We start from the raw sequence: 72,089 nt of genomic DNA on the forward strand, positions 1-72,089 counted from the left end.
CGTATGTGGGCATATCTGCATGTGGGGCTGGAGACGGATAGAGGAGCGGTGTCTCAGTTCCTAAGACCATCGAAAATATGTGTTTTCCGATGGTCTTAGGTGACCCCTGTGAAAGGTTGAGAACCGCTGCTCTAGATGGAGACACTGAAGTGGAGAACAAGAGAAGTTGGGAAGAATACGCAGAGGAGAAGGGGAATAAGGAAATGAGCAGAAGGAAAAGCTAAGAACGTAGGCTAGGCTGCAGACTAGCTTTAGCCCATTCCACAGAAAAGTTCTGGAAGACAAGTTACACCACAGAGTTAGTTCAACCATGAGTCCTGGGGTTGATGTTATTTGGTCATTGACTGGGTCAGTGGGGTCAGGGAATGTTGACTCCTGGGTGGGGCAGCTCCCCCTAGGCCAAAGGCATTCATTCTCCAGAGATGGCAGCTGATTTGTTCTTAACTTACACAGCAACTACGGTTTGGTCACAGTGACAGTTAAAGGAATCTGGTTGGGGAATGCTAGGGTCCACTGCATGAGATTTGTCTTTCTTTATAATGATAAGAGGATATAAACCATTTGCATTAGAGCTTGCAGATATTTTCTCTTCATTTGCCATTCTCTTTCACTTTGTTTATGATTTTAATGAAGAAATTATTAATTTTTGTGTGAAGGGGATCAGAATATACCACCCAAAATATACGACTTTGGCATAAAGATTGTTTTAAGCTAAAGACCTTTGACCTTTGAGATTCGACAGATGGGGGTTGGGAAGCCTTCTCAAGCTTCTCTTACCTGACTAAAAGCAGCAACTTCTGGAAAATTAGGTTGCTGTAAAATTTCGCTTCAGGGAAGATCTACTTTGACAAGGGGGAACCCAAGTAAAACCTACCCCAAATCCCTTCTCCAGGGAAGTTTTAAGACCACTCATACCTGTACAGACAAACATTATCACAAACTTTCCTGTCTCCAGTCTGTTCTCCTAAAAACCTGTTTGTCTTTCCTAAAGAAACCTATTTGTTTTTCCCAAAAGGCTTTTTTCTCTGTATTCTCCCACTACTTAGGTATATAGACATTATCTCTAATCACTTGTCATGCGTATATGGTCAAGTGATCTCTAATCACTTGACAAGCCAGCTATTTCCTTTGTTGGCTCTTATATGCATGGAAAATAAACCTTTTTATCCTGTTAACCTGTCTTTTGTTAGTTTGATTCGTAAGCCTCAGCTACTGAACCTAAGCGAATAGGGGAAATTTTATTTTTCCTCCCCTATGTGTGTTATAAGTACAAATCATTCTTTTTAACATTTCTGTTTTCTTTGCCCTTTTCACTCCAGGATGAGAAAACTCATTCAGGTAAAAGTAATATAAGTTGTAAACTTGGATCTATGCAAAGAAATGAAGAGGTTCAGAAATAAAGTATATGAAGGTAAAATAAATTTTTCTCTCATTTTTAAATTGCTCTGTAAGTTGGATGATACTTCACTAAAGAAGGCATATGGGTTTCAAATAAGCATATAAAAAGATGTTCAACACCACTAGGGAAATGAAATTAAATCCACAATGAGATGCCACTACATGCCTAATAGAAAGAATAAAATTCAAAAAGAAAATATAACAGTATCACATGGTGAAAAGGATTTAAAGCAACAGCAATTCCCCATTGATTGCTGTTGGGAATGAAAAGTGATACAGCTACATTGGAAACAATTTGACAGTTTTTTAAAATTAAACATATACAACCCAACAATCCCACTTCTAGATATTTACCCAAATGAACTGAAAATTTATAATTTTATAAAACCTGTATGCAAATATGTATAGAAGCTTTATTCATAATTTCCAGAAATGGAAACAATCAATAGGTTGGATAAACAGTTTTACATCCAAACAATAGAATTACTTAGCCATAGAAAAGAAGAAACTGTTAATTTATACAACAATGTGGATATGTCTTAAGTGCATGCTGCAAATGAAAGAAGTCAGGCCCAAAAGGCTACATATTGTATGATTCAGTTTATATGACATTCTGGAAAAGGCAAAACTATAGTATAGGCACAGAAAACATAAATGTTTGCCAAGGGTTTGGGGAGGAGTTGATTAAATGTACTGCAAAAGGGGATTTTAGAGAGATGATACTGTTCTTGTTCTGTATGGTACTTGGGTGATGAATACATGACTCCATGCATTTGTCAAAATTCCATAGAATTGTATACCATAAATAGTGAAATTTAGGGTCGGTCGAGTGGCGCATTGGTTAAGAGCTGGCCTGGGACACCAGAGGACCCGGTTCGGATCCCACATATGAGGGCCAGTGACACTGCCCTCTACAGCTAAGATACTGAACGACAGCTCAACCTGGAGTTGCCCTGAGTCGCCTGCGACAGTGTAGTTGGCTGCCCCTGCTGCTGTGTGTAGCCAGCAGCCAGCGTTAGTGGCCAGCAGCCGCTGTGAGCCGCTGTCTAGAAGCCAGCGACTGATCTGCCTCACCCGGGAAGAGCACAATGATGGTGCCAACTTGGGCCAGTGAAGCAACGTCCTCCACAACTAGACTGAAGAACAAAACGACGGCAACTTGTCTGTTCCCCTTCCCCCAATTCCCCAGCGCTGTTCCCATCCCCCAATTCCCCAATAAAAATCTTAAAAAAAAAAAAATCAACCAGTGCGCTTGGTGAATCCCAGAAGGAATGCAGACAATGTGACAATTGAATTTAACTGCAATACAAACATAATTTCACTGATGGAAGTGGGGAAAAAGAGCTAATCTTGGTAATTTTGAAAAGCATTGTAAGGTTAAAGACAAAAGAATTGTCCATAAACACTGTACTCAATTTTCTCTCACAGGAGTGTGAGTTAGCAACTCTGAAACTACATTGTACAAATAAGTAATTGAATTAGATAGTGGGAGCTAGGTTCTTCACTGTTAGAGGAAGAGGTTAGCAATAATGAAGCAGGGAAGATTGGAATGAACCCTGTGAACTGGATTACAGTTGGAAATACCTATATGAACTCATATTTACATATATATACAGATAAAATCAGATAAAATTATAGATACATGAGTATACATGAGTCAATATACTTACATTTATTTCTTAGCTCTGTGCACTGAGAAGGCATAGAAGCAACTGACACCCCAGGAGCAATGAGAAAGCTAGAGTGCAGATCTTGGAATAGAAATACCATTTTTCAGTCAAAAAAACAATGGCTTCATTGTAAAATGACTGATTTTAGAGCTAGAGCAGGGAAAATACAAGATAAGCCTGGAGCATCTTGTTGTACCAACAAGTAAGGAAGTGCTGGGGAAGAAAAGGGGGAGGGGCATGCTATCAAAAGGACACAGGCGCCAACCTGAAAAAATTCCCAGTAATGGAGAGGGAACTTAATTACAACCTGAAGAATAAAATAAATATCCATAAATCTACACTGATATAAATAAATGATTAAAATAGAAATGAATTTGGGAGAAAAGACAAATATTCCTTACAGAAGAATTGAAGGAAATAGAAAGTCACCTTTAGAACACAACAATAATAACTGCTGTAGGCAAAATATGCTAATGAATGCTAATCAGTGGGCAAAACTTTAAGGAAATATAGGCTATGTTCATGGCCGCCAAGTATCTCTCTCTCAATATTTATTAATCACTGTGGTAGTTTTCACATATGTCCATAAATGTTTTTTATATGTTTTATTCCAGAGGTGGAACTCAGCTCTCTTGATTGTAGGCTGGACTTGGTGAGTCTCTTCTAATGAAAATAGTATGGAAATGGGAAAATGGTAACTTCACATTGGAGAAAAGTCACAGACATCACATTAACCAAGTGATCAAGGTTAACAGCAACAGTAATAGATCATGCTAATATCATGTACCCCATGAAATGATATGGTGAGAACACTTCACCTCCATGGTATTCTTTCCAAAAATTTATGACCCAGTCTAATCACATGAAAACATCAGACAAGCCTAAATTGAGGAACATTCTACAAAATTCCTGACTAGTACTCTTAAAAAGTGTCAAGGTCATGACAAAAAGGAAAGACAGAAAACTGTCATGGATTGGAAGAGACTAAGGAAGCAAGCAGTGTAAACACAACATGATCTCCTAGATTGGATCCTGGAACAGAAAATGAACATTAATGGAGAAGTGGTGAAATCCACATCAAGTCCTACTTTAGTTGATATTACTATAACAACATTAATTTTTTACTTTTGACAAATGCACCATGGTTAAATAAGATGCTAGCATTAGAAGAATCAGTGTGAGGCGTATATGAGAACTCTGTACTACCTTTGCAACTCTTCTGTAAGTCTACAATTATTGTAAAATAAGGAGTTTACTTTAAAAATGAGGAGGAAGAGAGAACATATTCTAGTTAAAGGAAACTGCCTGAGCAAAGCACAGAAATAAGATAACCTCTGGTGTGTGGTTGGAGAGCTGGTGGGAGGGAGGTGGGAGCAAAAAGAGATGAAGTTCTTTAAGCCAGCATATTCCAAAGCATAAATTTTCATGCAGGGAAAGGCAGGGTCCAGATCGTGTAGGCCCTTACACTCATATATAAGGTGACTATATAAAATAGCTTCTGAACTGGGACACTTTTGATGATGAAAGTGGGTGCTCTCTGCAGACAGGAGGCTGGGACTCTCCTAGTAAAACTGGACATATGATCACCTTATTTATCTGCCATAATAAGAGGCTCGGACTTGATTTTGAGTGCAATGTTTTCCATAATGTATATTCTGAAGGTACTTAACAGCCAGTAAGTATAAAAATGTTCCACGGTCAAATACATTCAGAAAATACTGGGTTGGTTTTTTTTTTTCCAGTTTGTTTGTTTTTTCACTGAACCACTTCTCAGAGCCTATAATTTACAAACACACACTGTGAATCTTCAAGGATGTTTCGTATCATGGTTTTCCAGACCTTTCTCCATAGACACCCTTCCCTAATTCCTTCCCTGCTTTTTCTAAGGAGTGCATTTTTTTTTTTTTAAGGAGTGCATTTGGGGGCGTGCTGCAACTGTGGGGATGGCATGAAGCCTGGAGTGACGTTTTCAGATTCGCACTTCAAATACTCAGTGGTGACTTAGAAGACAATAAAGTCGGCTAGAACCGGAGGTAGAAATGCCAATGAGGAGGCTGTTGAAGTGGGTCCAGACGCAGTGAGGGATAGAGAGTAGAGGGCACATATCAACACTACTGAGGAGGTAAAATTAGAAATGAACATTCAAATCATACTATAAATGTCCATGCAAGATTTCTGTGGGATGCCTATTTATTACCTCTGTGTTTAAAAATTAGAGGAACATCTGTTCTGTGCTTGACATATCACTAGGCACCTGTGTGGTCTTAGAAAGAAACCAAACAGGTTGCAGAGGGAGCTCGGAGGTGCTTCAAAATAATCACAACAAAACAACTCTTGTTTATTATACATCACTTTAACCCTCCGTCAGGTGCAACTGATCTCATAGATTCATGGCACACAAATTTTCAAATATCTAACAGTTAAGTATCATGACTCATCACTTCCGTATCTTTCCCCTCTACCGTAACCTATCTTCAGTCGTGTTTGTGACTTAGTACAGTAAAGACGTATTTCACAGCGGCATCTATAATCTCACAGATTCGTTATGCCTATTTGAGATATGTTTTATATTTTCTCAACAGATTTTTTTGTGTAGTACTATCCTTTCAGACATTCCAGAAAGAGATTGTAAGTATAGTTTTATTATTGAAACTTAGTAATTAGGTATTTTATTTTCTGATTAATCTGACAGATTTATTGCACCTGTTTAGGGTAACATTTTTCCTTTGTAGGTTTTACCTTCTAAAATGGCTCAACCTCAAAGATTTTATAATCCAGGTGACCTGCAAGATGCTGAGATATTGCTACAGATGTTGATGGAGTCTGATAATGATGAAAATAACTTGAATTTGAAGATGAAAGTGACACAGACGGTGAAGATCAAGTTGAAGAACAAGACCAAAATTCTGACACTGAGCAACAGGAAGTGATTAAGAAAGCAGTCACAAAGAAATAGATAAATACTTTATTGGGAAAGATAAAATAAGTCGCATTAATGCTCAAGTACTATACCTAGAGAATGGAAATGAAAGACGTTTATTTTTGAAACAGTTGAGTAGAGAATTGGTAGCCCAACATATGAACCAAAGAGCTGCAAAAAATAGGGGAATTCCTTCACTTCTCCAACAAAAATTGCAGAAGTTTACTACACCTGCTGTCAAGTTCAAGCAGAAGAACCTGAGGCCACCACTTTGTCAAACTAAAGGAAACAGTGTGCACCTACCATATGGAAACAAAAGACAAAGGTATTCCAAATACTTCTGTAAACTTTGCAAACAAGTTTTGTGCTTAGAACATGCGACAATGATTTGTGAACATAGTTTCAACTCGAAATTCGATGGCAATGAAGCTGAAGAGCAATCAGATTAGTTTTTGTTATTTTATTAAATTACAAATTTTGTTTTTGTTTTATGTTTTGAATTTCTGTTGATTTTTATGCTGAATTTATGTAATGAACATATTTGTTTTTACTTTGTGGCAAATTAAAATTTTCATTCTGAATAAATAATAAGCATGTTTACACATTATTTTACTTCATTTTCAATTTAAATAAATAAGTGTCATACACGCATCTAGTAGATGCATTGCATCCGAACTCTTAACTTGTGCACTGTGCCCGATGGAAGGTTAAGCTGACTTTTAATCTAGCATAGATTTAATAAAACATCTGTGGTTTTCCCATTTTATTTTAAATCAAAAACAAACTTTCAGAAGTCAACGTGTGCCTCTCATTTATCAATCAATTTCTTCTGCTTGGCCAGCACGCCCACCTCTTTGTATTGCTTCCTCTTTATGGAGGCAGAGTGTAAGTTGCTGCTTATTATCACACTTGCAATATAGTTTTCATCAATGAAGATGAGAAATAGAAAATATTTCTTGCTCCTATTTCTTTGTTACAAGTAGAAAAGTGAAAGCTAAACTGAAAGATTCTTATGTTTTTTATCCCTGGCTGACCTTACTTATGTATTATATGTATGTGTATGTGTAATACCAAACCACCTAAAATTTGCTCAGGTGGTACCAATTCAAAATACTGTTTTTGTTTGTTTGTTTTTCCCCACCTAAGTGCATCTGGACTTTCGATGTTCTGATGATCTTTTCAGAAAACAGTGTTGCCTTAATATAAGCAAGGACCAAGCGAATCTATTATCTCTTCTAATTAATTTGGTGAGGTATTTCTTTCACCTGAAGAAACTGATGCTTTTTATCTAACAATTACATTATGTTTGAATATTATTATATTAACACCCTTGAAGGATGCTTGGAATGATTTGTACATGCTGTGAAAACTTGTCTACTAAATGAATATACGGAGGTGACTCTTCACTTATTTTTCATTGTTCTTGCTAGGATTGTGTTTTTGTGCTCCCATTTTTTTTTTTTTTTTTTACTGGAGCTGTGAATGTGTTCTACTGCAAAGGGTTAGGAAACAAGACAGGCATGAGGCCAGCTGAAGACATGAATCTAGGGAGGCCGGCATCACCCAATAAAGAAGACAGCTGCCCTCCATCCTCTCCTCGTTTTTTGCACGCAAGTGAAGGCGTTCACTATCTGTACGTCAGGCCTCAAAAGACACCTCCCTTGCAATTTTGCTGATAACCCCCATTCCTTAGCTTAGAACTAGGGGGCGGGAGAGGACCGCTGTCACTCATCCCCCGGCCAATTGGAGGGAAGCGAGCCCCGCCTCCTTCCTGGGCTGTACTGCGGGCATGCGCAGTGGGCGTCCTAAAGCCAGCACCCATCAGCTGGTAATTGTATTTGGGGGTTCTGGGGCCTTTGAGTGCCCGTGGCCGAAGCAGGAGGAGGAAGCCGAGGAGGTTGGGGTAAGCGGACCCTGGGGGAGGGAGGGTGACCTACCGGGAGCCCCGGAGGCACAGTGTCCCGGCGGCTGCCGCGCCTCCTTGTTTGTACGGGTTGTCAGGTGGCCGCCGCCCTGCGCTTGGCTGCAGGCGCTCCGGAGGCGGAGGGCGGGTGCTCCCCGCGTCCCCTGGCCCGGCGCGAGTGAGCGGCGGGGTCAGGCGTCGCGGCTTGGTGGCCCGGCCAGTCCGGCCAGCCCGGCGCCTGCAGCCTGGCCGCCTCCCCCGGCCGCCACTCTCGGGCGCGGGGTGCCGCGGTCACTCAGGCGCACCTGCAGGCTGCGCGCCCCCGGGCGGGACCCGCTTTTGGAGCCCACTCCGGCCGGCTCAGGAATCCAGCTGCTGCCTCGAGCAGAAGACGGATTGACCTCTTCCTCTTTCTAACGCACGGATTTAGAAAACACGTTTTAAAGTTCTCTTCCCGGATATAGAGGAACTAAAAACCTACGGCTATAGTAAAGGAACCATATACGTTTATTCAGGGGCTCATTGTTGATTTTCTGTTTGGCTTGATAACGCTAACTTGATCTTCTCAGCACATGTCATTAATTGCTTTATATAAAGACCTTTAAAAATACAAAAAATATTTCGAGATACCAACCCCCTCTTGTTTTTTAGGTTGTTACTTTCTTTAAAATAAGAGAAAAAAAATAACATCGCTTTTCTAGTCAAATGCTATATTTTTTTTTCCCTCGAGTGTCTTGTATTTGCTTGGCTCTTACATACATAAGTTCATTTTTGTTTTATTCCGGTAAAATATATACATATATAAATGTATATATGTACATGTGTGTATATATGTGCATATATATGTGTGTATATATATATATATATATGAACTTGCACAGAATCTGAAAGAAAAGGAATGATTATGAAATACTGTTCTGTTTAGTAATGTTGGGGGTGCACGTTTCTTTGGGGGGGTGGCCTGAGCCTCACCAGGGCATACACTGATAGCAGGGTTAAACTGTGCTTTGTGATGTGGACAAACCTCTGCTTTACAGGCCACTTTGAGAAGTTTGTCTCAAACTCCTTGTGACTAGTTAAGAATTATGCTCTAGTTTCAAAGTTTCGGTAGAAGTTAATGTGATACCGTGTTAACTCATTAACGTCTGCATCATTTTTCTTCAGATGTTTTACTTCTGCTCCCCATAACAAAGTCAAACCTAGTTTTTGTTAGGTTACAAACTTGAGCCAAGTGCTGGTGGTTAAAAAATGTATAAAACACCTGAAGTAAGTCTGAGTAAAGTTTGCCGTGATTCCATTTAATTTGAAAATTTAGTGTATGGAAGGATGAAAAATAACCCTTGGCATTGTGAACTAAAATCAAATAATATAATGTTTTAACAGATGGAAGGGCTGAGATAAAGAACATGGTTAATCTAGTTGATCCAGAGAATACTCAGTTCCATAGAGTCATCACCCTTACAATTCATGGAAAATCTGCCATGCACCTGACACTGAATTCCACAGCATGACAAGGTTCTCTCTCTCATTTATATCCAGAAGTGGGGATAGATAATAAACAGTATACTAATTAGATAATTTTAAATGGTGATTAGCACTATGGTGCAGTAAGTTAGATCAACAGATTGTGGCCAGGGTGGTGACATCTCACTTCAGATCCGAGTGGTCACCGAAGGCTTCTCTAGCATGTGATAAGACCTTGCTGGGAAAAAATGAGCCAGTCACATGGAGGTCATGGGAAGAGGCTTGTAGGGATAGCAAATGGCACCAAAGACTGGCCTCAAGGAAGCAATACGCCTGGGACATTCAGGATCTGAAAGAGGCACTGGAATTCAGTGTCTTAGAAATGGTGATATTTACCCTCAATCTGGTTGTATGTTTTTAGGAAATAGGTACATTTATTCATTCATTCTACAAATATTGATTAAGCACCTATTGTATGACCAGGTACTGAGAATACAGCAGTCTACAATACAAAATAGACTGCCTGCCCCTCTTTAATTAGTTTATATAAAGGCTTTTAAAAACACATAAAATATTTCAAGATGCCTCCCCTGCTTGTTTTTTAGGTTAGTACTTTCTTTAAATTCAGACATAAGAAAAAAACAAACATACATTGCTTTTTCTGTCAAATGCTATATTTTGACAGAAATATATTTTTACATTTTGGGACATGAGGTGGAGGGAAGCCCAGTTCTTGAAGCTGGTGCTCATGGTTAAGAAAGTGAAACTGACTTTTTCTGGTACTTTGTGGATAGGTGTATTTGTGCATATGGATGGACGGCCCCTCTAAGAGAGTACATAAGTAAGAAAAAGAAACATTTCCTCAGTCACTGTGTTTGTGTTGGCTGTGTGCCAGTTTTTCTAGAGATCTAGTTGATAGAGGGAAAGGAAAAAAAAAGATGTCATTGAGCCAGGAGAAAATGGTCTCTACCCATACAGTAGAATATTATTTGGCAGTAAGAGGAAGGAAGTATTAATTCATGCTGCAATACGACTGGACCTTGAAGATATGCTAAGAGAAAGAAGCCAGTATACAAAAGAACATGTATTGCATAATTCCACTCATATGAAATGTGCAGAATAGGCAAACCTGTGAAGACATACAGTAGATTAGTGGTTGCCTACAGCTGGAAAGGTTGGAGAGCAAGGAGAAGTGATTGTTGATGGGTCTGGTCTTTATTGTTAGGGTAAGGAAATGTTCTAAATGTGATATGATAGTTGCACAACTTTCTTTCTGAATATTTTAAAACTCCATTGGATTGTAGACTTTAAAGTGGTGAATCGCATATTATGTGAATTATATCTCATTAAATCTCTGAAAAAAAAAAAGGTGCAGAATTTAGAAATCCAATTGGTGCTTTGTAGGATGCTTGGGATAGTGTTGGTCTCACTAAGTCCCCAGGTGAAGTCTTGTTCTCTCTGAGCTCCAGCATTTCAGGTAGCTGCAGGCCTAAGCCAAGGCTACCTGGAAGGAAGTTGATTCCTGCCACTCTACTGCAGTGGTTCTGCTGTCTGAGTTGAGATTTGATTTTATTCTTTTATGAAATTGGTTTTGGGTCTATCTTTAGGACTTGGTGAGGTCCAGAGGTCCCAGAATAGATAAATTGGACTTGTGGATTGATGAAGGAGAATGGAGAGCATCTAAAAGCACCCAGGAATTCCAGGGTGGCCAGGCACATTCCACAATGCACCAGAATTTCAGGCATGGAACCAGTGTCATTCTACCCATCTTAACAGTTCAACTGTTGTGCTTTCTGCCAGCACTGACCCTTAAAACAAAAACACCTACTTCCTTGTGGCCTCTTCTCCCCTACCAGAAATCTCCAGTGGTTTCTTATCGCAACTTATTCAAACCAAACCTAGCATCCAGGGCCTGCTCTCTCTGCTGTGACATTAGTTTCGTGTGGTAGCCAAGCATGAGTAGCTTTGGAACCAGAACCCTGGGATTGAATCCCACCTCCACCTGGTGGGTGGGTTGGGTTACCTTTCCAGTTACTTAATCTTTCTTAATAAGCCATTAAATTTGCTCATCATTAAAACAGTTTGTTGTTTTACTTTAAAGGGGAGATTTAAAAAAATTAACTAGACAATCAATGTGAAATGCTTTTCACTTCACAGATATGCAGTGAATGTTAGGCCATTTCTCTCTTCTTTCTGTGTTGTCTCTTACTTGTCCCAGCCCTGAATCAGCTGACCCAGGGTTGACCAGGAACTTCCCTTTCCTTCGGTAAATGACACCCTGTGGTTGCCCTGTCCATGTGTCCTGGATATATCCACCCCAGGCTTTATGTCTTTGCGTTTGATACCAGTCATACCCAGGTAACCAATTCTTATATTTTTGTTTCATAAATTTTTTTAGATAGGGGCAATAGTGATATTCCCTTTTCATAGCCCCTATCATTTTTACCTAGCACGTGACCTTTTATTGTATTGCTTTTGTTGTTTTTACATTAACTGTGTTCTTTCTCCTCAATGATAAACTCAATTTGGGAAGATACTTTATCTTTGTTGATTTATTTATTTGCTTACAGCTCCCAAGTGCTTCCTTTCATGGTGGGCAGGTAGCAGACTCTTAGCTGAGAGTTGGCTTACAAGTTCACCTCCTGCCACTTTGCAGTACTCAGTGCACACTCAGAGAAAAGGTGGGATAGGAATAGTTGAAATTCTTTGTTGTGCACGGTCCTATGCATAGGTCACCCCTTTTCATCCTTTTTTTGCAAACTTTGAATCGTGTGGGGTGGATTGAGGAAGAAAAGAGTTTCACCTTACTTCCTCCATATAGCAGTATCCCAGCTTAGCTTCCTTTCTCCAGATGCTTGCTTGTGGAAGTGGAGAGGAGCTCTCCCTGCTGGGTCAGGAAGGTGTACGTGTGATGAGCATTTTGCTGGACATTCCTTTTTTTCCCCTCACTTGTTGGCTTTGCTCTTTCAAATTTGACCTTCTTTCCCATTAAAATTAGAGCTGCATTAATCATATGTTCCTGAGCTGTTCCTATGTATGTTAAATTAGATACAGTAATGAAATTTCTGAGGATAGCCTGAAGTCTGTGTTCCTTTTCATAAATATTTAAATACCTTTTCTGTGCCAGGAATTGTTTTAAATGTTGGAGAAAGATAAACGGCATGTGGGGCCTGCTTTATAGCTGCTCGCAGTTTAAATATAAGCAATTAAAATTTCACACAGAAAAGGGACTTCATAACTCTTCCTCAGAGAGCTCAGTGACGTTCAAAGAGAATGTGCAATTTGAACCATATTTTGCTTAACATGTTTAACTTGGTTCTGTCCTTTAAAGTTTAGGTTTTTTTGATAGATAAAAGCATTTTACTCTTTGCTGTGCCCCTTCGATAGATGTCTACCCTGTTGGTTAATCAGATTTGTACTTATAATCTCTCAAATTGACTGTGCAAAATGTAAGCCAGTAACTTTAAAAATACAATTGCGTGACCTTTCTTTTCTTTTATGTTATGCAGGTGACGGCTTAGCAAACTGCACAGCCCACCAACATCTGATGAAATTAGTGTATAAGCAAGTCCACCATGTCTTACACTCCAGGAATAGTTGGTGACTCCACCCAGCTGGCCCAGCGAATCTCTTCCAATATCCAGAAGATCACACAATGTTGTGAGTTGAGTTTTATGTTGACGTCACTGTTTGGTTTCAGCTCTGAACTGAACTTGGTGGAGATTTATAAAAGGACAACTATGGGGAGAGAGGGGAGCATTTCTCTAAGAACAGATTTTAAAAGGCTCGAACTCTTTAGAAGGAGTATAAGAATTGATTACATTAGAAGAGATGACACTTAACTACATTTTTCTTTAGAGCATCAGGCACATAAGAGCACACAATTTCATTAATGAAATAAAGATTTTCAAAGGTTGATACTTAGGTTTGCTTTAAAGGTATCTGGTTCTGTTGTAGATGAGATCAGTGGGACTTGTTGACTTAATCTCATAGTTTTGAAACTGGAGAGCACGCTCAAAATTTTAAAGGATGTATGTTTATTAAAAATAAAATCAGGGAGCCGGCTGAGTGGCTTAATTGGTTAAGAGCTCGCTCAAGAGTGCGAGCTCTGAGCAACAACGGTTCGATGCCCGGCCCGAGCTGAGCTGCTGCTGAACTGCCAACAGGTGACAGGATGGCTCAGCTAAAAAAAAAAAAAAAAATCTGACTGGATATGGTTTAGATTAATTTTGTAAAGGGTAAATTATATGGCACGTTATTAAGGAGCAGGGAAGAACTAAGGAAGATGGTGTTTCTATTTCTTGAGGCAGTTATACAAGCTAACTATCTAGATTCTCCACAAATCACCCTTTGCTACAGCTGTCAAAGACAGAATGCTAGTAGACTGATCCAATGTGGCATTTTCTTAGAAATTAGTACTCCTTAGAATATACATAAAAATAAAAAAATATCACTGTAGCAGATTTGAGCCTACTGATTTTGTTTTATTTTGTTTTTTTTGTTGTTGTTCCTGAATCACACCTAGTCACATACCTGGATGGTTCTGGCACCTTGTGGTCAGCATTTTGGCCTTCTGAGCTTTACATGAACTCTTTTGGAGTGTTAGTATAGTTTTTTTTGTTTTTGTTTTGTTTTTTTTTTTAGTCTGCTTCTTCATGCCTCCTCGCTTTACCAAGATGCTAACACTGAGGAAGTAAGAAATGTTTTCAGATAACCAAACTGGGTTTCTTTAATCAACTTCCCCGACAGTTATTATCCTACGTCAGGGCTTGGCAAACTTTTGAGACGGAAGAGCCACCAGGGGTCAGCAAACTGTGGCTCTGAAGTAAAATTGAAAATGAAAATAAAACTATCATAGTTTCATTTATAAAATTTTTACAGGATATTATTCACATAATGGTGATTATGTAAAAATATTGGGTTGTCGGAAAAGTCATGATACATTTTTGCAACGAAAAACATACAAAAAAATTGTCATGACTTTTCCGACAACCCAATATATTTATGGCTCTGGAATAATTTTTAAATTGTTGCGAGGGACAGGATTGGCTCTTCCAGGGGTCAGCAAACTTTTGGGATGGAACGTACCTAAAGAGCCGCATGTGGCTCGTGAGCCACAGTTTGCTGACCCCTGCCCTACGTGAATGATTTAAACAAGATGTCAGTGTGTTTTGGGACAAAGGGAGTAAAATTAAATTACAGGTGGTTCTAAAAACGTGCCACTGTGCACAGTTGTGTAAAATAACCCTTATTCTTATTTAGGTTAATTCTTTTTGTTTTTCTTTGGCCGTTCTTAGCGGAGCAACGAAGTGAATAGAGTATAGGTATTATGTTTTCCCCAGCAGGGACTTGAGGAATAGTACATCAAGGTTTGTTCCAGCTTGTCCCAGGACATGAGCACTGGCTCCCCTCTGTGCTTCTGGCTTCATATCTCTTCTGATGAGAGCCCCAAAAGCCTTTTCTTTCTGTAGCTCCCTCACTGCTGGTTAGAAATAGTGCTGGTCTGCCTCAGCCTACCTGTGCGAAAAGTAAGAGCACTTATCATTTTAATTCACATGTGTGGGAAATCAGGACCTTTAAGTAAGAAAGGGGGCCAAGAGGCCTTCTGCCAAAGAATAGGGCAGGTATCCTCAAGCTACATGGTGTCAGGAGTTTGGGGAAGAGGGAGAAGTAACTAGTGTACTGAGATTAGAGAGGCAGCAAGCACTTAGTGGTGTGAAATATACATGGATTGGAGATTGTATGTGAGCTTAAACTGAAAGGAAGTAAATCAGGTTGTGCTCCCTGAGAAAGAGATCAGGTGATCCAGCCAGATGAGAAGTGATAAATTGAGTCAGAGTTGCATATTTGTGGCATAGTTGATAGTTCAGTATGGGACTACATTACAATTCAGGGCAGCCTTGGAGTACGTGGGAGAGTGGTGATAAGACCTACAACTATGCCTTGTGAAGACCTGTTAAGATGAGGAGTGTTCAACCATGAGAAGGTATAATCGCCGCCTTCAGATAGTTGAAGCACTGTCTTCTGTAAAACACAAGAAACATATTCTGCATGATCAGAAGGACCTCCACCACACTGAACAGAAGCTGTGGTAGTCAGACATCAGCTTGACAAGGAATAAAAACTTTCAAATAAGCCAGGTTCAGGGAGGGAGGTGCCTACCTCAGGCGGAGTGAATCCCTGTTATTAAGTGACCAGATAGTGGTGGTCAGATTCTTTAGGTCTGTTATTAAGAGTTTCAAGCACTGGAATAAGGCTTCAGACTTAGTGACTTTTAATTTTGACAGTCTGTTTCTTTTCATACCACAAATAATTTATTGAGCACCTACTACTTGCTAGTCACCATTCCAGACCCTGGGAATCCAGCAGTAAACAAGATCCATGTGGCTCTGTTCTCCTGTAGTTTGCAGTGTAATGAGAAACAGATGGCAAAAAGAATAAATAAATTAACAAACAACATAATTTCCTATGAAGAAAATAAAATAAGAGTGATGTGACAGCAAGAGACTAGGGGGAAGCTGCCTTCGCTTAGATGGTGCCCTGAATGAGGATGAGAAGAGGCTGGTAGTGAGAAGATACTGGGAAAGAGCGTTCAGATGGAGGCCACAGCTAATATGAAAAAAGCGGTCCAGAGGAGCTTGGTGTGTTCAGAAAATAGCAAAAACAATAACAAAACAGTATGGCTGAAACACAGCACTTAAGGCAAGAGTAGCCAGGAATGCAATCAGAATGCAGGCTGAGCAGGTCACCCAGAGCCTTGGAGGCCATGCAGGGAGTGTAGATTTCATTCTGTGAGGCAGGAGGAGACCTAATCAGATCTGCACTTTGAAAAGATTACTTTGGCTGCTGCTTAGAAAGTAGAATTTCAGGAAATAGAAGGGGGTTACATTGGCCATCACAGGGGTCTGATGAGAGCGATGGTGGCTTGCACCAGGGTAGTAGCAGTGAGGACAGAGAAATGAAGGGTGTTCTTTGGAAGCAGAGCCAGCAGGACTGCCTGATGAATGTGGATGGATTGAGAGAGAAAAGAGAGGAGTCCAGTGTGACTCCATGGTTTTTTCACTGAGGAACCAAGTGGGTGGTAGTGAGCATGTACTCAGATGGGAAGGACTACGGTCCAGGAGAAGTGGGGAGAGTTTCGTTTTGGCCAAGTAAATTTTGGGATGTTTTTTAAACATCTAAGTGAAGATGTCAAACATCTGTTTTAGATACATGAATTAGGAGATCAGCGTGTCATCAGAGTATAAATGGTATTTAAAACCATGGGTCTAAGATAATAACAAAGGAGTAAGTAGAGTTAAGAGAAGAGGGCTGGAGCATTAAAAGATGTAGAGATCAGAAAGGCAGGGAGAAAGCAGAATAAAGAATCAGAGAAGTGACCAGTGAAGTAACAAGGAGATCGGGATATGGTAGATTTCCAGAAATAAAAAAAAAGAAGTGTTTCAAGATTGAGTGAGGCATCGTCTATGTCTAATGTTGCTGAGAGACTAAGATAAAAGCAGAGTATTGGATCAGGCAAACTGGTGGCTTTGAAAAGTGCAGCCTCATATCATGTTCCAAGTGTAGATGGAGAAAAAGAGGAAGAAAGATCAACCCCTTTCATTTAAAGAGACTTCCCCAAATCCTATTTACATTATTGACCAGAATTTATATAGCCATATGGCTACACCTCGCTGTGGGGAAGGCTGGATTGCAATGTACTCACTAAAATTGGGGGTTGCTGCTTCATTTGAGAGAGAAGGGAAAAATCAATATTTAGTAGGCAGCTGGTAGATTTTACCATGGAAGCAGAAAGAGGGGCAAAGAAAGGGCTGCATTTTTCCACTACAGAAGGGAGATTCTAGTGAGTGTAATTGTAAAAGAAATGCCTTTGAATCAAGGCTAGAGGGGAAGGGAGGTGGACCTCTAGTGTCTGCTTCGCCTTTCATCCACTGTGCAGAGTCGTGTGGTGTAGACAGCATGGTGTGTGAAGACGGGAAGCTCCCGTCTGAATGGACTGCTTTTAAACAAAATAGCAGGCAGAGGCGTTGGATAGAGAATGGGAAGGAAGGCTGCTGGAAATTTATGGAAAGAAGAGAAAGTGATCACTTGTAGTGTTGACAAGGTTGAGTATTCATTTGAGATTCGAGGACGTGAATTGAGTGAAACCAGTCATCACTATGTATTTTTTCTAATTCTGAGATTTAGTGTCTACATGAAGGGAAGTTTAGATTTAGATAGAGTTAGTTACTGTTAAAAATTTAACCTGCTGTCCAGTGTGTGTCACTGATATGGGCTATGAAGAAATCACATGGAAGTGAAAGGCAGAAGTGTGAACTCTCAGTTCACTTTTCCCCCCGTCTGGTAATGCTAATAATACTGGATGTGATTGAGTTAAATGGTCCTTTGCGCCATATTTAGGTGCTCTCTTCACACCATATTTGCATCTTTGAATTTGTGTCTGTACAAATGACCTAGTTTTACCAAAAAAAAAAAAAAAAAAAAGAAACCAACCTAAAGGGAGGATGCTATAAGTAAGGTAATACCCTGTAGTTAGAAGATGTGCGTCTGTTCAACTAAAGCTCAAGTCTTCTGAGCACTGCAGTGGGCAAAGTTTATTTTCATATTAGTTTTGATATAGATCAATGAAAGCTTGCAAAATATTGAGTTGTGTGGTTTAGTTTATACCAGAAAAGAAAATAGCAGTCGAAGATTTTTGATTCTTGGAAAAACCCAAGGGTAACATTTAGTAAAATTGGAGAATTGGAGTTTGGGTTTTGTTTTGTTTTTTAAACTAGTATTATATTCTGGCAGTTCTGTTTTGCAAAAAATAACATAGGTGAAAGAAAATGTATTTAAATTTTTTTCCTTGAACTACTTTTTGATAAAAATGATCCATAGTTTTATTAATTTGTTTTACTAGTGAAGTATTTAAACCATATTATAGTAATTTATATCATATAAAACATTTAAGGAGGAATACTTAAATATAAAGTATATTAGAAAAATATATTAAAATGACTTTTTAAGAATAAGGAATAAATTGGTATAAAATAAGTTGGTATAACAAACTGGGACTTGATTAGGGATTTCTCTGTGGGGCATTTAAAATGATTAAGAAAATGTTTTTGTCCGGCGAGAAAGCATCCTGTTGATGCTGTGACAGAGTCGGCAGGGTGTTTATACCCCCGGCACGCCATCCTTTGCCCAGGAAATAGACAGTTTTCTCTAGTACTAGCCCTAACATGGCATCCCGTCTTTTTCAACCCAGTGCTCCAGGCAACCATTCCCAGGGGACTGGAGTTGGCATGTAAATTAAAGTGTTTGTTACCCCAGGTCTAGAAAATTGTCATGCACCAAAGAAACGCTTAGATTTAGTCCTCAAGCTTTGGCTTGAGAGGTTCAAAAGTAACATTTTTATTAGCAGTATCTGGAAATGAGATACACACCCATTCCCCCTTTATCATCTGTATTTCTTTGAGACATATCCTGCCAGTGATGTATATAGTACAAGGATAAGCAAGCCTTTGTGGATCGAAATGGCTGAGCCTGTTATATAAGGTAAACCAGAGTAGGATATTTTCACAGGGGCCATTCATCTTTGCACAGACGCAAACGACATAGAAAAATGTATTCAGCACACAGAAGGCACAGAAAGAACTCATGTTTTTGATAGAAGCAGAATAAATATATTGAAACCCATCACATAATTAAAGATGGTTTTTTAACTTTAAAAAAAAAGATGTATTTTTATTTATCTAGTGGTATACCAATTATTAGTGTATAGCTCAGTGAATTACCTGTTACAACACCACCCATGTCAAGAAATTGAACAGAAAGTACAAGACCCCTGAAGCCCTTCTCATGCGTATACCCCCTCCATGCTCTCGAAAGATAATCAGTGTCCTGACTTCTAAAATCACTGGTTAATTTTCCTAGTTTTTTTTTTAACTTTATCCAATAAAATACAGGAACATGTTTTATATTGAACTTCTTTCACCAGTTTTGTTTGTGCAATTCTTCCATGTTGTGTGTCGCTGTAGGTCATTCGTTTTCATTACTGTATAATATTCCATGTTCAAACATAGCTTAATCTGTTCATTCTTTCTACTGTTGGTGGACATTTGGATCTGTTTTTGGTTTTTTGCTATTATGAACAATGCTGCATATTCTTGTATTTTTCTTGTCTCATGAATGTACCTAGGAATTGGGTTGCTGTTTAGGAAATGTATATGTTCAGCTATAGTAGGTAAGCTCTGCAGTTACCTAAAGTAGTTGTACCAGGTTGTGCCCCCACCAGCCAGTGTCTCAGAGTCCTGATTGGCTCCAATTGCTTGCCAACAGGTGGCATTTACAGTCTTATGCATATTACCCATTTTAGCCATAGTTGTATTTCAGAGTGATTTATATTGCAATTCCCTGATTAGAATCAGACTTTTCAGAATATCGCTGAGTTAAGAAAATCATTGATGATAGGAAAAGTTTCTAATTAAGCAGTCTGTATGTGTGTGCACGCACACTTCCTGAAATCAGATCCAAATAGCAGTGTGACCTTGCCTACGCTGTCTAGCTTTCCAGGACATGATCTCCTTATATATTTATTTCTGTGGGCTAGATCATGGTCTTCCACCTGTAAAAGGCTATCATTCTAACCAAAGTGTTAAAGAATCCTGAAAGCTCTTCAACATGTGCAGGACCATTCTCTTTGTTATTAAGAGACAAATTGCCATATCTGAATCCGTAGTGTATACTTTTAAAGTCCCATAATAGAAACAGCCATTCACAAGACCAGCTAGATTTCCACTAAGCCTTAGGTATTATTTCTAAGTATTGAGAGGTGGGAGAGTTGCAGTCAGAAGGGATTCTGGTGTGAATCGTGTCAGAATTAACTAAGTGAATTGAAGGAAATTGATAAATAGAAATGATAACAGCTGACCATGAAACATAGCCCTTGAGATAAAAGTTTCCCATGCATACATATTATAGTAAGTCTTCCCACCAGTGCTAATGAGAAGTCTGGCATTTAAGTTTTTTGTTTTTTTTTAAAGAATTATCTGAAAGAGGAAGAGAGAGTGGCTAGCAGCCTTTGGAAAAGGAGCAAAGTCGATCCATTGGTAACATAAAGCATACTCATCTGAATTTATCAGCTCGGAAGCTTTCTGCTAAAATTTGCATGGTTTATCACGTGTGTGTGTGTGTGTGTGTGTGTGTGTGTGTGTGTGTGTGTGTGCGCGCGCGCGCGTGCGTTCGTTCCAGATTTGGAAAGGCAGAACTTTCTAGGGAGGCATAAAATGTGAACTTTTTAGCCCATGCTACAAAGGTTAAGAGAAGGTGACTGAAAAATGTTTATGTTGAATCTTCATTTTGTTAATCCTTTAGCTCCTATAGATTAAAGCTGTTAGTCCAACCCAGACTTCTTTAGAGTTGAAAAAAAATATCATTGGTTTCTCTGTGTTGCAACTAGCTTCTTACTCTGTGTGCATCCTTTCCTTGTTTATTATAAAAGATCAGTGCTGGACTCTCGTCCCCATAAGGTTTATAGGACTGTGAGATGAAATCTGAAGTCTGTATAAAAATATGAGCTCTTTTGTTACTTATGAGAATGAATACAAGTCTTTTAGTTAGAGTCTGGTGAAGGGAAAACGTGTTTTTTACCTTAACACATGATTGCACAAAGGGGAAGCTAACAGTGACTTCTCCTTTTTGGTGCTAGGGCAAGCTTTTCTTGCAAAAAGAGCCTCAGTCCTGAGAAGTTAATGAATTTACTGGAACTGCGTGTATTTACCCAGGAGTTGGGGAATATATATATATATATATATATATATATATATATATATATATATATATTTTAGGGTGATCTGTTGATTAGCATTGGTGGATGGGAAGGCAATTTATAGTGGAAAAGGAGTTGAAACTCTCTCTCTCTCTCTCTCTCTCTTTCTTTCTCTCTTTCTCTCTTTCTCTCCCTCTCCCTCTCTCCTTCTTCCTCCCTCCTGAAATGCTATTACATAGATCCATCCGATACATCGATCAGATCAATTGATCGATCAGATCGATCTACTTCTAGTATCACACATCTGAAAACACTTTTTTTTCCCCTTAAGGAGAAAAACTTCAATAGCTTTGATTTCATTGTTGTGATTTTGTGTATGCCTGAGGTGTTGACATTGAACAGAGATAGGTATGGAAATTAATGTCTTATCCAAGGGAATTTTAACAGAGAGAGACTTTTTCTTCTCTTCACTGACTTCTACCCCACCAAACATATGAGTGCTGTTTATAACCAAATGTGAGTGAACCATTTTGTTTTATAAATTAAAACTTTAAGATATGGCTCCAGAGTGCTTAAAGGAGCTTTATTACTCACTTCTCCTATATATGAGTCATCTACGTGCTTCTGCCCTGAACATGAAATTTCTTACTCTTGCTTCCAACTCCAAACCCCAGTACCCTGTGTCTTTACTCCCCACATTCAGTCTAAGTGCAGATCCTATTGGTTCGACTTGCCAGACTTGTCCATCTCTCTCCAGCTCTTCTGTTACCACCGAGGTCCAAGCTGCTGCTATTTCTTCTTTACATGACTGCAGTCTCCAAATTGTCCTCCCTGCTTCCATTCCTACCTATCTAGTCTGTTCTCCATACTGGTGAATAGTAGCCACACAGTAGTTAAGGTGAGCTTTTAAAACTATAAATAAGATAGTGTCATCCCACAGCTTGAAACCCTACTCTGACTTCCGGTGGTGCTTCTAATCCAATGTAAATCCCTACCAAGTCCCACAACATGTGCCAAGAACTGACTCTTGACCCCACTCCGCATCTCCTACCATGTTCACGTTCCCCCGGCAGCCGCAACATCCCCCCCATTGGCCTTTCTGCTGCTTGGACCGTCTTCTCCTCATTCTTACCTCAGGGCCTTTGCACGTGCTCCTCCTGTGCTTCAAACATCTTCCCAGGTCTTCCCAGGATCGGCCCCTTCTTTGCATGCAGTTCTCACTTCCTTAGAGGTGCCTTCCCAGACCTAAGGTTTTGTTTCCTCCAGTTAGTTTTTCTCATGGACCTGTTTTATTTTCATAACACCATTCATTAGTAAATTAAACTGCTGTAATCATTGATTGAGTTTTTTGCATTCACTACTAAAATGTTAGCACCCTGAGAGAAAGGGCTTAATATACCTGTTCACAGCTCTATCTGTGCTGTAAGAACAGTGCCTGGCTTGAGTCAGCCCTCAATAAAATTGGAGTGAATGACTTCATGTAGCTTACTCCGTGTATTCAAACTACATTTATCTATTTTCAAAAAGGGGGGTCAGTGTGCCATTGGATAAATGCTTATTTTTCTTCCCTTTGACTTTATGGCAGCAGTCTCCCTCTCATTTAGTAATAAGATGCTGGCTTGTGATATTTTTTTTAATTTCATCTTTTAGTGTATATATATTTTTAAGTGCCAACATTTTTTTTCTTATCTGATCCATAATCTCTTCTAGGCAAGCAATCATGCCTTTATGCATAATGACATTCCTCAAGGGCTTTGCATACAGAGGCGAATTAAGGATTTGTTGGTTGACAAAGGCTAGAACAGAAAATTTCAGAAAAGGGAATGTTGTGATTCCACTATCTGACGCTGGAAGGAAGACTGCTTAATAAGATGGGAAGCTCTCCTATATCTGACTGCAATATAAAATCACCTTAATGAAGAAGAAAGAAGGGCATATAAAGAAATCTTAAAGGAAAGGCACATTACCTTTTTGTGAATTCAGTTCTTAAAAAGAAACAGTTATTGAATGAACAATTAGAGGCATGAGAAGGGCAGAGATCACATGCAGCGTTTTGAAAGTACTGGGAATGCTTCCCGAGGGGCGGGGGGCGGGGCCAGGATGGCTGCTTCATTCGTAGAGTTGAAGGGTTGTCAGGTGGAAGAGGCTTCCACAGTTCTTAACTTCATCTCTTTGATCCTTCTTGGTTGTCTTTCACCAATTACTTAGCAATATTTTTCGTCAAAGAGTAATTGCCTTTTATACTAGGCCAGACTGGGCTTATTTTCCTTAAAGCAGTTATTAGTTAGTTTGCCTATCAATTGATTTGGAAGAACCCAAAGGTCATACAAAATAATGTTCTGTAAGTCTTGGTACACTTATTTTTGTCCAGTCTTCCTTCTTGTTATAGTGTCATTATCATGATCATTATTTGAAGAAGCCATCATTGCAGTAGCATTTTACTGATATTGAGTAACATCTGCAAGTACTTCTCTGGGGTAGTTTGGTCTGAGAAAATGCCCACAGACATCAAGATCCCCCCCTGGCCTGTGGACTATTATTTTCCCACTGGAGAGAGTGGACACCTTTAGCAGAACATCCAGCAGAGGCCTGCTTATCTGAACGCGCAGAGGACCGCGTGCTGCTGGGGCGGGGAGGAGAGCTGGGCCGAGTGGCCCTGATACGACCGGTGGTTTTAGTCGTATAGCCTTATAGACACCCTGCTTTGTTTAAAAACCTCTTAACTGAGAGGCACGGAGGTATCTTTTAACTATCTTTTATTAGGTTTACTCTGTGCCGTATTTGGTATTTGGTATCTGTTTTTTGTACATTGTTATTTGCTCTTCCATCCAACTCTGTCAGACGAGAAAACTTAGGCTGGGAGTGAGTGGTTAAGTCACTTGCTCAAGTTCATACAACTGGTAAGTGGGGAGGCTGGTATTTGAATCCAGGACAACCTGATTCACATAACACTGCGTTTGGATCATGTTTTCCATTGTAGGAGGGTGTTACTGGTGCCTTTCTGTGTGTCCATTCAGTCTACAAGTCATTTATTAAGTACTACCCATGATGTCCTAGGCACTGTGTCAATGAAACAAATAAAATACCTGCCTTTTAACCGTTAGTGAGAGAAGACAGACATAAATTAAGTTATATAGTATGTAAGGAGATTTTAGGTGTCATGAAAAGCAACAATGACAAAAACATACCAGTGGGGATTTGATATTCTGGAGAGGGGATTGCATTTATAAATGGGGTGCACGAGGAGCCAAGATAGGCCTTACCGATGTGACGACATTCGAACAAATATTCAGAGGGACTAAAGGAATGCATCCTTTATCTGGGCATAGAATGTTCTAGATGGGAAACAGCTAGTACTAGGGCCCTGAGGTGGAAATGTGCTTGGGGATTAGAGGAGTGGGAGGCAGCCAGCCATGTGCTTGGAGCACAGAGAGTAGGAGCTGGTGTGGGTGGGGCCTTGCACCATTGTAAAGGTGCAGGCTTTTGCTCTGGATAGAACAAGGGTTTTCAGCATTTAAATAAATTGAGTATGGAAACACAGAATTTTATCTTATAATCAGCTCCATATATATATATGTATAATCTCTCTCTCAGAAGGGTTCATTTGTGGAGGCAGCATACATTGTAAGTTCCCCAACTTTTAAACATATAGTCTTAGGATAAAATGCCCATTAACGAGATTTGGTTAAATGACATGGTACATTCATGCAATGGAGGCACAGTGTTGGGCTCAGCCACAGTTTTGGATTTGTGATGTGGTTAAGATGAATAGAGTGAAGGACTTGGAGATACGTGTAACACAATGACATGACGACTCACTGGAGTTGAAGTTGGGTCAGGAGGCAAGTGGCCCAGTGTAGGACCAAAGGTCCTAGTGGCTCAGAGGTTTGTTGAAGTCAGGGTGCCAGTGAGCGTTGAGCTAGACATACAGGAAGTGGTGATTGGTAAGTGATGTGCATGAAACTGACATTATGGAAGAGTTACAATTATTGGTAACGAGAAAGCATTTGATAGGAACTTGGAGTGTGTGTCTAGGGTGCAGGACAAGATAATTTGGGAGAAGCACGCAAAGAACTGAGGCCAGGATGGTGGAAGTATCATAAGCATGTAGGTGAAATCACGAGGAATTGAGACAGGAGTTGAAGTGACTGTGAGCCTGGAGCTAAAACCATCAGAAAGTGTGTGTGTGAGGTGGTGGCCTAAGCGACCCAAAATGACCACAGCTGTAATGGGCGGTGACGATGGGGCTCATTCTTTCTGTATCTCCCTTCCCTGTGCTCCATGTCATTTAGTCATTTAGTCCTGAATTGGCCTTTCTTTCCCGAGTCCTTCTAGTTTCCACTTGGAGGGTGCCTATTATCCGTCCATGTCATCTGTGAGATCTTTTGTGATCTCTTTTTGCAGTTGCCTCATTGAGCTTAAAAACAAAATTACGGTGCTATTTTGGGTTATAATTTTCACCTTTTCTGCTTCGTGGAAACATTTTTTTTCCTGCTGCATTTTCTTTGTAGGGAATTTGCTGTTCTTTTCTATAATTTATTTTTTTATATTATTTTATGTGGTTGCTATATCTTCTTTTTTTTTTTGTTAGTCAGTAGAATGAGTTTGATATTCCTGGCAGGGGAGTGCTGAAGAGAGGGAAGTGCCCATTTTCTCTGCTCAAGGACTCCTTTCTCTGTCCTGCCCTGAGGCACTACTTCTCTCCCCTGGGCCTCTCAGAACCCAGCCTCGGGTAGGAGGGCTTCCCCTCCAGTCCTGATGTGCCCCCATCACTCCACTGGCCCCAAGATGCACAGCCACCTCTTTCTAAGGCATCTGCCTCCCCTTAGAGAAAGATGACCCTTTCAGAGATCAGCAGCCTGTGGTGCCCTGGTGAGTGTGGCCCACGCCTTGCCTTCCCACCTTCCCCGGTAGAGTCCCGTTTCTTCTCAGCCCTGCTTCTGGTCCCATTCAGAGTGCGATTATCCTCTGGAAGTGGCTATTTGCTGGTGACTTCTGGAGCCCTGCCCCCACTAACTCCCCTCTGCAAACCCCCCTTGTTCCCTACCCCACACATAGGGCTTCCCACTCAGGAGCTGCCCTTTGCTGTTGCTTTTGGCCACATGTACACATTTTTCAGATTTTTTTGTTGTCTTAATTGTTCTGAAAATGTAACTTTGATGGGTTTCCTTCACCTCCACTCCCTTGTTCTGTATGACTTGAGGAGGAAAGAAGAGGGACGATTTAGAAACAAATTTGTAACATGTTCCTATAGGAAACTGAAATCCATTTTCAGTGTTTTAGCAACATCTGAGTCTTGGCAGATAGAACTGATCAGAAATCAGGACTAAGGTGACAGTTTGGGAGTCACTGCCTTATAAACTGGAGGTGAACTTCATGGCATGGTCAACACTGGGCTGCTCTGGGAGCCAGAGGAGACTTCCTGGGCCATCTGGCAGGTGACAGGAAAGCACCTTCTCGACCAGGTGGGCCGAGAAGGGGCCAGAAGGTTGGAGAACTGATGGAGCGAGGCGTCACCTCACTGTCCTTATCTCTGTTTTTGAGGTCCTTTATTTTATAAAGGATTGTTTTAAAATTTAAAACTACAAAACAGATTCCATACATTCTGCCATAAATAAAGAGAAACAGTAAGGCAGGACCCTGCATAAGCAAACTAAGAACAACTGTTTTCAGAAAACATAATAAAATGCTTTACAATCATAAGTCGTTCAGTTTTTAAAATAAAACTGTCGAAAACTCACTGGTCTTCAAGCGGCACGTTCGAGAAAGTCTTGAAGAGAGAACAATATGTGGTTCTGCCATTTTGTCATGTTCTCACATTTTTGAAAACCTAATTTTGCTAAGAGCATCGGTCTGTTGCATATTGTAAAATTCACACAGGTCAGTTGGTTTTCTTCGCAAGAACCATATGGTGGAGGCACCAATGACTGTACAACCTTATTTCCAAGAACACGATAATGAAGCATCGTCTCCTTTGAACATGCCTTAAGAGGCAAAGGGGATCCCTGGATACACGTGTTCTTCCAGGGGCAGGTGTTGAGCCTGCTTCACCAAGGCCTGACCTGTGTTTGCTGCCTGCACAGCTCACCTTCTCAAGGGGCCACGTCCTCTAGAGGCTCAGCCAGTAAACCGAGCAGGTCTGCGTGAGCAAATGTTAGGACTGAATATCTTTGCTAAGAGAGAGTTTGCTGTGTTCTGGCCATCTTAGAAATCCAAAGTGTTTATGTATAGTTGTCAAATGACTTGTTTTTGTCCTTTATTTTCAAGAACTATGCCTTCAGATCTAACCCTTTCTTAGTCTACAATAGCTTTAAGATGCCCTAAATTCCACTTTGTTAACCTGAATGCCTTTATACCTTTGAAGTATCTAGGAATAAAACCAATGAGAAATTTAAAATTAAGCATGTTCTAAATTTGAGATTGCTTTGCGGAAGCAGGGGACGCCTGCAGGTGTTCGCGTGCAGCGGAGGAGAGCACGGCAAACCTGTGGGCTTGGGCCCCGGAGGCTCGTCTCCACTCCAGACGCATCCTTTAGAAGATCCTTCATCTTCCTCCCCACCCCTGCTCCTCTCCATAATTTGCGTCAGTTCTTTTACCCACAAAGAAAATAAGCTCTCTTGTTCAGGTCACAAGACAGAGCATGAGATAGAGCCTGTTTGGAAAAAATCCCATGATTGTTTTAGTAGCTTTCTTCCAGATTCTCTAGGGAGTTTCTCTACTTGGGATGTGCTTTTTGGAATTATATGCACTTGTTTTTTCTTGATATATGAAATAGACCGAGTTCACTTGATTTTTTTTCTTAGAACCTTTTTGTGTTGATACTTATTTTCAACTAGCTATAGGTATTTCCTTGTGCTGTATTATCCTGTGCACCTTGTACGGTGTACCTTGTACTTTGCCTAACCTAATCATTCTCTAATTATAGTCAACGTACCAGTTTTTGTGTATATCATCTCTTGTAATTCTCCAAACCACTGTTTAAAACAGGTAGAGAGGGTTTACTAGATGAAGCAAGAGGTGAGTCTAAAACAGAGTTTGTTTCTTTTAGTATTTATTTGTCTTTTTCTTTTCTAGTTCAGCTTCAATTATATCACTTGTATGGAACTACTAATTATTAGATACTTGTCACTGTCAGGTAGCCGACTTCCCTCCTAAATATGGGATATAACAATCTCATGTCAATTGATATTTATCATCATCTCTACAGTTGTCATAACTATGTCAGAAATGAAGCTTTAGTACCTTCCTAAAGCATGGTTCACAGTAGTTAGTTATGTTAATAAGAATATTCTTATTGTTCATTTCTGACTTTCAGGAGAAAAAATAAGACAGTTCATACTGTTAGTTCTCATTTATTGAGCTCTTACTAACCAGGCCAAGGTGCTGACATACATTGTTCTCAGTTGAAATTCATGATAACTGAGAAGGAAGTGATTTTTGTCTCCGTTTGACTGTTGAGGCAGTTATAGCTTGGAGAGATGAGGGAAGTCGGCCAAGGTCAGCAGCAGGAAGAAGTGAGGTCAGGCTTCCTAATCAGGCTGTCTGGCTCCAAGGCTGCCTGCTGGTCAGCATTAGACTCTACGTATTTCTCAGTGTGGTGTGAGCCAGGCTGAGTCAAAATCTCAAAATCGCTTGTCCGAGGATTTTACCAACCATTAATTTTTCTAGGATTGGCTCTTACAACTGAGTTCTTTTGGGTTTTGCAACAGAGATCTTTTGTGCTAAAAGAGAGGATAGCTGTGTTCCGCTCTCAGTTATATGGAGACAGCGCTCTGAAAGCGCTGTGTGTGCCTGTTAGGGCTGGTCCCCACAGCCCGCCACGCGCACTGGTCACACAGCGTCCTCCCTGTTCCCTGGTGGACTCCTACAGGTTGTCACACTGCATGGCCTCTGACATCAACAGCTGCCTACAGTTTTATGACTATATATACATGTTTTCTTTGCTCTGAGGCATTTTTAAAGCAATCCACTAGATGGCAGCAGACCCCCGTGGAACAGAAAGGGGACTGTGGGTTTTTAAAAATAACAATACACCTTTTTTGGATGTTTTGTATAGTATTCTCTTTATGCTATAAAAAATGTAATATAGTCTTTAAAGTCGCCTCTTTACAAGTAATGGTGCAAGTAGTTCCAAATTGTGAATAATGTAAAAATAGTTTGTTCATTGTATTCTTATTGAGGTGCATCTTAATTTAATCCTTATCGCCATGTATTAGGTAAATTTTTCTTCAATAAACTGTTTATGATTATGTAAAGAATTTTCATGTTCCATGAGTTTTTTTCCTTTAAAGTTGGACATATGCCAATTAAAATTAAACATGACTATCTCATAAATTCACAATACCCCAGACTAGATAATGAAATGAAACCCTTTAGACCTGATTTGGGAGAAACTGAGAATGCTTGTCAGTCTTTTCTATGTGACCATCCTGTTTGTCATCTGCCTAGAAACCTCTTTGCTGTCTATTGTTGCCGCTCTACAGCTGGAAACAAGGGTGCAGTTCCTATGAATACTTTTCTACCTGAGTAACCATCCTGTGTTCCTTAAGCCTTCATTCAACACCTTGGCTATTGGGAGTGACCCGGATGTTCAAACCTGGGTCCCCGTGGACCCTGCTCACATGCTGTACGATTCTAACATTTGTGATTATAGATGGGAGTGTTAGCTAGTTCCCTCCAGCTAATCGCCTCACATTTATTTATTTATTTATTTATTTATTTATATTTTACCTTTTTGTTATTGATTTTTTTAAATAAAAATTTATTGGGATGACATTGGTTAGTAAAATGACATGGGTTTCAAAAGTGTACAATTCTGTAACATGTTACCTGTATATCACATTGTGTGTTCACCAACCAGAGTCAGTTCTCCTTTCATCCTCAAATTTATTTACACGTTTCCTTCTCGTGTTGGCATGGGCATAACCGTACTTCCCCTTAATAATGACCTCAGTCAGTGACATTATACTCTCCTGGCCCCAGATGGGCAGGTGCAATCTCAGCTTCTCCTCAGGTGGAGACATGGTTTCATTCCTTGCATGGATGTTGTCCCTAAATCACCTCAGGGATGGAAGAAAATTGGCAAATGGGTCAGCAGGTGTGAATGTGAGGTATTTGTCTTCACTTTCACCCCTTAGTTCCCCAGTCTAAGTTTGCTTTCTGGCTGTGGGTGAAACAGCTCCCTGGAGTGGTGGTTCTTTGAGACCATGAAGATCTTGTAGGACAGCTCTTCAACTTTCCAAGATACTGTCTCATAGGTGACACCATCACTGAGTCTTCAGGAGACCACTGAACATTCTAGAAGTCCAGCAGGTTCTAGAATGGAGTACAGTGCAGAGCAGTGACTCCCGTTGTCCTTGGAAGATACGTTAATTTTTTTGTCTTTGTAAAGTGAGTATCTTGCTCAGAAGCACTGGTGTGTAGAATACCATGATTGTGGCTAATCCATGCATTAGGAATCTGGTTGAGTCTTGGGGTGAGGGGAGTAGAGGAAGCATAATAAAATCTACAGTGTTACTATTTCAGTGAATATAAGATTCTGCTTCCACCAAGGTGGAAGGAGTGTAATCGCCTCGCCACTGGCTGGCTGATACCCCAGGAACGGTGCCATGTCATATATTTACTTGTGATTGCTGTTGCTGCAAATTGGCATATGACATTGCCACTAATCATGTTAGTCTAAGAAAGGGTAAGTCCATGTTGGTGAGCCTACATGTGGCTTTTTTTCCTCAATTGTTAGCTTATTATCACACTGAACAAGTGCTATAGGAATTGGGTGAGGGGCAGGCTGGCTGACATACGTAGAACAAAATGTAGAAAGATATACTGACAAGGTTCCATAACACCTATGCATAGTGGGCAGCTCAGGTTGCTTGGTTACCTCGTATACCACTGTTTGCTTTCTATCCAGGGCTCAGTAGCAAGACCAAGACTTCCTCAAAAGGATAACATTGGTTTGCTTCATGATTCTAAGGGACTGAGATGTTTTTTTTCTGTTGAGACTTGTGACTAGTTTTATCCAGCACCCGATATTACACTGTCACTTGAGTTACCACTGGGTCAACCAGATCACTAAAAGCCAAGTTGTAGAGTTAACTTGTACGGCCACTTGAACTAGCTGGCTAGCCTTTTCTTTGGGGGAGTTGAAGCCTGAGCCGGCAACCTCTTGGGGCATTCAGTAAAGTGTGTCGGAGCCGCATAGCTCTCACCCAGCACTTTCCCTATTTGTATTGAGACTGCACAGAAAAGCAGTTTATCATTTACTTTGCAAGAGCTTGTCAACAATCCATATAGATTAATGGGCCAAGATTTTTCACCGAGGGCCCTGTATTTTTATGGGATTTATCTTCCACCTGCTGGCATACTTACATCCTTCCAGGGCACCTAAGAGTACATATTGCTGCTTGCTTTTCAGACCCTAAAAGCAGATGTAAACAATGTGTTGGACTAGTGTAGTGTCCTACAGGAGATTATCAATATCCTTGGAAACCAGCTTGTACTACAGAAATAGAGTGTGTATAACTGAAATAAGTCTGTTAAGGCTCACTGCTGTCCTGTCCATTTGAAAGCAAACTTCTTCTCATATGTCCTGTTTTTTTAGGCTAGAGCAAAATTTATCATATCAGCAGGTTTATACAAGGTGCCAGAGATTGTGATGATTTGTTCCAAGAAATAGATCCCATATTTAAGAGCATTGCAATTGGAGGCACCATCTGAATAAGCTTCTGCTAGCCACCGTGACTATTTTGCCTTCTGCGCCCTCTAGACAGGCCAGTTACATGGGAATAGGCGAGGCGTCATCACTCTGAGCTACTTAGGTCTTTGGTGTTGTTTCTGAGCAGTGTCACAGGAATAGGAGCTGCTCTTGGTTTATTGTTTTGTTAGAGTGCAGAGCCCCCAGAGGCGTCCAGTGATCTCTTCCGTTCCCTAAAGCCCTTACTCAGACAGAAAGGATGAAAACAAGGCTTACTGAGTATGTCTGTTAAAAAAAAAAAACCTAGGGAAAAACGACTTGGTGGATTTAGGCTCCCACTGGGCCTATTAGAAGCAGGTCAACTTAATTCTTTTTTTTTTTTTTTTAAGATTTTATTGAGGAATTGGGGGAGGGGAACAGACAAGTTGTTGTCCTTTTGTTCTTCTGTCTAGTTGTGGAGGACGTCACTTCACTGGCCCATGTTGGTATTTTCATTGTGCTCTTCCCAGGAGAGGCAGTCTCTCGCCAGCCAATGGACAGCCGCTCACGCCGGCTGCCAGCCACTCACAGTAGCTCATGGCAACCCACTGCCGCCCCACTGCAGCCTACACTGTCGCTGGCAACTCATGGCAGCCCAGCTCCAGGTCGAGCTGTTGTTCACCATCGTAGCTGTAGAGGGCGCAGTGTCACTGGCCCTCATGTGGGATCCCATCCGGGGCCCTGCTGTTCAGAGCTGGCGTCCCAAGCTAACTCTGAACCAACGCGCCACTCGGCCGGCCCAACTTAATTCTGTTTAGTGGCTGAACAATTTTATATAGCATTCATACTTTAAAGTTATTTATCCTTTCCAGGATTGATACACTTTTTAACCATTTTTTTACTATTCATTTTTTCAGTGAACATTATTAAAGTTTCTGTTCTTGGTTAATTTTTTGTACTGGTTTCTCTGACCTTTGCTCACTTATCTCTAGTTCCTCATACATCATTGATATTGCCCCTTCTTATCTATGTCTCTCTATCTTTTGTTTGTAAGGCTTTTGAAGAATAATTATATTCTTGCCTGCTTATGTTTCTTGATTTTTACCAGTCTGATATGTGTAAAGTTGATTATCAGTGAAGTTGAATTTCTTATTTGATTATTTGCTTATTGTAAACTTCAAGAGGATATATTTTGTCCCTTTTTTTATAGGCTATTTTTCTTTTAATTACCAGTTTGTAGGAGTTTTTTCTATATTAGGGATGTTAATCCCTTTGCTCATCACACTACACATATTTTTTCTTATGAATATATACATATTACATATATGTTCCTTATATATACTTGTAACAGATACATATTTTTCATATAACATGTAAACATTTTTTTGTTGTCCATTTGTCATATTTTCCTCCATGGTTTTAGTTTTGTGTCACACTCAGATAATATTTTATACCTCACTCCAAGATCATAAATAAGATCATGTAATAAATACTTTTTTATAGTTTTATGTAGCAGTTTAATGGTTTCAGTTTTAATGTTTCAATAATAATGTATTACAGGTTTATTTTGCTACATGAGGTAAGCTGGGGTTCTCTAACCCCCAAATGATTAGTGAGTTTTCCTGGTGTCAGTTATTGAACAGTTTATTTTTTCTCACTTAGTATAATGTGTTTAAAAGACAAGAACCCTCTAGGGATGAGATAAATGCCTGTCTTTATACTATAGAGGCCTACACTACAGTTTGTCTTATTAACATACTTTAAAAAAAGTTAAAAGTTTTAAACTCTTGTAAGGTAGTCCAAGGAAATCTGTTGAAGTTGAGAAGGACATATATAATGAATTGCAATCAGCCATAAGGTAAAAACAGCAAACAAGAATTGTCCACCCTACAAAAGAAAAATCTGCCAAAATAAAAGGAAAAAGAAATTCCTCTGAAACTAGCTGAATGGTTAGCAATTGCTATATGATTCCTTCTCAGTAGTTATATTTTTCAGCTTTGACTTGAAAGCAGTGTTCATTACATCATCCTCAGTGAACAAAAGTTATCCTGTGTTTTGAAATACAGTTATTCCCTTGATTTCATAAATAAATAATGACTATTTAAAAGCATTTAAGCTATATAAATAAACCACTTATTTTAAATGTAAAGAATGGGGGGTTGGATTATTTTTCTCTAATTCTTGGAAATGTGAAAGTACTTTGAGATGGATTTTCGACTTATTTCTACTTGATGTTTTATTTGTGTACACACATACATGAAACTGTAGGTCTCTTCCTTATTGTAAAGAGCCTTCTTTTTTTTGTCTTTTTTTTTTTTACCGTAGTCATAGATTTCTGGATTATGAGCTTAGCATGAATTTTAAACCCTTGACTTTTAATTTTAAATATTTCAAACCTACAGAAAAGTAAAAGTACAGTGAACTTTTTGTATACCCTTCACCTGTGTTCACCAAGTTGTTGACATTTTTCAACTTTTGTTTGATAGTGCTACCTCCAGATTCAAATTTCAATTCCTCCAATTGTCCCCACAATTTTTTTTATAGCATTTTTGTTTTTCTGATGCAGAGTCAAAAATCATATATTACCAATTGTGTGTTTTATTATTTGGGGTTTTTCAGTTTTTTAATTTAGAAAGCTCTCCTGCTTTGTGTGTGTGTGTGTGTGTGTATGTGTGTGTGTGTGTGTGTGTGTGTGTGTGTGTATGTGTGTATATGATATAGGCCTTTAAAAAGTCCAGGCTAGTTGTTTTGTCGATTATCCCACAATCTAGCTTGGTCTGATTTCTTTCTCATGATTAGATGGAGTCAAGTATTTTGGTGAGGAAAATGCATAGGTCATATTGTGAGTTTCTTACTGCATCATGTGCCAGTTTGTACCATTGGTAGTTCTAACTTTGATCATTTGTTTTAAGCCACAAATTTATCTATGGTAAAGTTCATTATTTTATAATTGATGTCATCTATGTGGTGATAATTTGAGGTCGTGTGGTTCTAGCATCCTTTGATAATCCTTACTTGAATCACTTATTACAGGATAATTGAAAAATGATGTTTTCTAATGTTATTTCTCCCTTGTTTATTAGCTATAATTCATTTACTTTATATTTCATTGAATTATTATTCATTGGAATATAAAGTAAATTATTACAATTATTTTTCTCACGATTTTTATGCCAGTAAAGCAAAAGTCTATGTGCCCTTGTATTAAATCTGATAAGAGAGTATTAAAACTGATATGCAGTTTCATATGATAATGCACCTACACAATTTTCTCTTGAAAATTAATTCATTGTCACCAATTAGATTAAAATAAACCATTTATTTCTTTTCTCTCAGTTAATGTTTTCTGTATTTATCTTTGTTTTTCTCTTTTTCTATCTGCCCAATTGCTTATATTAATTTTCAGTGTAATTTCTGTTACCCTAACATTTGTAGCAATTATACATTTATTTTCCATTTTAATAGCTGTGGAAATACAGAGGACTCTGAATCAACTTGGAACACCTCAAGATTCACCTGAACTGAGGCAACAGCTGTAAGTATTAAAAAAAAAGAAAAAAAAGAAAGAATGGGAAAATACAATTATTGTTATGTTACTTTGATAGTGTGTAGTGTTATGTTTACTGGGAAAAACAATGGAAAATTAATAAGGTATTTCTGCTACCTCATTTGTATCAAGCTTTTGTATAAGTTTTTTCCTTTCCAGAGTAGGGAGATTGTATATTTATTTTTTATTTTTTGTCTTAGAGATCTGGCTTAATTTATCAAAGCAGGACTTCTTTAGTTACTTTTCTTATATACTTTTTAAATAGGTTGTTTTTGGTGGCTTTTGAAAAATGGTACTCTAAGCTTCTATGTGTGCATGTGTGTGTGTGTTTGTGTATGTATGTGATTTACTTCCCATAGCAAACAATTCCTACAGTGTTACAGTGACCAGATTTTTATTTGGTTTAGATCCAATACATATCTTACGAACTATCCCCCAAAAGCTTATAGCTACATATTTGAATTTCAGAAAGCATCTGTTTAGAAAAAAATGACATAATGAAGTTATATAATACATGTTTCTGTAAATTAATATGCTGTTAGAAGACCAGCAATAATACTTTGTGGTGTTATAGATATTAGATTGTTTTTATACATTTTCTCATCTGAACCTTATAAAATTGGATTGAGATCAATAGATCAAAAGAACTGTTTCCATTTTGCTCATAAGGAAAACATGTCTGTCTGGGGTTTGATGATTTGCCCAACATCATTCTGAACTTGAATTTTAAATCGTAGTTCACTGCTGTTACAGCTACAAATTTTCAAGTAACATATATGTAATAAGTGATATGTCAAACAGCATTAGCTATAGAAGGAAAAAAAATGTAGAGGAAGAAATTAAAAGATAGGTAATCATATTTTTTATGAAGTACAATTTGAGGAATTTACATTTATCTCTAATTTATATTGTATTTTTCTATAGTATATAGATGTCAGGGTGATAAAAATGCCACTAATCTAAATAATAAACCATCATTTATTAAAGTAAAATGGAATAGAAACACATAATTCTTAATAGTTACAGTATTTTGCTAAGGTTAACAGTTGCAATTCTGAATATGTAGACATCCTTAAAGTCTTTTATTTTTAGAATTTTAATTATGTTTTCTAAAGATTTAAAAGTATATTAAAAATAGGGTACTCAAATAGGTTATAATTCTTCCTTATCAATCAAATACAGATATCTATATTTAAACATAGTCTTAAATAGTATTTCATTTTTAGAGGACCCTAAGTGTGACTAATATGTGTTTAAATGAGAGATAATATATATGAGAGGTACCATTGCTATAACCAACCTATAAAGCATCACATTAATACAAGCTTTTTGGTGTCAAGTTCTTTAGAAATCTTTTTACTTTGTGAGCTAGCTAGCAAGATAGCTATAGATACCGATATAATTTACTTCTTTTATTGCGTTCTGTTCCATTTATGGGGAAGTGCTATTTTTTTTCCTACAGCAACCAAAAATAATAGTAAATTTGTAGTGTAACTTATTACTACCTCTTCCCCTCTATTCTTTTTGTTGTTGTTATTTTAAAGTATCTATAGGATATAAATACCCAGGTAGAGAAATACGAGGCCAGATGTACCTTAGGACTTGAGCACTGAGCAAAGTTTAAGGCAACAAATCCTCTTTACTTACTCAAGTATATCCCAACTGTGGGATGCAGATAAAAGGCTTCCACACCCCCCATATCTCAAACTTCAGACATCTCACAGTCTCATACTGGCTTAAATCATCTTCCTTTCTAAATGGCTATTGATAATTACTTCTCAAGCTTAGTTCTCCCCCTGTGTGATTAAAGAACTTTTCATGTAATATTTGCTCAATACTTACGAAAGAATAGAACCTGAAAAATTTATTTTCATATAGAAAATTTGGAACCAGTCTATAAAACAGTGATTTTTATAAGACTGTTTATCAGGGTTGATTCAAGTGACAGAGTTGTAGCTTCAAGAAATATATCATTAGTTCTTTGGCTATAATGTGTGTTTTCTCACTTTAGGCAACAGAAGCAGCAGTATACTAACCAACTTGCCAAAGAAACAGATAAGTACATTAAAGAGTTTGGATCTCTGCCCACCACCCCCAGTGAACAGGTATCAAGCTTTAAAACATTATCGATGTGCTGAATGTGAAAGAGATCAAATGCATTGTAGTAGTTTGAACTATTAGGCTGGAAAGGAAATTAGGGGTGGGGGTAGGGAATTTTATTTGAGTTTAGTTCAGAGAACACGAAACTGTATTTAATTGCCCAGGTAGTATCCTGTGGTTCAGTAAAGCAGAAATTATTTCCATGCAGTTGCCCTGACCCATAATTAAGTAAGTGCTCAGAAAATGCTTCCTGAGTAATTGTTTCCTGCCCTTCCAGAACTGACTCCATGTAGCATGCACATTCGTTCAAGATGTCACATTTCCTAGGGGCACATATTTCCTTGCTCACTTAGTGGACATTATTACTTACGTAAGAGTATAAGGTTTTATTTTCCTAAAAACAAACAAAAAAACGTACTTTAAAATGACCTCAAAATCATGGCCCAGATTTTAGGATGAAAACATGAGGTAAGAAATTCAGCATTATGGACCTTTGCCTCAAGGGAAATTTACGCAGTTGTCAAAATGTTATTGCAAATTAATTAGTAAGGCCCTGTAGTTGGAGAGTGAGTGAAAATTTCAGAATTAAATAAAGAGCAGCTAGTGGTGAAACAACTTTTGCAAATTCTATAGAACTTCACAGCTTGATTCTAGTAGGTTTTTATTCCCTTTTCCTCTAGCGTCAAAGGAAAATACAGAAGGACCGCCTAGTAGCTGAGTTCACAACATCACTGACAAACTTTCAGAAGGTCCAGAGGCAAGCTGCTGAGAAAGAGAAAGAGTTTGTTGCTCGAGTGCGAGCCAGTTCCAGAGTATCTGTAAGTATTTAAAAAGGCATTGTGAAAATAAACAATATTCTCTGGGGATCTGTTAAAAGGCCATGTTTAAGTCATAAAGATCTGTGAATAGCTGGGAAATCAGTATTTGAATATTTATTTTCAGATGTTTCTGCTCAGTTTTTATGAAGGATGATAGTTATGTATTATTGTGGTTATTTTGTCCATGTCATTAACTAGAAGATTACAGATTATATAAAAATGTAGAAATATTTTGTCAGAAAAGATTAGAGGTCAAATCCTAAGTAATATTTCTATATTTATTTGAATTCAAAGCTCTTACTTGGTGTTTGTGCTAGTATAGCAAAGCACATTACTCCGGGGTTGTGTAAAGATAGGGGAAATCAACAGTGAATGAATATATTGTACAAATATTGAAGAATATTCAGCTAGAGAAATATAACCTGTAGAAAATGAACGAAAGGATAATTTAGCATGGAATTTTGACTTAATCTAATTTCCAATTCCCTTAGAAGCTATCACAAGTTGTTTTCTTGTTCCTTAATATAGAGTTTCCAAGACTATGTTACATTTTAATTAAATAGAAATTATTTGGCTCTTGGGAATATTTAATGAATTTCTTCCTTGTCATCTTAGGATATTTTATTACTACTTGAAGTAGTTGACCAAAAATATTAGATAAAATTTTTTTTTCTTTACATGTGTATTCACATGCATCTATAAATCAGTCTAGATTATTCTAGGGAAAATGTGTTGTGTGTTTTTTCTTTGCCCCTTCTCAATCTGTTCTATTACTAAATAATTCAGGGTGGTTTTCCTGAGGAGAGCTCAAAAGAAAGGAATCTTGTATCCTGGGAAAGGTAAGAAGTATAAAACATTATACAGATCAAAAGATACTTTCTCAAATACATTTTATACATTATGATCCCTGGAACAGAATTAAAGTTTCCAGTATTTTATATCATGACGATCCTGAGTTACTTGTAAATACAAAACAAATAATAAACTTGAGAAAATTTTGAAATCAGTACTTATTGTAAAATACATAAATATATAAACATATTTGATACAGGAATAATACTTTATAGATAATTATTTTCCAAATAAATATTGACTTAATTATTATTTGATATAAAACATTCCTTTATGTGAGGTTTAAGTCAGCCAATGAGAAATACCTGGCTGCCAGAGATAGCTTTCATTAATTAAATAATAACTTTTAGTATTAGTGAAATGAAACATGAATAAAAATTGACTAATGTTTCTGTAATATTTTCAAAATTTAAATGAGCAATTGTCTGACTTCGAAGAAAAAATATTCAACTTAGTGTTTCTTAAATAGGAAGGAAGCCCTGTTGTAATACCGTCTTTATTTTTCCCATTTTTTTTCTTTTTGTTAGCCAAACTCAACCTCAAGTGCAGGTGCAAGATGATGAAATTACAGAGGATGACCTTCGCCTTATTCATGAGAGAGAGTCTTCTATCCGGCAACTTGAAGTAAGCTTTACATTGTAGAGTTGGACCCCTGCTCTGTTCTTAGTGAGTTTGTCCTGAAGAGGCTTAGATAATGCTAGGAGAGGGGTTGAGAAAGAAAACTAAATAAATATATCAATTTGGTAGCTTTTTTTATATAAATTAGAATAATTCCTTTAAAAATAAATACTGTCTTTAGAATTTGTGCTAGGATGAGAAAACATACTTTTCTCCACTCTTTTTTTTTTTTTTTTTTTTAATTTTGTTAAGTCATCTCAGGTCACCTTAGCATTAAGAAAAATAACAATCTAGAGATAAATGTCTGTTCAGTGAGTCTGGATGGCTTCCAGGACACTTGATACACATTACATCTGCATGAAGAATTTTTACCAGGGCTTGAAAAGTGTTTTTTTTCTCTTTAGTGTGTTTATGACATCAAAGCGATCTAAACCCTTAGTTCTTATGGCACCTGCCTATTCCCTCCAGGGTGGGCTACTAATAGCTAACAATAGCTACAGTTTATTGAGGACTTCCATGTGCCAAGCACTATGTAATAAACTACCTTTTTTTTTGTTTAAAGATTTTATTTGGGAATTGGGGGAGGGGAACAGCATTGGGGAATCGGGGAAGGGGAACAGACAAGTTGCTGTCCTTTTGTTCTTCAGTCTAGTTGTGGAGGACGTTGCTTCACTGGCCCATGTTGGTATTACCATTGTGCTCTTCCCGGGTGAGGCAGATCGGTCACCAGCATGCTGGCCGTTCACGCTGGCTGACGGCCACTCATGGTAGCTTACGGCAGCCCACTGCAGCAAGGGCTGTGCCTACGCCGTCACCAGCAACTCATGGTGGTCCAGCTCCAGGTCGAGCTGTTGTTCAGCATCTTAGCTGCAGAGGGCAGTGTCACTGGCCCTCATGTGGGATCCAAACTGGGGCCCTGCTGCTCAGAGCTGGCGTCCCAAGCCAGCTTTTAACCAACGCGCCACTCGGCCAGCCCATAAACTCTTTATCTTAATTGTCTCATTTTGTTCTCATAAAAACTCTATGATGTGATTAACTATGTCATTATCGTTGCCACTTTACAGTGGGGAAACTAAGTCATAGGATGAAAATGCAAATTGCCCCACCCCTCCTGAATAAAATATTTTGTTTTTACTCTTTAATCTGGTAAAATAATAATTATCATATATTGAGGAAAAGTAAATTTTACCTTCTTTATCCATCACTATTCCATTGCATATTTAAATTTATTAATGTGAGACTTTAAATCTACACCTAATGTTTTATTCTTTTACATTGTCAAATTGATTAATACATTTTTACTAGAAATATAACAGAAATATTTTATACCCTTGTAAGGAAATATTGCTTGTGCAAACAAAACCAATCAGATTGTATAACATAAACTTATTAACCACAGCCCTTCCCTGATGTACATCTTTCATTTCCATCCTGCCTTGCTTGATATTTTGAATGTCACGGACTTATTTTAGAGAACTGGTTACTGTTATTCAAGGTCTACTTACTTGGGATTACTTATAGTAACATAATTTTCTGGTATTTTCAAAATTTGTGTATTAAGTATGTATGAGTGGTGGTTTGGGTCCCGCCCCCCCTTTTGTGAACCAGAGACTGAATTTCTGATTATAATAATATGTGTCTTTTTCTCTTAGGCGGATATTATGGATATTAATGAAATATTTAAAGATTTGGGAATGATGATTCATGAGCAAGGAGACATGATAGGTAAGCCCTGCTGATTAGATCTCATGAGCTGTGAGCTAGCAGCCCATATACAATTTACCTGTTGTAACTTGTCAAACAAGAGTGACTGCTTCCCCTTTGTCTTTTGGTCCCTCTGGAATCAAAAGCACAGTCTACAGCAGACAAAGCATCACCCTGGGTATTATCTAAAACAGATCTTGTTTTTGGCTCCTAGTTATTGAAATGAGCAGTTTCATTTATCTCAGAAGCCTCAAATTTAATCAGGACCACTGCTGCTGAGATCACGGAAGGCACCAAGTAACATCATTCTAGCTTATTTCCAGGACCTCTGATTTTCGTCTTAGCCCAATTTAGTTCTCATCACAACAAAGACTTTTGGGGAAATGCGTGCTGTTTATAATTGTGCATGCGATCTTGCCTTTTAGATGAGGGGGCATAGGTAGCCATTTCCCCGATCATTTGTTTTAATAGCTTTTTGGTAGAATAGTTTAATGGTATTACTTAGACGCTAAGCATTCTTTAAAAAAAAATTCTTAAAAATAAGTCAGTGACTAAGACTCCCTTTAAGTTTTATTTTATTTTGTTTTTAGAGTTTTAACTAATTTATTTAAGATGTAATTGTCAGCACTGATCAGGATGCTGATCATTTTTATCATTTTGAAATACGAAGGTATCTGTGTGTATGTCTAAAAATGCATGTAATATGTTTTCTGAATTTGGTTCACTTGAAACCCTTGGACCTATAGTTTACTGTAGCTATTGTTTGTCCATTAGTCTCTTCTATTGCCCCAGTAGGTCACAGGGTAGAATTTCGAAAACCATTTATGCTTCATCCAACAAATATTTATTGAGGGCCACTATATCCAGGCAGAAATCTAGGCATTGGGGATTCAGCTGAAATTACACAACAGAGAACAGACCCTGCCTTCTTAGATCTTAAAATCTGATTGGAGGAGAGAGACAATTTTAAAAAAAGAAAGAAAAGTAAGTAAGTGGTGAAAAGTTCTATCGGGAAAATAAGGCCAGGGTAGGGGACGGGACTGCTGGCAGTGGAGAAGGTTGATGCTTTACACAGCGTAGGGAGGTAAGGCCTTACTGACAGGTGGCATTTTGGTGAAGACTTCATGGAGGTAAGGGAGCTAGTAAGAGAAAGTATTCCAGGCAGAGGGGGTCAGGCAGAAGCACTTCTGACATCTTTGGTGAGTGACATGAGTAGAGGAAGAAGGAGATGATGTAAGAAGTCACAGGGGATGCCATCATGTAGGCTCCTGAATCACTGTAAGGACTTTTATTGGTAGTAGATGGGAAGCCACAGAGGGATTTGAAAAGAGCAGTGTTATTGTCTAACTTAGGGTTTAGTTCTCACTTTGGCTGCTAGGTTGAGAACAGATGGTAAAGGGGCAAGACCAAAAGCAGAGAGACAAGTTCAAAGGCTATTACAGGAATCCAGGTGAAAACTTGTATTGCCTTGGATCAGACGGAAACAGGGAAGTGGTAAGAAGTGATGGGATTCTGGATAGTTTGAAAATGTAGAGCCAAAAAGATTTGTTGACTAGCTGGATATGGGTATAACAGAATTCATTCAAGGATTACTCTAAGGTTTTGTCCTGGCCCACAAAAGTAATGGTGTTGCCATTTTCTTAGATGAGGAAATCTGTAACTGGAGCAGGTTTGAGCAGATATAAATCAGTACATTTTGGATATGTTAAGTTTGAAACGCTATTTGACACCCAACTGAAAGTTTAGTTGGTGTTGAACATGGAGTTCAGGGGAGTAGTCTAGGCTAGGGATTTAAATCTGGGAGTCATCTGCACATACATGGTATCAAAAGCAATGAGATGATATGCGATCACCTAGGAAATATGTATAGATAGAGAAGAGAAGGGGGTCTGAGACTTAACCCCTTGGGTCCTAGAAATATTTAGGGTGTGGTCACCAAACTTACATCCATTCGTTTATGTGTTATCTATGGCAGCTTTTGTACAACAGAGGCATAGTTGAGTATTTATGACAGAAAGCTCATGAACTGCAGAGCTTAAAATAGTTACTATTTGCCCCTTTGCGGAAAAAGTTGTTGACCCCTGATTTAGAACCCAGAGAGCTGAGGAGGAAGCAATAAAATGACTAAGAAGGAATAACCAGTGATTCAGAGGAAAACCAAGGGAATGTGTTGTTTTGGAATGGGGCGGGAAAAGTGCTTTGAGAGTGATGGCTGATCAGCTGTTTGCAATGCTGCTATTCAATAAGTAAACTGAGGACTTAGAATTGACTGCTCAATTGAACAGTGTGTAGGGCGTAGGTGACCTCCGGTGAGAGCTGTGTTGGTGAAAGCATGATATAGCAGGCTCAGGAGAGAATGGGAGGAGAGCATCTGGGGATAGCATGTAGAAACAACTCTTAAAGAGTCAGGCTGGAAAGTGGAACAGAGAATAAGGTCATAGTTGTCAGTGGATGTAGAATAAACGAGAGGTGTTTGGGTTTGTTTGTTTTTAAGATGGCAGCTATAAGATGGATGGGAATAATTGATAAGGGAAAGAAATATTGCTGGTAAGTGAGAGAGAGGAAACTTGCTGTGCTGAGATCTTTGAGTTAGGTGACAAGGAGTGCGGCTAAGTGCACAAGTGGAGAGGTTGGCTCTTGCTGGGAGCATGGACAGTTCCTCTGTAACCACAGGAGGGAAGTCAGAGCACAGATATGTTGTTGCATGTAGCTGGTGGGTAGGGTCCAGGCAGAATGTGGAAATGTCTTCTGATTATTCCTTTCATCTCAGTGACCTAGAATCAAGGTTACTGGCTGAGAAGGACAGTGCAGGAAGAGCCATGAGAAGTTTGAGGAGAGAGGAGAAAGGATGCCAAAAAGTATAACATAGTCTTTCAGGAGTAGGGAAATGAGGTAGCGCTGCTTGGCAGTCGCAAATTTAAAGTGAAATAAGTCAGCATAGATTATTTATTTTATTTATTATTAAAGTTTATTGGGGTGACAGTGGTTAGTAAAGTTACATAGGTTTCAAGTATACAATTCTGTAACACGTCACCTATATATCACATTGTATGTCCACCACCCAGAGTCAGTTCTCCTTCCGTCACCATATGTTTGATCCATTTTACCCTCATCTACCCCCCCTTCCCCTTTTACCCCCCTAAAGACTCCACGAAAAAGCTATTAGAAACAATAAACAAATACAGTAAAGTTGCTGGCTACAAAGTCAATGTACAAAAATCCATTGCGTTCCTATATACTAATAATGAAATCTCAGAAAAAGAAAACAAAAAACAATTCCTTTTGCAATTGCAACAAAAAGAGTAAAATACCTAGGAATAAACTTAACCAAGAATGTGAAAGGCCTATACACCGAAAAATAGAAGATTATTCTTTTTTGCATCTGTGTTCAGCTGCATGAGACTGGTTGGGATTTTGTTGTGGAAATATGACTGAAGTATAGGGGCAAGAGAACTGAGGATGAATGCGAGAAAGTGATGCTGCATGATTGCCCGTGGGAGCCAAGCCAGGTAAGGAGGGAAGTTAGGACCTGAAGTATGTGAAGGACAGTGAAAAAGTACTGGGATCCATGAAGTGGCGTGTTAGAAGGAGTGAGCCGTAAAGATAGCAGGTGGTGATCAGAGAGTGAGACTTGAAATTAAGATTATAAAGAAGCTGCAGTTATTTGTAATAACAGGGTTTGGGATATGATCAGGGAAGTGAGCGTCTGAGAAAGGGTAACAATAACAAGCAAAGTCTTTGAAAAATGTGTGCTCAAGGAACTGAGAGGCCAAGGTATGAGGTGGTCAGCGATTGGATATTGAAATGGCCAATATGTATAATAGGAAAAGGATTGAAGAGAACATCAGTGAGTCAGGGGCCAAAATAGTCACAGGAAGAGAAGAAAGGACCATGAGGTCTGTCGATGTCTGTAACGAGAAGAGCTGGGTGAGTTGGATAGCATGAGCTTTAAAACTGAAAGCTAAAGCTGTGTCTCAGAGCTCACGCTGCGCAGCCGCTGCTGTTCCAGGCCGTAGGACAGGGCTCGGCAAACTTTTGAGATGGAAGAGCCAATCCTGTCCCTCACAACAATTTGAAAATTATTCGAGAGCCATAAATATATTTTTACAAATAAGGAAAATTTAAAGTAACATTATAACAAGTAATATTATTATATCTTTATTAAAATAAGAACAATTCACACATGTACATACCCAAAGAGCCGCATGTGGCTCGTGAGCCGCAGTTTGCCAACCCCTGCCATGGGAGGCTGAGATGGAGAACTGTCACCGCTTGAGAAGGCTGCAGGGCCAAGGGAGGGCTGGGTTTCGGCTCAGACACAGGCTGGTGATGGCCCCAGAGCACATGACGGCTTTCAGTTCTCTATATTTACCCTAAATAGAAGTTCAGATACTAATATTAACCTTTGAATAGTCAACATGTTTAATCTTACCTTGAATAAAATCTAGTGATTTCTGTAGCCCTATTACTATAACACCAACACACGTTTAACAGTTGTGTTTGTGTGTTTTGTTTTAAAGATAGCATAGAAGCCAACGTTGAAAATGCAGACGTGCATGTTCAACAAGCAAACCAGCAACTGTCAAGGGCAGCAGACTATCAGGTAATATTAACTGTAATACATGTTTTCGTGTCTCGGACTTTTAACTGTGTGTGTACGTAATCAGATTTCAAGTGGCTGGAGATGCTCAAGTTTAAAGTCCCATGGAAGACAGTGAGAAATCTGCCAGTCGGTTTAAAGCTGGATTTGCCCTGATGATTCTCAGGGTTGAACCAGCATTGTGGGCCACAGGGGTAGGAAGATTAGTGTTTAGTCCTGAGCGGGGCAGTAAAGGACTCCAGGCTCTGACAGCCTCTGATGTCACTGTGCCATTCCAGCCCAGAAACCTCTGAAGCCCCCTTCCTCCTCTTTCACTCTTTCCCCTACCTTTTCTCCTTCCCTTCTCCTCCCCTGTCTCCCTCCCCCTACTCCCCGCCTTCTTCCTACCCCCCCCACACACACACACTTTTTTTTGGTCAGTGACACTATGTAGACCTAAAGAGCTAAAGATTTTTGCCTTAGAGAAACCTCTTCAGGCCCTGTGGAAGTGACATTAGCTTGGTGTGTCACTGGCCATTACGTATATATTCTGTCAGCCTTCAGCAGGCCCTTTATCAGGAATGAACTGATGTCTTAAGTGAAGCAGGTTAATATAAGGAGTCCATATGTTTGTGTCAAATATAAAGTTTGTGTAAAGTACTATATGAATATTAGGACCATGAACTATTAATATATTTAATATTTAGACCTTTGTTGTTTAACAAGGATAAGGCCAGGCTCTTAGGAAACCCCTAAATGACACCCTAACATTTGCCCTCCATTTTAAAACCCCATTTTTTGTGGTTCATAATTATTTTTTCAGACCTTGTTACCTTTTTATAAAATATCTAAGATTTGCACCATCTTAGATATTTTCAGTTGCTTTTCACTTGTCTCACTACCTTAGAAGTTCTTTTTACTTTCAATGCCTTTTTTTCACTGGACAAATCACTGCATATTTAATGATATGTAGAGAACAGGGAAGCTATATAGAGAAGGCTGAGTGACAACCCATTGTATTCACTGGCAGAGTAACTCACGTTCACCATCTTTGTGCATGTGGTTCAGATATGCATCTCTGCAGAATTAATGTCACGGTGTCATAGACTGTAGGTATTATTCATAAAAAGTTGAACATACACACACAGTAAATTGTAAATGCCAACGGTTATAACTGCTCAAACATAGTCTTTAGCAGGATTCATCAGTGACTGGCTTGCATACTATTTATTTTTCCTTTTGGATTTGGAGGAGATGTAGATGTACAAAACCTTTACTTTTCCTCTTCCTTGTGGAAGGGAAAGCCTGCAGCCACCCTGGGGGAAAGAAACACGTTTTCCCAAGCTGCCCTTATACTTAATTCCATAGGCCCTGAAGGGATAAGGAAAGAGCCACATGATACAAGTGCTGGGAAGAGAGCAGTTTTCCAACTTTCCTACTTGGAAGCCTTGATAATAAACTCATGCCTTTGCAAAATACGGTGCTTCTAAATAGGCCGGGTGAACCAGGAGCATAAAGGAAGGTGATAAGTGCTCCAGCCACTGCAGGGCCCAAGGACCTCACGACCCAACACTGGCGAGGGTCCCCTCCATAACAGATGTACTGGAGTGGAATACCTGTGACTGTTCACAGGGCTCCATTACACGTAGAGTGTCAGGGGTAACCAGGTGGAGCCTGGGGCAGATATGTAGGCATGATCATATTGAAACTTGAGAGAAATTGTGTTTAATATAGGAGGAGTATTTAGTTGAAAAATTAGATGAATGTGTGGAATACTGGAAGTATTCATGGTTTTCAGGGTAATTTCAGAGTCAGAAATATATCTTTCTGTAAATTTTATGGTACTTCTGGTTGATACAAAGTAAATTTACAAATTTTTCTACTCTGTAAGAAAAAGGATTCCTGCATGTTGCTGTGAGATACACAAGCCATTAAAGAAATATAGAAATCTACAGCTGGGCCAGGAATGAAGAATGGAACCAAAACTCTTAACTTTTATATTTTAAATGGCATATTATAATTTTTTTGCTCTTTGTTTTTTATTTGTATGTTGAGATTTTGAATGCAGTTTCCGTTAATACTAAACAATGAGAATGATTTTCGAAACTAATAAATTTACCTTAGGAAAAATTGCCAAACATTTACTCTTGCTGATATTTTTGGAGAACACATTTTGAAGAACAACTTTTTAAAAAAATTTATGTTTCAATTACAGTTGACATTCAATACGTATTATATTATTTTCAGGTGTACAATGTAGTGATTAGACATTTATATACCTTATGAAGCGATCACCCCAATAAGTCTAGTACCCATGTGACACCATACATAGTTATTACAATATTATTGACTATATTCCCTATGCTTTACTTTATATCCATGTGACTATTTTTATAACTGGCAATTTGAAGAACAACTTTTTGATAAAAGTTTAAAAATACATAAATTTTTAATCTGTTCTTCATTTCCATACAGAGGTAAACTTCAGTCTGTTGCTTAAATCAGTAACTTTTATTTTTCTATATTCTCTTTTTTAAGCCCAACTATACCCCAGAAAAATTACCAACAAAAGTTGTCTGAATTGTACCATTAACTTAAGAAGACTATTTGAAAGATTAGTGCCATATGTATTGAAGAGATTTTTGAGAAGGAAAAAACTTAGCCAAAAATTTGAGGGCAATAAATTACTATTGATTTTACCCTAGAAATGAGCCAAATGATTTTCAGTTGCTAAGGAGGTGCTCCATTACATCTGTAAACATGTTTTTTGTTTTTGCATCTGCAGCGCAAATCCAGAAAAACCCTGTGCATCATCATTTCTATCCTTGTCGTCGGATTGGCAATTATTGGTTTTATTATATGGGGAGTGAAAAGCTAAAATTATAAAGGAGTACACTGTTGCACTACATTATCTAAATTATGTAGGAAGGTTCCTGTAATTGTTTTTCTTATTTTAAAGTTATTGCATAAAGGATGGTTCCCATACTTTGTTATTTTTATTTGAGGGGAAGTTTCCCTTGGATTAAATTTGATATTTTCTAATACTGAAAGCTTTTCTAAATATCACTGCTGTCATAAATTCGTGTTTTTTGGTCTAATAACTGTTAGGTTTTTGTCCATATTGTATATGTCTTTCATTTTTTATTTATTTATCCTCTTGACTTAGTTTTTGGAATTAGTAAATTTAACATTGTGTATGTTCTGTGGGCACCTATTTCTGCCACAATGTAACATGCACCCAGATTTGTGCAACTTCAATTATAATACAATTATAAAGTTTAATTTTGATTTGGGCCAGCAGAGGAAATATTCTCAATAATTAAAACATATTAATATATTTGTGTTGGCTTTTTTTTTTCTGGTTCAGAGCAGGATATATTATCTATTTAACTTTTATTGTTGGTTTTTTCTTAAGACCCTTGATTACTTTGAGTGAAATCAGTGAATAACTTCCTACCATATTTCATGTACCTGATGTGTATATAGTAAGCATTTGCTGTAGATTGCCTAGTAAAATACTAAGAGTGGATTCTTCTTACACGGGCTCTGTTTAAGTCTGACATTTACTGGGGAATGTGTACTCACTATAGATGCTTAATGTGATTTGGAGGAAAAGTATGGCAAATCAGTACCAACTGTGTTCGAATTCTAAACATCCTAACCTGTTATTTCACTGTGTATTTCCACAGCTATGTAATGGAAAATTACTTTTTCTTATGTCCTATAGAATAATGGCTACATTTGGATCCTTGGATCAAAGTTATTTGGGGGAAGTAACTTTTCCACAATTACTGTTTTTCAGCACCCAGCACTTAAAATGTAGTGTTTACCTTGCATACCATTTTATATCGTCCTTCATTAGAAAAGGAATTGGATGTTTGCCAGTTAACTCACTTGCCTTTTTAAATCGATGTTGTTTTAATGCACTAACCTGAACACTGTAGAGGGGATCATCTTCGTTTATAATTTGTATTTTATAGTGTTCTTATATAGCAGTTTGATAGTGAAGGCAGTGTTTTACATGGCAAGCTATGAAACTTCAAATGGGAACAAATAAAATATTAAGTAACTAAGTAAATTGTATATTTACAACCAAAATAAAGATGATTTTAAAAGTGTCTGTGTAGTTCTGTTTTATGAGGACTCTGCTTCCGTGGGACCGACACGTGACGCGTAATTCAGGCTTTTGCCACCGCGCTACCCGGAATCTCAGCAGAGGAGTTGGAGCCACAAGGGCAGCCATGCGCCATCTTTCCAGAGCACCGGTTTACTTCGCGTTTTTATTTTGGCAATTTTAAGAGGTTTTGCTCCTAATAGGGAAAAGCTGCTTTCTGTGTCAGTAGAACTCACCTTTTTCCACAAAGGTGACTACAGAACTTTTTTGTGAGTGATTAGAAACTGAGATTTTGCATTTACCAGAATTGGGGTGCTTTAATGAACAGGATGGAGGTGCAGGGAGGAGAGCTCATACAATTACTACCTGTTCTGAAGTCAGCGCAAGCCCACGAGGCCTTCTCGAACATGTTTCTGCCTTTGTAAGCGCAGAGAAGCGTGCTGTTTCATGGGATGTGCCAGCATCTTATGGCTATAAAAGTCCACAAATCACTTCAGTTTTCCCCACAGTTGTACTTGATCAAATGTTATTATCGCATAGGTACATGCATTTACTTGTACTTGTGGTAAGTTCCCAATAACAGCAAACACACTTAATATTTTTTGGCAGGGTTTTAGCACCATTATTTAAAGGGTAATGATTTATAAATTATTCTAAAACCGGGACATAGATAAATGACTGAAAACAGGAATGCTAGTGGCTTGCATTCTTTTAAGAATTATTAATTTTGAGGGGGAAATTTACACAAATATTTAGAACCCAAAGAGTAATCTTCATTAGAAAAAAATGAAATGAAAAACAGCACAATAACCAAATTTTTAAAATTCGTGAAGTTCTCCTTTAGGTTAGTTTTAGAGTCACTTTGAAAGGTGGCGAAGCTTACACTATGGAAAATAAAATTAGAGTTTTCAACATATCTGAATCTTTGTGAGGCAAACTGAGTCTTAAACCAAAGAAGCTTCCTTATCAGATGACACACATTGTTCATTTTATTGTGCTCCGCACTCATGCTTGAATGATGTTGACTGAGCTTAACCAACCACTTTGCTTAAATTGAATGAGTGTGACATGAAGTATTTGACCATTGTATTGGTCATTAAATATTATGAAAAAGTTTTGGTTTTGCACAATGATTGATGGTAAAAGAAAAACCAGTGTCATTTCAACATAACGCAGCTTGTTTTTTAGTAGACGTGGGATCACCTCTAAAAAAGGAGAGATATGGGCACAGTGGAGCTCGATACAGGACAGCAGACCTTGGACGCAGCACCTGCTGAGGCCCACTGACCACACCGGGTGCCCGGTGGCAGCGTCTGCATCGGCTGAGAACAGCACACCCTGAATAGGTTGCCACTGGGTCCTTTGGGCTCTTCACGGCTTTTGCTAAAAGTGGTATAATTTTGTACACAACAGAAGTGTTTTGAATACCAATCTTTTTAGACAAATTTATATTGAAAAAATGAATGGCTTGGGAGGCTGCTGCTTCCATAAAATTAGTCTAGTTTAGCAAGGAAAGTGAAGAATAGTTTTTCTGATTGGCGTAATTTTTGTTTCTTCATGTAGAAAAAAGAATGTCATAATAAAATATGAAGCCCGTATAAAGAAAATAAAGTCACTGTCCATCATAATAGTGAAGAGTAATTCACAAGGGTAACTTATTCAGCATTTAGTTTTTGAAAGATAAAATTGACTATTTTTTGCAATAAAGATAAAATTTTAGAATGGGATGAAGAGAGTTGTTTGGGTAAGTTCTGAGTTAAATGACATTTTTAGTTATTTTAACTATGAAAATTCCTCATTAGTAGTAAATAACATCAAGTGTCTTTAAAAAAAGTGAATTTTCATGATTTAGTTAAAAAACAACTGACCTGTGGATCCCAAACATCTTTAGTCTACCATAAGATTTAAGCAGCTTGACCTCTGAGCAAGGAAATATACTGAGTAACATTTACACCAACAGGAGCTGGAACGTGTGTGCACAGTACCACTTCTTTGACCAAAATGCGTTACATCTGTATTTAACAATTGTCCAGCCATAGTTCATAAGTCAATGAAGATAAAACCATTTTCCCTATATGTTTAAGACTTCGTGTCCTAAATTGTGACACAGGAAATTAAACTAAAGAAACTGCCTGGATACGAATGCAGGGTCATCTCAGACACAGTGAGGAAGCTAAGTTAACAAGACAGCAGGAAACTTGTCTTCTCTTAACGGTAATTGAAACTATTATTTCTATCCATGCTCAGTTAGGAAAACAGCCACTCGATGTCAGCAAGAAGGGTTTCAATATGGGAACTTAGAAGCTTCCACCAGCATCAGGGGAGGGTGAGGGAAGGTTCATCTGCAGCACCAACAAGGGTGGATCTCAGGAGCTGACCCAGGAGCAGCTGTGCATCTCGAATCATCCAGAAGCTCCTGCTGCCTCAGCTTGCAGCGCTGATACCGGTAGGTCTCAAGGACCAGCCCACTTGGGTGTTGACAGCACCAAAGCCAGTGACCTGCCAGAGACCTTGAAGTTGCCGCAAAGCCTGTGTCTGCTGCCTGCCCACACTTGTCCCAGCAGCAGCCACTGAGGAAGGCTGACCTCCTTATCTCTGCCTTCCTAATCTCATGAAAATACCTCTTTTTCGTTGGTTAACCCTGACTTAGAAGTAGAAAGCAACAGGAAGTCTGGGAAATGTAGTTTCTGGCTCTACAATGCAGAGGACAGACACTACAGAAGGAGGGGGCAGTGATGCTGAGGTGATGACAGAATGCCCAGCACATTAGTGAAACACTGAAATGCCGCGAGAACACAAACTACGTGAAGCAAAAAGCTTCCCAGTATTTTCTTCTCTTCCATTAGGAGTTCTTTGATGAAAAAATTTAGAAGCACTGCTTCCAAATGGTAAACAAGTCAGTTTTTCCAACCAGGACAAAGTCTATATAAGCAAACATTCTGGGGCCCCAGCACCTAGCAGTGTACTCTCTCCCTGCATAGTTGCTCAATAAATATTTGTTCACGTAATTTGGCACTTATTTTGTGCCAGATTGCAACATTCTTGGGCATAGAGGGTAAAGGGTGAACCAGGAGAATATGGGCTTGCCCTCAGGAGCCTACGTTTGTCATTGAGCATGTAAAAAACACTTGATGTGTAAGAAAGAAAATGGTAGGTGGGAGAGGAAGGAGGCAAGGAAGAAAGGAACATGTGAGGATGGATTCATCACTCTTCAGACCACCTAGCACCTTAAATTCAGGGACCATTCACTCTGAGGACTGGCTTCCTGTTTATCCTGTCAGCCCCCTTAACAGGTAACTGAATTTTGTTGTCTTTGCTCCCTTAGTAGACTACTAGAAAATCGATAGTTTTCTAAAGAGTAGCTCCTAATTTGAAAGGAGATCTGTATGTAATGTCTCCAAAAAGGAACCTTCCTTCTCTAGGTGGCAGTGTCTGGATTCAGACAGAGCTAGGGCACCCTGAAGTCAGGACTGACATTTATCAGGACTCTAGAAAAACCGTTGCTTCCGACAGAGGGCAGAGCATTGGAAAAAGGGCAAGAGCCACGGGGAATTTGGAAACCTGTGTTTCTTTAGATTGCACCCAAAAGCCAATGTATTACGTATGCTCCTGGTAAAATGGTCTTTCAAATGTGTTTAATTTAACCCTACCCAATCCCTTGGCAAGTCTTTTTTTTTTTTTGTATCAAAAGGGAATAAACAGCACCCTCTTAGTGGCTCATGTTAATCCCTTTTCTCACAATTCAAATACTGTGTCAGTATGTCAATTTTAATCCTTTGTCTTGGCAATCATTTGGCTATGTGAAAATTGTTTAATACCTTATTTTCTTCCAAATGATCCTAATTTTAAATGCAGAAATAGAACTAAATAACTGACACACTAAATAGATTTTTATAGACACTGTTGATTCTGGCAGATTTTTAAGAGGTCGGTCACTTAATTACTCAGAGTGGGATTCCTGTAGGTTTTGTGTCGTGATGGCATTTCTGCTTCAAATGTAAGTGGCAGAAGGCAAAACCAGATTTCCTGTGCAGTTGTTACATGCATAACACCCCTACTTGTTTTAGAGGGAATCTGCTAGAACTGAATTGAGTCTTTAAATAAACTTGAAAGGGCCTTAATTCCCACTCTGGCAAACCCTAAGTACAACTTTTTAAGTGTGTACTGTAAGTACTGTTTGACATTAGTTGCTAACTCCAAAACCTATTAGCATTGGTGGAAAACTTAGAAATGCTGTTACTTAGTCTCAGCAAAGATTTACTGATACTGGTTTCAGTTTCTTATGTCTTCTGCAAGTTTTCTATCAGTTATTGAATGGTAGATCTAAAATTCTGAAATCTGACCAGGGTAAAGACAGCCTAGTTTACATCTCTAGAAACTAGAGATTGAACCCAACAGTAAGATACAAGCTTTTAGTAACTTGCCTAACTGAAGACCTATCAGCTTTCAGGTTAAAGCTGATCCTTCTGTCAGTAATGGTTCTAGAAACAAAAAGCCAAATTATATTTTAGTGGGGAATATTTTAATTTTTTGTAAACCTAGGTGCTATGGTGATTTTAAGTCCATTTAAAAGTGTTTCCAGTGTTCCTGACCACATCCAACCTCTTTTCAGTGCCTGCCAAATTTAATGTTTTTAACCTCCCCAAAGGTTACCATAATTTTATCATTAAATTATTATTTTTGTAGTGGGCTACATACCAAAATTTAGTGAGGCAGCCATCACCTATCGTTTAAATTAGTTATGTCTTGGATGCAACAGGATATTATTTGTTCTAAACCAGGACTACCCTGTTATCTCTGTGCCTTTTCCTGATTTATGATCAAACATTTTTCTTACTAATTTAGAAGTTTCATATGTTGTATTAAACTTTTATCAAGCCTGGAATGGAGGCAACTGACCAATACTTTGGAATGGCACAGACACTTAAAATACAGAGCCCATTCACTGTAAAGCGTAAAATATGGGTAATGCTACTTTATGGGTAAATTTAAAATATGGGTAAATGAAACTTTTATTTGGAGATAACTGTAGATTTACGTTCAGTTGTAAGAAACAGTAGGGATCCCGTTCATGTACTTTTCACCCAGTTTCTCCCCAGTGGTAACATCTTGCAAAACTACAGTACAGTGTCACCACCAGAGTGTTGACATCGATACGGTCAAGAAGCAGAACATTCCCACACAGAACATTCCAGCACAAAGACACCTCCTGTTGCCCTTGTAAAGACACACATACTTAGGGCCGGCCGAGTGGCTCAGTTGGTTAAGAGCTCGCTCAAGAGTGTGAGCTCTGAGCAACAGCGGTTCGATTCCCGGCCTGAGCTGAGCAGCCGCTGAGCTGCCAACCGGTGGCAGGGTGGCTCAGCTAAAAAAAATAAAACAAAAAAAAATAAAGCCACAAAAATAAAGCCACACCTACTTTGCTTCCACCCATACTCCCTACTTCACCTTTGACAATCATAATCTGTTCTCCGTTTTTATAATTTCATTATTTCCTTAATATATAACTGGAATCATATAGTATGTAACCTTCGGAATTAGCTTTTTTTATTCAGCATAATTATCTGTGGAGATTCATCCATGTTGCTTTTTGTATCAAGTATATCAGTAGGTCATTCCTTTTTTAGTGCTGAGTAGTATTCCATGGTATGGATGTATCACAGTTTGTTTAACCATTCACCTGCTGGTATACATCTGGTAACTTTGGGCTATTCTGAATTAAATCGCCATACACATTTGTGTATAGGTTTTTTGTGTTACCATAGTCTTCACTTCTCTGGCATGAATGCCCAGCAGTGCAATTGTTGAGTCCTGTGGTAGTTGGATGTTTAGTTTTTAAGAAATTACCAAACTGTTTTCCAGAGTGGCTGTATCATTTTACAGTTCCACCAGCAATGTTTGAATAATCCAGTTTCTTGTTTCTTGTCAGCATTTGGTGGTATCACTATTTTTTATTTGAGTTATTCTGATAGGGGTGTGGTGATACCTTATTGTGGTTTTAATTTATTTGCTAATTGCTTACAATGTTGAATGTCTTTTCATCTACTTATTTGGCACCTGTATTTATTATTTAGTGATGTGTTTCTTCATATTGTTCCCTCTTTGAATTGCATTATTTTTTACAGTTGAGTTTTGAGTGTTTTTTTTTATAACATATATATTCTGGATACTAGTCTTTTGTCCTATACATAAATTGAGCTGCAAGTATTTTCTCCCAGTCTGTAGCTTGTCTTTTCTTCCTCTTAATGGGATCTTTCACAGAGCAAAAGTTTTAAATTTTGATGAAGTCCAATTAATCAATTTTTTCTCTTATGGATCATGCTTTTGGTATTAAGGAATCTTTCCTTAGCCCTAGTTCTCAGAGATTTTTATCTTGTATTCTTTTCTTAAAGTCTTCTAGTTTTACAATATTTTTAAATCCATAATTCTTTTGAGTTAATTTTGTATGAAATGTGAGACTTAGATCTAGGTTCTTTTTTTTTTCCCCTTATGTATATCCAATTTTTCCAATACCATGTTTGTTTAAAGGCTATCATTCCTCCACTGAATTGTTTTTGCTCCTCTGTCAAAAACCAGTTGGACAAAAAAATCAGTTGAACATGTTTGTGTAAGTCTATGTCTGGGTTGTCTATTGTATTCCATTGATCTATGCTTCTGTTCCTCCATCAATACCAGATAGTATTGATTATTCTGTTTTAATAAGGCTTGAAATAAAAAAAGACTGCTTCTATTTTATTCTTCTTTTTCAACATTGTTTTAGGTACTTTAGTTCACTATCTTTCTATATAAATTTTAGAATAATACTATCTATATCTACACAAATATCTTGCTGGGATTTTGATAAGAATTATGTTAAACCTGTAGAGACCTACCTCGGAGATGTTGTGGATTTGGTTTTGGACCCTGCAATAAAGTGTATATCACAATAAAGCAAGTCAGACATTTTTTTTTGTTTCCCAATGCATATATAAGTTATATTTACACTGTACAGTAGTTTATTAAGTGTGCAATAATATGTCTTTAAAAAGTACATACATTAAAATATATTGCTAAAAAATGCTAATCATCATCTGTGCCTTTAGCAAGACATAATCTTTTTGCTGGTGGAGGGTCGTTCCAACACAAAGATGTTACGGCTGCTGTCTGTCCAGGGTGATGGTTGTTGAAGATTGGTGTGGCTGTAGCAATTTCTTAAAATAATACAACAGTGAAGTTTGTCACATTGATCGACTCTTCCTTTCATGAATGAATGATTTCTCTTTAGCATGCAATGCAGTTTGATGGCATTTTATCCACAGTAGAACTACTTCCAAAATTGGAGTCAGTCCTCTCAAACCCTGCCACTGCTTTATCAACTAAGTTTATGTAACATTCTAAATCTTTGGTTTCATTTCAACAGTCTTCCCAGCATCTTCACCAGGAGTAGATTCCATTCATGATACCATTTTTTTTGCTCATCCATAAGAAACAACTCGTAATCTGTTAAAGTTTTATGAGATTGAAGCAGTTCAGTCTTATCGGACTCCACTTCTAATTCTAGTTTTCTTGCTATTTCCACCTCGTCTGCAGTTACTCCCACTGAAGTCTTGAACCCCTCAAAGTCATCCTGAGGGGTGGAATCAACATCTTCCAAATTCCTGTTAATGCTGATTTATTGACCTCTTCCTATGAATCACAAGTGTTCTTCATAGTATCTAGAATGGATAAATCCTTTCCAGAAAGGTTTTGATTTACTTTGCCCAGATCCATCAGCAGAATCACTGTGGGAACTATAGCTTTATAAACTGAATTTCTTCAATATTAAGGCTCGAAAGTTAAAATTACTCCTTGATCTATGGGCTGCAGAATGGATGTTTTGTTAGCAGGCATGACATTCATCTCAGTGTGCATCTCCATCAGAGCTCCTGGGTGACTAAGTGCATCATCAATGAGCAGTCATATTTTGAAAGGAATCTTTTTTTCTGAGCAGTGAGTCTCCACAGTGGGCTTAAAATATTCAGTAACCCATGTTGTAGACAGATGTGCTGTCATCCAGGCTTTGTTTTTCCACTTATAGAGCATAGGCAGAGTAGATTTAGCATAATTCTTGAGGGCCCTAAGATTTTTGGAATGGTAAATGAGCACTGGCTTCAACTTAAAGTCACCAGCTGCACTAGTCCCTAATGAGACAGTCAGCCTGTCCTTTGAAGCTTTGAAGCCAGGCATTGACTTCTCTCTAGCTATGAAATTCCTAAATGGCATCTTCTTCCAATATAAGGCTGATTCATCCACATTGAAAATCTGTTGTTTAGTGTAGCCACCTTCATTAATTATCTTAGCTAGATCTGGATAACTTGCTGTAGCTTCTACATTAACACTTGCCATTTCTTCTTACACTTTCATGTTATGGAGGTGGCTTCTTTCCTTAAACCTCATGAGCCAACCTCTGCTAGCTTCAAACTTTTCTTCCTCAGCCTCCTCACCCCCTCAGCCTTCATAGAATTGAAGAGAGTAAGCGCTTTGCTCTGGATTAGGCTTCAGCTTAAGGGAATGTGGTGGCTGGTTTGATCTTCTATCCAGACCACTGAAACTTTTTCCATTTTAGCAATAGGCTGTTTTACTTTCTTCTCATTCAAGTGTTCACTGGAGTAGCATTTTTAATTCCCTTCAAAAACTTTCCCTTTGTATTGATAACTTGGCTAACTGGCACAAAAGGCCTAACTTTCTGCCTGTCTTGGCTTTTGACATGCCTTCCTCTGTAAGCTTAACTATTTCTAGCTTTTGATTTAAAATGAGAAACATGAGATTCATCCTTTCACTTGAACACTTACAGGCCATTGTAGGGTTCTTAATTGGCCATATTTCAATATAGTTGTGTCTCAAGGAATATGGAGGCCTGAAGAGAGGTAGATAAGTGGATGGGGGAGGGACGATTGGTGGAGCAGTTAAGACACACACATTTATCAATTAAGTTCACCGTCTTACATTGCATTGTTCATGGTGCCCCCAAAAAATTACAGTAGAAACATCAAAGATCACTGATGACAGATCACCATAACAAATATAACAATAATAAAAAGGTTTGAAATACTGTGAGAATTACCAAAATGTGACCCAGAGACATAAAATGAGCAAATGATGTTGGAAAACTGGTGCTGATAGACCTGCTAGATGCAGGATTGCTACAAACCTTCCATTTGTAAAAAACACAGTTTCTGTGAAGTGCAATAAAGTGAAACAATAAAATGAGGTATGCCTATATATCAATTTGAGGAGCTATGACATCTTTCTATGTTGAGTCTTCCAAACCATGATCACAGGGTGTCTCTTCATTTGTTTAACTCTTCTGTGATTTCTTTAATTTTATTGTGTAGTTTTCAGCACATTAAGTTCCATACATGATGTTAATAAACTTACACTTAAAGCATTTCATTTTTTGAGAGATTGCAAGTGATGTATTTTTAATTCCCATATTCATGTGTTTATTGCAAATATGTGTGTGTGTGTGTGTGTGTATATATATAATTGATTTTTGTGTATTTATGTTATATGCTGAGACCTTTTTGAAGTCACTTATAATAATTTTAGGAGGTTTTTGTAGATTCCTTGGAATATTTTATATAGATAATCATGTCTTCGTGCATTTAAATTTTTTTTTTTTGGCCTTAATGCAGAGACTAGAACTTTCAGCACTATATTGAAAATAAGAGTTGTGAGAGAAGATATCCTTGCCTTGTTCCGATCCTAGGAGGAAAACATTCAGTGTTTTATGATTAAGTATAATGTTAGCTATAGGTTTCTTATAGATTTTCTTTGTCAAGTTGAGGCAGTTCCCCTTTATTCCTATTTTTCTGACAGTTTTTATCACGAATTGGTGTTAAATTTTGTCAAATGAATGCTTTTTCTGTATCAGTTGATATGATATGATTTTTCTTCTTTAGCCTGTTAATATGGTAGATACATTGATTGATTTTTGAATATTGAACTAGCCTTACATTTCTTGAATAAACCCCACCTGGTCATGGTGTATAATTCTCTTTATATGTTGTGAATCCTATTGGCTAATGTTTTGTTAGAGATTTTGCATGTGTATTCATGAGGGATATTGACCTATAGCTTTCCTTGTTTTGTAGGGTTTTGTCTGGTTTTAGTATGAGGACAATAGTAGCTTCTAAATGAATTGGGAAGTGTTCATTTTTCTCCTATTTCTAAGAGATTGTTTAGAATTGATGTTAATTCTTTTTAAAACACTTGATTGAATTCTCCAATGGAATCATCTATGTGTTGTGACTTTTGGGTGGGAGTTTTTAATTATAAATTTATTTTCCATAATAGCTATGGGGCTGTTTAAATTACCTATTTCATATTGAGTGAGTTGTAGTAGTTTGTGTTTATCAAAGAATTGGTCCATTTCATCTCAGTTGTCAAATTTATAGGTTTGTTATATTTTTGATGCCTGTAGTGTATGTAGTGATATTCCTTGTTTCATTCCAGATATTGTTAATTTGTGTCATTTCTCTTTTACTTTTTGTAAATCTTGCTAGAAGTTTGTCAATTTTATTGATCTTTTCAAATAACCAGTTTTTGTTTCGTTGATATTCCATATTTTAATGTTTTCAATTTCATTGATTTCTGTTCATATCGTTATTTTTTCTTCCTTTTTAGGGGATTAGTTAAACATGTTTTAGAATCACATTTTAATTATTAATATTTTTAATGTAACTCCTTATAAACCTTTTTTAGTGTTTATTCTAGGTATTACATTATAAATATGTAACTTATGTATGGTGTTATCACTGTACCAGTTCTAGTCAAATGTAAAAATATTATCTTTTATGTCCCTATTTATAATTGTCTTAAATATTACCTCTGCATATATTTAGAACTACATCAGTGTTGTAATTTTTGCTTCAACCATCTGACATAATTTAGAAAACTCAAGAGGAGAAGGAAAGTCTGTTGTATTTACCCATATTTTTGCTTACTGCATTCATTCCTCCTTCCTGATATTCCAAAGCCTCTTCATGGATCATGTCCTTTCTGTTTAGGGAAGTTCCTTTAGCCTTTTATTGTTGTTGTTGTTATTGTTGTTATAGGTCTGTTTGCAATAAATTCTCTTAGTTTTATTTTATCTGAAATTCTCTTGCTGTTGCCTTTACTCCTGAAGGATGTTTTCATTAGACATAGGATTCTAGGTGGTCATTTCTTTTCTTTCAGCACTTGAAAATTGTCATGCCACTTCCTTCTGAACTCCATGGTTTCCAATGAGAAACTCACTGTTTTTCAGATTGTTTTTCCCGTATAAATAAGGTGTTATTTCTCTCTTTTCTTTCTTCCTTTTTTATCTTTTGTTTTAAGAAGTTTGAGATGTGACTTGGGGTAGATTTTTGGAGTTCATCCTGTTTAAAGTTTGCTCATTTCTTTGAATCTGTATTTATGACTTTTGCCAAATATGGGACATTTTCAGACATTATTTCTTCAAATATGTTTCAGACTTGCCTTTGTTCTCCTTTCCTTCTGGGACTCTGACGACACAAATGTTAGATCATTTGTTACACTCCTTTAAATCCCTAAGGGTTTGTTCACCTTTTTCCTGTCTATTTTTTTTTCTCAATTGTTCAACTTGGTAATTTCTATTATGTAATCATCAAGTTTATTGATTTTCCCCTCTGTATTTTCCATTCTGCTATTGATCCCATCAATTAAATGTTTCATGTTGATTACTATATTTTTCAGTTCTAAAATTTCTGCCTTTTTACAGAAAAAAATTTGCTCATCTCTGGAGTATAAATCTGTGATACAATAGAGAGGATCTACCTAGTCAAAAGTTGTTTTATTTTTAAAGGATGTAACTTTGGTGAAACTGATTAAGAAAAAGATAGAAGAAATATAAAAATATTAGGAATAAAAATGGAGATTAAGAAATAAACATAGGCTGGCCAAGTGGCGTGTTGGTTAAGAGCTGGCTTGGGACGCCAGAGGGCCCCGGTTCGGATCCCACATATGAGGGCCAGTGACACTGCCCTCCACAGCTAAGATGCTGAACAACAGCTCAACCTGGAGCTGGGCTGCCATGAGTCGCCGGCGATGGCGTAGGCTGCAGCCCCTGTGGCAGTGGGTTGCCATGGGCTACCGTATGTAGCCAACAGCCAGCGTGAGCGGCCAGCAGCCAGCGTGAGCGGCCGTCCAGAAGCCAGCAACTGATCTGCCTCGTCCGGGAAGAGCGCAATGATGGTGCCAACTTGGGCCAGTGAAGCAACGTCCTCCACAACTAGACTGAAGAACAAAATGACAGCAACTTGTCTGTTCCCCTTCCCCCAATTCCCCAATAAAAATATTTTAAAAAAAGAAATAAATGTAGCAGAAATGTAAAAATAACAAGAGGGCTCTATAAGAAACTGTATACCAATAAATTACAAAACAGACAAAAATGAATAATTTATATGAAAAGTGCAAGTTACCAAAATCAGCTAAGAGAGTAGATGATTTCTTCTTCTGGCAGAATGGTCAACTAGACATGTTCAATGAGCCTTCTGCTAAAATAAAATTAGTTCTTGGACAAAGTACAACATGTATATAATATTTAGTTCATTTTTTTTGCTCATTGGAAAGCAACATAATCCCTAAGGGCTATTACAAATAGTTAAACTCAAAGTAGTTGGGAAATGGGAAAAGGCTGTGATTCTCAGACAGAGTTGTGGATATCAGGCAAAGAAGCTAAACTTAACTCCTGCATACAACCAGGAATCGTTTAATGTATGAAAGCAGTCCCAGGTAAGTGGGCTCTGACTATTATTCTAAGAAGTGACTAAAAATCCTCTCTGAAGGAAAGCCTTCCTAATCAATGCTTCTTCAATAGATTACTTAAACAAGCACAAAGGGAAATAAACCATTGTGATTGAGAAGATTTATGTACTTAAGGAATTCAGATAGTGGAATTAGCAAAAATGTAATAATTAAGAAATCCTTGAAGAAATCACTGTGAGTTCAAAGAAATATGTAATAGATGAATACAAAGAAAAGGCAGATATTAAAATGAATCAAACAGAATTTAAAGAAGTATAAAATAAAATTATTGAAGTATATAACTCAATGAATTGTTAAGAACATATTAGTCACAGCTAAAGGACTCACTAGTTAACTGAGGAAATACCTATTGCAGTAAAGACAGACAAGGAGATAGAAAATATGAATGACAGATTATAAGACCTGAAGGGCAGATGGAGAAGATCTAATATGTATTTAATTGGAGTCTCAGAGACAGAGAATAGAAAAAAATGGAGGAAATGACTGCTGAGAAATTTCTAGAACTAATCAAATACGTGAATCCACATATACAAGAAACAAAATGTATATCAAGCAGGAGAAGTAGAAGGAAATCAGTGCAGTTTTCTTATAAGAAAACTTGAGAACAACAAAGACAAAGAGATCTTAAAAGCAGTCAAAATAGCTAAATATCCACTTACAAAGGAATGACAAATTGACAGGAGACTTTTCAATACCAAAACTGAAGCCAAAGACAGTGGAATAATATCTTCAAGACACTAAGTGAAAATAACTGTCAAGCTAAAATAAGTGCCAGTGAAATTATCTTGCAAGAACAGGCCAAAATAAAGACATATTCAGGTTTTGTTGTTGTTGTCACTGTTTTTGTTTTTTTTTCCCGAAAGAGAATTTATGATGAATAGACTTTCACTTAAAGAATATGGGTGAAATTTTGGGTAGAGAAAAATGACTAGAAGGAAGGTCTCAGATTCAAGAAGGAATGATGAGCTAAGAAACTGGTAATCTTGTAGGAAATGCAAGTAAATATTTTGTACATTTTAAAAAATACTTACTTTGTGGTGTTAAAAAGAAGAGCACAATTAAAATATAGTACTAGCAAAATGGTGTATAAGCCAGGAAATATATATCTGAGGGGAGGGGGATGCAGGTGGGAGGAAGCACTTGAAAAACAGTATGAGCGTTCCAAGAACCTTATTCCCTTTAAGATGGAAGTTAAGATAATGAATAACTTGAGGCTTCATGGTAAATTTTCAAGGACAACCATTAGAGAATAGCAGCAAAGTATAATTTTCAAACCAATAGAAAACATTCTGAAATAAGGAAAAAACCATTTTTTTAAAAATCCCAACTTTGAAAGACAAAACAAAAAATGCAATAAAGGAGAAAAAGCAAAGAAATGGAAAGCATAGTACATCAATAGTTACAATAAATATAAATGGCCTACCAAACAGTTCTCAACACAGTAGAAAAATCCAAAATGAATAGAACTGCAGAAATAAATGGAGAAACCTATATTGTAATTCATATACTTCTCTCAATTTTTAATTCAAGCAGTAAAAAAAGTAAACATTTACAACAACGCAATAAACTAAATTGATTTAATGAAACATGAAAGATCATGCACTCAAAAATGAAAACACACATTTTACTCAAGCATGCTTAAGAAATATAAAAGGAAAAAGGAATGTTTTTATGACTCCTAATTAGCAAAATATTTCTTTGAAAATATGCAAAAGATTTTAACCATAATCTGAATAAAGTCAACCTCTTTTTATTTAAAACCTCTCTGGAAATAGCATGGTTAACTATTTAAGAAACACTCAATAAACAGCTATTCAAAGTCTAAAACCCTTTCCAGGACACAATAGATGGTGTCCTATCTTAAGGTCCCCTCCTTAAAAACAAGAGCATGGTGTCAAATGTAACTAAAAACATTTTAGGTGTCAAATGTAACTAAAAACATTTTAGTGTTTTTAAAGCAATTTAAAGGAGATTTTCTTTAAATCTTAAGAGAGAATTATTTTTAACACGTTACATTCATCAGTTTTTCATTGAGTTATATTGAAAGTAGAAATTACATTGTCAATATTTGTTGGCTGCCCACCCAGCATCTATGCCTCTCTTTTCAGTGCAGAAGGGTCCCAGACTTTCCTTTGGAATATTCTCTCTCCTCTATTGGGTAGCAGCCATGTGCTCTGGGTGGAATTGACTCCATCCTAACTCCAGAGATGGTTCACATTACTTTACATAATAAATCAGTCAGCCTAATCACATTCCTTTTGCCTCAGTGATTGGTTCAGGAATGGGCAGAAACCCAGACTAGGCAATTAGCTCAGGATAGACTTTCCTCCAACCTGTAATCTAATTTGGGCAACATGTAGACCTTGGTGCTCTGGATGTGAAGCTGGATACTAAGGCAGCATTTTAATACCATGAGGGACAAAGACATGAGGTTGGGTAGAGTCATTCATTCATTCATTCATTCATTCAATCAATCAATAAGCATTTGATGAGTGCTTAGTAACTGCTGGACCCTGAGAAAATTCAAAATTGTATTCCACAATTCTAACACGGGGGACAAATAGTTGATAGCTTCCATACTTAATTAGAAACAAAGATCATCTCTTAAAATTTCATCCTTGTATCTAGGAAGACTTTTGTTTTTGCAATCAGGAATTTTAGTTCCAGAGAAAGAACAAGACAATGAAATCATTGTATGAAAGGTTTCTTTCAGACTTTTTTCAATCGACAGTTTTTACCCTGATCATCGTGATGCTCAGAGGCTTCAGAAACACAAGTGACTCTCTGTTCAGATCAAGTACTTGGCCTCAGGAAGATGAATGATCAAACCTACTCACCATATGATTATAAGGGTCAGGTAGTTTAAAAAGAAATTACAATCTGAATTGAAGCAAAGATGAACAGTGTTGCTATTGAGCTACAAATCCCAGCTAATAAGCATAACCTTGTAAAGAGAGGTTAGTGTTTGGGAAAGTGCATGTTCTTGCAGAAAGGCAAAGCTTTTGCAATATAAATAGTTTTAAGTGTACTAGCTTTCATCTCTGATGTCTTAACCCTCAGTGTTTAGAGTTTTTGTATTCAGGGCTGGACTGAGAATGTTAGAAGCTCCTGATACTGGAGAGATTGTGATGACAACCCCATAAGTAATTCAAAAGAAAATTATTTTTCCAACAAGTCATAAAATATACAAACTTAAATTAAAATTACTCTTTTTCTATATTTTTTTTATTTTGAAATGATTCATCACAGTTAAACTTTTCTTAGTCATTTCTGGTTTATTCATCTGCTTTGCTGGTATCCCAAGCCCTTACTTAGCCTCTTGGGTAATAAAACAGCATTGATTGCATTACAAATATCTATTAATCTTTCTGAAATTTCCAAAGTATAAATGGAGGGGAAGAACATTATTTCAGAGAGGAATTTGATCACTCACAGCAAACAACATTCTTTGATTTGGGGTCCTCTAGACTTACTTTTTTCCTGAATAGTTCTAATAAGGATCAACCTTTAAACCCAAATATATTAATTACACAATGACAAAATAATATGGGTTTTAGAAAAACAAAGCAGTCTTATCTTGGTACTATACAATGTTTGCTTTAAATTAAACATGATTAGAGGAAACATATAAGGGTCATTGGGTATGTAAGGGTCATTGAGATTCATTGGTCTGGACTTTTGCTGACTAGCTTTCCCAAGACTTGGTAGTCAAGTGCCTCAGGGAACCAGGGTGAGGTTCAGCTTGTCATTTTTGACTAAATAAAGAAAAATACTTAAGGTATACTCTTTCCTAATCCCCCAAAGTATTTATGATTTATAAAGTAGTACCATTTAATCTTTAAAAACAAAATTGTGTGAAGAGCAAATTAAAACACCAACAGCTTTCACTTAACGATTCCATTGTGACATTTGTATTCTTTTTTTAATCTAAAAACCTTGAGCTCTGGAATAGAGCAAAGAGAAATTGACTCTTTTTTGATGGATGAATTATTAACTGGAAAGAAAAAAATCTTAGTTCCTTATTTTATCTTTCAATGCCTTTTATTTAATTTTTGTTTCTCTGTTTAAGACTATTTCCAAATTACCTAATTTAATGACATATTTGTCCTTTATTTAATGACGATACTATTTGGAAGGCATTCATCCTTTTTACTGAAACATAATTATTGAGGAGAAACAACACAAAGAGAGACACACACAGTCAAACACTACAGTGGCACGATTTCATCCGTTGAATAGCATTTTAGTCACTGCTTTCCTTTTGTCATCAATTATACCTACTTTTCTCAGACTCAGGTCTTTTGCCCTTGTAATTCCTTTAAAACTATTGAGGGCTATTGCAAAAGCAGTGAACAGGAAGAGGACAACTAGCATTTTAATAGCAATATTTTAAGGGGATAAAGCTAAGTAGTTGTCTCTTTAAATTATGATATGCAACTAGAAGATCTCAAAAGGAATGCGAACACTATAATTAAAATATAGTGCTTCTTAATTTACACTGACACTCTGTCACCCATTCCCTATGCCCCTCCCTCCACAATGGTGAACAACTAAACATTTTGCCCCTGAGATCGAGGAAAAAACAAAGATACCCGTTCTTACTACTTCCATATAATATTGTACTAGTGTTTATAGTTATCACATAAGGAAATGAAAAGAAATAAAAGACATCTAAGTGGAAAATGAAGAAGTAAAACTGCCATTTCTTGCTAACAACACTGTTCATGTAAAAACATCAGATAGAATCTATAATAAAGCTACTAAAACTAATAAGGAAGGTTTGTAAAGTTGGAGGATGTAAGGTCAATATACAAAATCAATTGTATTTCTATATACTAGCAATAGACATTCTACAAATGAAACTAAGAAAATAATTTCATTCAAATTAGCATCGAAAAGAGTAACGTAGGAATAAATTTAACAAAGGAAGTGCAGGACTTGTAACTTAAAACTATAAAATATTGCTGAAAATAGAGATATCAATAAATGGAGATGGATTTTGTGTTTATTAACTGAAAGCTCAATATTGGAAGATGACAATTATCTCTGAATGGATCTATAAATTTAATGCAATTTCTATCAAAATACCAAAAGGAATTTTTATAGAAATTGACAAGCTGATCCTAAAATTTACATGGAAATTCAAAAGACATAGAGGAGCCAAAACAATTTTGAAAAAGAAAAAATAACACTGGTGAATGTATACAAGTACTACCTGATTTCGAAGTTTACTATAAAGGCACAGTAGTCAAGTCGATATGGTATTGGCACAAGAATAGGCATATAGATCAATGCAGGAAGCTTGGGAGTCCAGAAATAAATCCTTACATTTATGGTCAATTGATTTGATTAATTTGAACTTCAATAAAATTTAAATTTTAGTGTGTTCTGCATCTGTCCCTGCAGGGTCACCCTTTGCTAAGTTGCAGCCTAAATGAGAACCAGGCAACAGCTTGCGATGGACAGATCAAAGCAGTTGTGTGGGCCTTCTTTAAGGAAAAAAAAATCCACAAAATTATGAATACAAAATTAGCTGTAAAAGTACTTAGAATGAGAAAATAAATCACACAAAGAATTCAATTAAAAACAAAGATGAGTAGCACAAACATCACAAAATGTAGAAAAATAGGTGATGATGATGATGACGATAATGATGACCTGCCTAACACCTTTCTAACAATTTTTTTCCTACACATACTTAGATTATCTCTTCATATGAAAAATCTTGTAATGTTTTCTCTAGGAAGACTAGAAATATAGTTCAATCTTTCCTCTATCAAGATTGATGGAAATTGAGTGATGGGAAAGCTTGTTTTCAACTTCATCATTCTTCACTGGTAATGCCACATCTGAGTTTCTTGCTCGGGCAATAATCAGGACAATCATGGGAAAACTCCAGCCCGTTGATATCACTGGCAATAAACCCTCATGGCCCTGCCCCAATAGATGATCCCCTTTGGTTAGGTCTTTGCTGCCCCTTTATCGCACTGGGCAGTACCTGAGATGGTGGACAGAAAATATTCTTGATCCTAGGTCATAGTGGCCGACAATCAGATCTCCTTGGTCCTTCTCCTTGGGGTCAAAGAGAGGGTCCGAAGGCCTGAGGTTATATCTGGGGGCACAGGATGATATGGAGGTATTCCTGGCAGCCTGCAAGTTCCACTTCAGTCCCAGCACCACGCCCAGGTTGTTGAGGGTGACCACCAAGCTAGGCAATACTTCCTGCCTCTTGTGCATGGCCTGGGCCATTTCTCCTTCCCTGGTTACCCAGAGAACACAGCAAGCCTTAGAACAGGTGGAAGTGAGGCCCTAAAGATTAAGCTTCATTAACAACATGGTAACCTATAAATCCACCTCTGACTTCCGCTGACATCTTTCTGAAGGATGTCTACATAGATTGCCAAACAGATCCTCAAAGCTTCTCTGTCACAGAATGCTAGGAGGCAATTAGCATAACATCCCTACAAAAGATCTAGAAATCAGTTCAGAGTTTCAGTTTATTCAAATGGAAACGTAACAGTGGATAGACTGAGAAGGCTGAGAGGGATAGTCAATGTAGATGTGAAGACAGATTTCAGGGAGGGACAAGGCATTTGGGTAGAAAATCCTCAGTAGCAGTTAAACTGTCTGGCAGTTAGACTCATCAACAGTGCTTCAGTGGCTTATTTTAGAACATGAGGTTGCACTAGAAAGGAAAGACAAGACTAGAATGAATTGCCACTGGGCTATTTCTCTGCTGTGAGAGCTTCTCTTTGGAAGAGCTGGACACAGGGAGAGGACACTGCTTTCTCACGGGCCAGCAAAGCCATCAACACTAGGGATCAGGAGGCATATTGCAGATAGCGAGGATCTCAAGCAGGAGACACCAGAAATGAGAGCACTAAAGGTGCCCCAGAGCAGCACAGGCCAGATTCTGAGCAGCAGGGCCATGGGCACACAGCTAAAGCAGCCAGCACCATTTAATGTCCAGCACCTCCAAGACTTGCAGGCAGGAAGGAAAAGTTCTGGCAGTTGCGGGGAGAACATGGGCCCCCAGGAGATCACACTTTACTCATTATCACTCCTTGGGTCTCCTAGCATGCCTGTGGGTGCTGAGGACCCAGGGACAGATAGCTTTCCTGAAGGCAGAACATCTGCTGATGCAAAGCAATCAAAGAGCGGGCTCTGATTGCATGTAACACTTTCTGTTTCCTGGAAAATTCCAGACAGACACAAGAAGGAAAGGCCTGAGGTTTTCTCACTTAATAAATGGAGGCTGTCAATCTTCCTATCAAATTTAAGATTAAAAGTCATCATACATGAGACACTGTTGGTGGGATTTAGGGGAACACCAGGTACATATTCTGAATTGCCTTTATACTAAGGATTCTCCAGGAAAAGCTACCTTCACAGAGAGTTGCTTGATTCCCTCCAGACTAAGAGATGACCAGCAATAGGGTCCTTATTACGTGATCAACAGCCTCTAATGAGGATGTGCTATTGTTCCCCGTAGCTTCATTGGTCCTGTTGTCCAGCCAGCAGAGGGAGTGAGAATGACAAAGTTTATACCTTGTAGATGACACCATCAGCTAAATTATCACTAGGTTATGATTTTGTATTAATACATAAAGATAATGACCATGAAAATATATTTATTGAATTTCATGTTTATAAAGAGAGCCCAGGCTTATTTTTAAACAATGTCAAAATGCAGAAAGTAGAAAACTACAGGTATCCAATTACCCCATCTCCCAATAAATATTAACAGTTTTGGTTTATATCCTTCCAAAATTTTTTCTATATAGATATAAACATCTATATCTATATCTATGTATGCAACTCAAGCTTCCTAAGTTTTTCAAGGTATTGGGGCCACATTTTACATTGATATCCAAATAAAATGGCTTGAGTCTCCATCTCCCATGAGGTAATTTGGGGAACCCAGCATTTTCTGCAGTTGTCTCAATGATTCCTAATCAGGATGCTAATATGGCAGTTGCTCATTACTTATTGCTCTTGATCGTGTTTCAAACTCAGTTGTTTGCTGGTTTGTGTTGCTGCGTCTTCACTCCTTCTGATGGCTCTAACTTCTCTCCAGTCTTTTTTTTCCTCAAAACCTGAACAGAGTCTCATTTCCTTTTTTCCAAGGTATTACTTAGATACTGTTGTGTGACATCAAATTTTACTGAAGGTTTGGGTTTTTGAAGAGGATACAGAAATTAACCCTTGCTCATATTACGCTTTACATTTAACTTGTTCTTGGTTATTGTTCATGGCCCTGTACTGTTCATGGCAATTAGTAATACTTATGTTGCACATCATCTTTCATGGCTAATACTCATAGTGCGCTTCCTAGGGACCAGGCATCATGTTAAGAACTTTTCACACGTTACCTTGTTTAATCTTCACAATAAACCTGTGAAGTAGCTATTATCACTATCAGTATTTTACAGATAGGAAACTGTGGTTCAGAAAGGTTAACGTATCCATGGTCACACAGCTAACTGAAGCTGGAGAAGTTTTAAACCCAGACTGACTCTTAAATTCCATGTTCTCAGTCCCTTCATAATTATCATAAATGCTGCTCATCCTAGTGGTTATTAATGTTTTTCACAAAAATCATCCCACTTGGATTGTATCCTATCTGGCAGCGACAGCCTTTACTGTGGTCTACATCCCACCTTCAAAAACCTTTCTTTTCTTTTTTTTCATTCTTGCAATCTCCCTCCAAACCAACTCTTCTTTTCTTCAATGGCCATTTTAGCCTTAATAATTTTGAATGAGCCTGAGTCTACTTTAATTTTCCTTTAAGACTCACCTTGGCATTAAGATAAATCAATGTCTATATTAAACTTCTACAGCCCTATTACTTTTCTATTACTTTTTTTTTCATGTTTTCCTGGCTGAAAACTTTTCTCATTTTATAAGGGCAAATCGTTGGAGAACTCTACAAAGCATGGGAACTTACCAGAAGCCACAGAAATCTCAAAAGGAAGACTTTACATGCGATATGCTTGGCATCTGTGGTAATGTCGTTGACAGTGAACTTTGCATGTGCAGTGAGCTGGCTGAGGGCAGAACCTGGACATGGATGCTTTAAATCTTTGTTATAAGGCATTTGTCTTACAAAATGCACATTTATCCTAAAGTGTTAGGAAAGATGCAATTACCAAGTGTGACGGACACCTGTAGCTTATTGGACTAATTTTGTTT

General features: G+C 37.9%; 2 protein-coding genes across 2 annotated transcripts in view; both read left to right on the forward strand.

Annotated features, from left to right (window-relative positions):
- The first annotated feature begins 7,777 nt into the window (after window positions 1-7,777).
- Window positions 7,778-50,115, forward strand: STX7 (syntaxin 7). The gene is made up of 10 exons (XM_019663515.1): window positions 7,778-7,891; window positions 12,865-13,015; window positions 35,245-35,314; window positions 37,338-37,431; window positions 38,107-38,244; window positions 39,031-39,083; window positions 39,624-39,720; window positions 41,367-41,439; window positions 45,939-46,021; window positions 48,783-50,115. Exons 2-10 carry the CDS (start codon window positions 12,931-12,933, stop codon window positions 48,873-48,875), a joined length of 786 nt encoding a protein of 261 aa, XP_019519060.1. The 5' UTR covers window positions 7,778-7,891; window positions 12,865-12,930; the 3' UTR covers window positions 48,876-50,115.
- Window positions 50,116-53,186: 3,071 nt separating this feature from the next.
- The window catches only part of MOXD1 (monooxygenase DBH like 1), a 117,535-nt gene continuing 98,632 nt past the window's right edge, over window positions 53,187-72,089 (forward strand). The window contains exon 1 of the mRNA XM_019663461.1: window positions 53,187-53,404. The gene's annotated coding sequence lies outside the window, so the exon portion shown is untranslated. The remainder of the gene's footprint in view (window positions 53,405-72,089) is intronic.

This window comes from Hipposideros armiger, unplaced genomic scaffold (assembly GCF_001890085.2).
Source record: "Hipposideros armiger isolate ML-2016 unplaced genomic scaffold, ASM189008v1 scaffold_391, whole genome shotgun sequence".
Classification (NCBI taxonomy): domain Eukaryota; kingdom Metazoa; phylum Chordata; class Mammalia; order Chiroptera; family Hipposideridae; genus Hipposideros; species Hipposideros armiger.

Excerpts from the sequence above, each read along its gene's own strand:
- STX7 (XM_019663515.1), top strand. The coding sequence starts at position 12,931 with ATGTCTTACACTCCAGGAATAGTTGGTGACTCCACCCAGCTGGCCCAG. Across the intron at positions 13,016-35,244 it reads CCAGAAGATCACACAATGTT|CTGTGGAAATACAGAGGACT; the intron begins GTGAGTTGAGTT and ends CCATTTTAATAG. Across the intron at positions 37,432-38,106 it reads CCACCACCCCCAGTGAACAG|CGTCAAAGGAAAATACAGAA; the intron begins GTATCAAGCTTT and ends CTTTTCCTCTAG.